This window comes from Copadichromis virginalis, linkage group LG11 (genome assembly GCF_057382275.1).
Source record: "Copadichromis virginalis isolate Kocher_CV1m ecotype Utaka linkage group LG11, C_Virginalis_male_GT1.1, whole genome shotgun sequence".
In the NCBI taxonomy this organism is placed as follows: domain Eukaryota; kingdom Metazoa; phylum Chordata; class Actinopteri; order Cichliformes; family Cichlidae; genus Copadichromis; species Copadichromis virginalis.
The window spans coordinates 34,920,608-34,981,555 of NC_140628.1; the positions used below are offsets into that span (position 1 = coordinate 34,920,608).

General features: G+C 41.5%; 4 protein-coding genes across 5 annotated transcripts; 1 reads left to right on the forward strand and 3 right to left on the reverse strand.

Moving 5' to 3' along the window:
• The first annotated feature begins 17,430 nt into the window (after nucleotides 1–17,430).
• On the forward strand, nucleotides 17,431–20,279 carry LOC146699214 (uncharacterized). Its single transcript, XM_085472737.1, has 4 exons — nucleotides 17,431–18,379; nucleotides 18,863–19,060; nucleotides 19,236–19,446; nucleotides 19,713–20,279. Exons 1-4 carry the CDS (start codon nucleotides 17,647–17,649, stop codon nucleotides 19,972–19,974), a joined length of 1,404 nt encoding a protein of 467 aa, XP_085328863.1. The 5' UTR covers nucleotides 17,431–17,646; the 3' UTR covers nucleotides 19,975–20,279.
• Nucleotides 20,280–30,546: 10,267 nt separating this feature from the next.
• Nucleotides 30,547–34,011, reverse strand: LOC146699215 (zinc finger MYM-type protein 1-like). Of its 2 annotated transcripts, XM_085472179.1 has the most exons (3): nucleotides 32,154–34,011; nucleotides 31,615–31,729; nucleotides 30,547–31,407 (listed from the first exon to the last, which is right to left on the reverse strand). In XM_085472179.1, the coding sequence occupies exons 1-3, from the start codon at nucleotides 33,680–33,682 to the stop codon at nucleotides 30,880–30,882; spliced, it is 2,172 nt and encodes a 723-aa protein (XP_085328305.1). In that variant the 5' UTR covers nucleotides 33,683–34,011; the 3' UTR covers nucleotides 30,547–30,879. The 2 variants fall into 2 exon arrangements, 1 of the variants encoding a protein (XP_085328305.1); XR_014922806.1 differs by having other exon boundaries at nucleotides 31,615–34,011.
• Nucleotides 34,012–48,757: 14,746 nt separating this feature from the next.
• LOC146699216 (uncharacterized) lies at nucleotides 48,758–51,736 on the reverse strand. Its single transcript, XM_085472180.1, has 2 exons — nucleotides 50,307–51,736; nucleotides 48,758–50,232 (listed from the first exon to the last, which is right to left on the reverse strand). Exons 1-2 carry the CDS (start codon nucleotides 50,420–50,422, stop codon nucleotides 49,662–49,664), a joined length of 687 nt encoding a protein of 228 aa, XP_085328306.1. The 5' UTR covers nucleotides 50,423–51,736; the 3' UTR covers nucleotides 48,758–49,661.
• Nucleotides 51,737–53,799: 2,063 nt separating this feature from the next.
• On the reverse strand, nucleotides 53,800–56,728 carry lg11h7orf78 (linkage group 11 C7orf78 homolog). The gene is made up of 4 exons (XM_085472738.1): nucleotides 56,134–56,728; nucleotides 55,877–55,961; nucleotides 55,601–55,740; nucleotides 53,800–54,482 (listed from the first exon to the last, which is right to left on the reverse strand). The coding sequence occupies exons 1-4, from the start codon at nucleotides 56,566–56,568 to the stop codon at nucleotides 54,396–54,398; spliced, it is 747 nt and encodes a 248-aa protein (XP_085328864.1). The 5' UTR covers nucleotides 56,569–56,728; the 3' UTR covers nucleotides 53,800–54,395.
• Between the last annotated feature and the right edge of the window lie 4,220 nt (nucleotides 56,729–60,948).

The following is a 60,948-nucleotide window of genomic DNA, read 5'->3' on the forward strand; positions in this document are numbered from 1 at the left end:
TTATTCAAATTCTGTTGTTTTCGTTCAAATTCAGTTGTTTTCATTCTAATTCAGTTGTTTTCATTCTAATTCCATTGTTTTGATTCAAATTCTGTTCAGTTCATTCTAATTCCATTGTTTTCATTCAAACTCTGTTCTGTACATTCTAATTATGTTGTTTTCATTCTAATTCTGTTGTTTGTTTTAAACTTCCATTGTTTTCATTCAAATTCTGTTGCTTTCGTTCAACTTCCATTGTTTTCATTCATATTCTGTTCTGTTCATTCTAATTCCGTTGTTTTCATTCAAATTATTTTCATTTCATTCTTTTTTTCTTTCTTTTTTTTTTGCCTGTCCTGTTTGGCTCTTTTGCCATCAGAATTGTTGTCTAAAGGCAAAGAAAGATGCCCAATGGATTTACTTTACCAAATTGACCATCCCAGCCTTGCCGTAATGGTCCATTTGATTTACCTTTTATTGTTTATTTTATTTTCACTTACTGAATACGGGACAGACCTGACTCGGGGAAAGAAGGGGAGAAAGAAAGAGGGAAAGAGAAACAGCTGAGAAGAGGGACGGGGGAGAAGGGCAAAAGACAAAAACCAACAGAACGGGCAGAGAAAAACAAAAAAGAAGAAAAAAGATGCATATATCGATCACCTGGATCACCTGCTGAGAAAGAAAAAAGAAAACAAGCAGAAGAGAACAAGAGTAATAGAATAAACAACATCACAATGATATATGGGAATATGACAGTAAATACTAAATATTAAACATTATTGTGCAGCACATAAGATCAACAGCACACAGTGTGCTTTGAGGTAGGAGCCAAAAAGGGTGTAGTTTGTGGGTGTGATCACCCGTGTGTAAACCTGTGAGCATGGATGCGCTTGTTTTTTTAAAAGGTACCTTCATGTAATAATCTGCTAGAGGGTGGGGGGCACAGCCCCGTCCTCCAGGGCATGAAGCAGGTATGGAGGAGATCAAAACTCCAGACATCCAGAGGCCCCCAGAACACAAGAGACCAAGGAAGACTAACAGAGGGGCAGCCGCGCCACTGTCCCAGAAAGAGCTGAGGAGAGTCCCAGATGAGGGCTCACCCAGCAGCCGCGGAGCAGAAGCCAGGGGGAGTTGCAGTGACGTGCCCATGGGCTCCGCCGGCAGCCAGCTGTGCCTGAGTGACCGAGCCCCAGGCCGAGAGGCCGGGGGCACCCCACCTCCGAATGACGGAGCATGACGGAGTTTCTATATTGCTGGGCGGGTGCTATGATATTATTGATGTTGAACTTGTTTTATCTTATTTTATTTGTAAGGTTAGTTATTAGAGTTTCCAACCATCCGGTAAAAAAGGGACTCGTCTCGTATTCAGAGAAAATATTGCGCATTTTGTATTGAGGTGAAAAGGAACGCAGTTTGTCCCGGACTTCAGCTACAATGAAAAAGACAAAGTTGGAGTTATTCTGTCTTTGCTGCACAGCTGCCTCTTCTTCTCTCATTCTCTCCCCCTCCCTCCTGTTTCTACTTCAATCATGAAACTGAGCAATGATCAGCTGATCGGCTTTTCTCTCTTGTTTGTTTATCAGCGGAGAAAACTCAGAGTGAAAAACGATACTGAGGGTTGAGTAACTCCGAACTGTCCAACTCGGAATATTCGGTTTCAGAAAGGCTGATAACAATTAGTTCAATCAACGCGGAGTTGCTTTAACCCCAAATTAAGCGCGCGCACGAGGATACATAAAGGATACATGGAGACGGAGGGAAAAAAGGCGCGGTCAATGTATTTTACAGCGCTTGAGGCCGAAATTCTGATGGCAGCATATGCCGATAACATGCAAATTTTGCGGAAAAAAAGTAACACAGCCTCAGCTGCAAAAGAAAGGGAGCATGCATGGCAAAACATAGCCGACAGAGTCAATGCGTGAGTGTTAATTTAAACATTGATCTAGGGATTTCCACCCATTTAACACGTTATTTTATTATATTTTGTTTTGTTTTGTATTTTATACATTTTATTTTGTGATGTGATGTGAGCGCAGGTGCAACCCAACAGGCCCCAAACGTTCCTGGCAGCAAGTAAAAATGAAATATAAAAATATAGTCCAAACAGGTAAGGTGTAATTGTATTATGAGCCATAGTGCTTGGTCTGTTTGTCCCATGTAAATCAATTGCAGTTAGAGGCTACATTAATTCCCCCTCTGTAAGCACTTATTGAAATTATCTGAGCACATTACAAGTACATATTTGCTTACTCTGTATGCTCAAATGTGACCCGTTATAGCCAACAGAAAAAAAAGCGGAGGCCCGAAAAACAGGTGGGGGTCCTCCACCACCACCACTCACAGAGGCTGAGCAGTTGGCTTCCACATTTGTGATAATGTTGGCAGCATCACATATGATCTTCACAGAACACAAATTAGCATCCATTACTATAATGAAATGATTTGTTAGTTTGAAATGCTACAGGGAACTATGTACCTGTACATTAATGCTGTGGAAAGACTTCCTGTTCACATAGTGTCAGAGTATTTTTGTTTTTAAAGGTTTTATTATTCATATAATAATCAACTAAGAGTGTTTATATTTCTCTTCTGTACTCAACCAGCTGTATATTTTAATTGCTGGCTCCCTACTTTATAACGGAAACTGTTTGCTTTCACATAATCACTCTTTTGCCTTCACATTGTCACTGTTTGCCTTCACACTAGCAGGAAACCGCCACCCACGAGTAAGAAACAACCTTGTAGAAAACACAAAGTTTTTGAGAAACCACACCTGCGTTCTTGACAAGATAAGGATGATATTTCCTTTTTTGTATGCTTCATGATGTGTATAAATAAAGCCAGACTGCACCAAGGAGGTGTGTGAGTCTCTCCCTGAGTCTCTCACCTGTGCACGTTTAAAACTGCTCTAAGTGTCTGAGTGATATTTCATTGCATCTGAGTACTTGTTAAAATAGAATATCTTTAACACATAGTCTCCTTCATTTACTGAAGGAGCAATGATTGGAATGTGAGTGCCATCTATTCTGCCCTCACTGCTACACTGGATACAGTTATGCAGATAGATAAACTCCTCGACAACTGACAGGTGTATCGTCCCTTTTATTGACGCTGCCTTCAATTATCAACAGAGTGAAACTACAAACAGAAGAAATAAGCAATATTCAGTCTATATATTCACACGATAATGCAAGTCAGTTGACTAAACTAGCTAACATTGGAAAGAAAGTAAATCTGAATACAGTACACCTTTAACCATAAAAGTGCATAAATAATAGCAAATATAGTTGCATTAACTCTTGTTCAACTTAAATACTCACAAGCGATGCTTTCTGTAAAACAACGAAGAGGATGGATGCAGATGTTTATCTGAACAACATGCTGAGTCAGTCTTTTCTCAAAGTGTGCTGCATTACTAACTCTACAGCTAATAACAAACAAATCTTGGCATGAAAGAACTGTAGCGACTCTTGCTGGTGGGAAGAAGAACTACACCAGCACACTCCCCGTCTGACATCTATTGGATGTCATCACCATCTTTAAGGATCAATGTCTCTATTAGTATTTCGCAGCAGGAGTACAGTCTCTGTCACTGGTCTTAAGAAGGTTTTAGATATTCCTCCAGAAGTGACCTTTACCTCAATCTTTCTGACATGTCCGTCTTGGCTAGGAAAGGTCTCAACAACCACCCCCATGGGCCAGTGGTTTCTTTTAGCTCGACTGTCCTTTAGAAGAACTAGATCTCCCTTTTGAAGGTTTTGACTCACAGATTGCCATTTTCTTCGCTCTTGGAGTGTCGGCAGGTACTGTGTTTTCCAACGGTGCCAGAAGACATTTGAAAGATGTTGCACTTGTCTCCATTGGCGTCCGAACATATCTTTATTGTCAAAGTGTCCGGGTGGTGTAGGTGGTAATCCAGTTTTCTGCGTAAGGAGGGTAGCAGGCGTAAGAAGAAAGGGGCAATCTGGATCTGATGAGACTGGTAGTAGCGGTCGAGAGTTTACAATAGCGGTTACCTCTGCTAGAAGGGTAACGAGAACCTCATGGGTCAACAGGCGAACTGAGTTGACAGTTAGCATAGAGTCCAGTATGCGCTTCACGATGCCGATCATGCGCTCCCAACTTCCTCCCATATGAGAACTATGAGGAGGATTGAAGATCCATGTGCATTCATTCTTGGATAAAAAGTCTTGAATTTCCTGATTGTCGCAGTGTTTTGAAGTTATTCCGAGCTCCTTGCACGCTCCCAGAAAGTTAGTCCCACAGTCGGACCTCAGCTGCTTTACTGGTCCTCGGATAGAGATGAATCGTCTCAGAGCATTGATAAAACTAGACGACTCCATCGTCTCGATGACCTCAACATGAATGGCCCTGATGCCCAAGCAGGTGAAGATGACGGCCCAGCGTTTGCTGCTAGCAAGGCCTCCTCTTGTTCTCCGAGAGCTTATTGTCCACGGTCCAAAGACGTCAACTCCGACGTAAGTGAACGGGGGGCAGACTGTCACACGATCGATGGGTAAGTCTGACATTTTTTGCGTTTCTGTGTTCCACCTGAGCTTGCGGCAAATTACACAGTGGTGGATGACTGAACTGATGCTCCGTTTCCCACCAACAATCCAGAAGCCAGCGGATCTCATGGCTCCCTCTGTGAAATGGCGCCCCTGGTGCTGCACCTGTTGGTGGTAGTGTCGGATTAGTAAAGTAGTTAAATGGTGGTTGCCTGGGATGATAATGGGGTGTGCTTCGTCGCTTTCCATGCTGGCTTGTGAAAGGCGACCACCAACCCTGAGACAGTCTGCATTGTCTTTGAAAGGAGAGAGTTTTCTGAGAAGGCTTTGTTTTGGAATGTCTTTTTGGGCTTGAAGACATGTGAAGATGTCATGGTAAACCTCGTGTTGAAGACCACTCAGAACAACGCTCTTTGCCTTACTGTAATCTTCTGGACTAAGACTTTTGCAGATATGCCAGCCATGACACCTTTTTGGGGGAGTACTGTTCCTATAACACCTTGCAATATGAATGAGCCTTGCTATTACTCTCAACAGTGACCCCCAAGTAGAGAAAGACGCAAATCGTCTCGTTTCGAGGAAAGAAGCCACGACATTGGTTGAAAGTGATGTCACTGTTGGACGGATCTCAGGATCTGATTCAGGATTGACTAGTTCAAAGGTATGTTTAGTCACTTCAGGGGTTGATCTCAGTAGGTAATCTGGTCCTTTGAGCCATGTGCTTGATGAGAGTGCACTAGCTGGGATTGATCTTGAAGCTATGTCGGCCGGGTTAAGCTCTGTTGGAACGTAGTTCCACTGCTCTGGGTTGGACGATTTTCGAATCCTCTGTACACGATTGCATACATAGACATAGAATCGTCTGGATTCATTCTGTATGTATCCAAGTACCACTCTGCTGTCTGTGAAAAATCTTGTAGAATGGAAGGGAACATCAATTTCCTCTGTGATAATGTCAGCAATCTCGACAGCAAGAACAGCTGCACATAGCTCGAGCCTGGGGATTGTTATTTCTTGCTGCGGTGCGAGTTTTGCTTTGCCAAACATGAATCCCAGTTCATTGTTGCCTTCTGAGTCTGTTAGCTTGACATAGGCTACTGCAGCGATAGCTTTTGTAGACGCGTCACAGAATATACAGAGCTCCCTTTTTTCTGCACCATTGAAGGATATAGAGGTGTACATTCTCGGTATTCTGACTTCTTCGAGAAGTTTCAGGGACTCTTTCCATGCACTCCACTCTTGGAGCAACTTTTCTGGGAGTGGATCATCCCATTGACATATGTCTGTGGAAAGTTCTCTAAGGAGAGCTCTGCCTTTGATACTGACCGGAGCTGCAAACCCGAGAGGGTCAAACAGACTGTTGACAACTGAAAGTACCCCTCTGCGGGTATAGGGCTTCTCAGCAGTGGACACTTGAAACGTGAATTTGTCTGTTGCAATGTCCCAGCTTATTCCAAGGCTTCTTTGCATAGGTGGAATGTCAGCTCCTAGGTCGAGGTCTTTTAGACCTTTGGCTAGATCGTTTTTATGGAATGCCTTCATTACATCCACGTCATTGGATGCAATCTTGTGTAGCCTCAGATTAGATGAAGCCATAGTGCCTTGAGCGTTTTGCATAACAACAATGGCATCAGTACTTGATTGGAAGGAGGCAAGACAATCATCTACGTAAAAATGTCGTTCCACCAGATGTTGTGTAGTGATGTCTTGCTTGTCTCGGTCCTCTGATGCCCTTCTGAGTCCGTAAGTTGCAACCGCGGGCGACGGGCTGTTGCCAAAGACATGTACAGTCATTCTGTATTCCACGATCGGTTGATCCATGTCATTGTTTTGGTGCCAGAGGAATCTCAAAAAATTCCGGTGGTCCTCCCTGACCACGAAGCAATGGAACATTTGTTTGATATCGGCTGTGACTGCCACCTTTTCTTCACGGAGTCGCATCAACACACCCAACAAGCTATTGTTGAGGTTGGGCCCAGTAAGAAGAACATCGTTGAGGGATATTCCATTGTGTTGTGCACTTGAGTCGAAGACTATGCGTATTTGTTCCGGTTTGCGCGGGTGGTACACGCCGAAGAAGGGGAGGTACCAGCACTCTTCTTCTTTAGTGAGTGGTGGCGCTATCTCAGCGTGGCCATTGTCAAACAAAGTTTGCATAAAGTCTGTAAACTGACCTTTTACCTGAGGGCGTTTGTTCAGCATGTGGCGTACCGATGTAAGGCGTTGCATAGCCTGCCGCTTATTGTTCGGCAGCCGTGGCCTGGGTGAACGAAAAGGTAGTGGCGCGACCCAACTGTTAGCACTGTCCTGGTAGACTTCCTTATCCATTATCTGTAAAAAGGCCCTTTCCTCCTGTGAGTAGCCGAGGCTCTCGTCTAAACTTGTTTGTTTGAAAACCGTTTCTCCAATCGAAGAGTGCTTTCTTCGCATTGGGGTGTTGACCTTGTTGTAGCCTTGCGAGTTGAAACTTTCCTTTACCTGAATGGCATTTTTGCATGGAAGGAAGTGACTTGGACGACCATTGTCTAAGATGTTCGTTTTGAAAATGTTAGCACGCACGGGTTTGTGAGCTCCACCCAGGCAAACGTTGCCAATGATCACCCATCCAAGAGCTAGCTTCTGTGCAAATGGCGCATTTGGGGGTCCATTGCGCTGGTCGAGAACTTTGTGTGCTTGAATAACGTCCCTTCCAATGAGCAGCAGGATCTGAGCGCTCTGGTCGAGAGCCGGGATTTCGGTCGCGATTTCCTGAAGGTGGGTGTGGTTTCGAGCAGCTTCAGCTGTGGGAATCTCACTGCGATTGTCGGGTAGCATATCACACTCGATAAGTGTCTGGAGCTCAAGACGTGACGTGCAATCTGCCGATTCCACAATGAAGTTAAAAGCTCTCCTCCCTGTCACTTCCTCCAATCCAGCACAGGTTCTCAATTTATATGGAAATGAGTTCCTTGTGATGCCAAATTTGTCGAAAACCGATGATTTTGCGAGTGACCTGTTGCTTTGGTCGTCTAGGATGGCATAGGCCTTAAGTTTCTTTTCAGGTGAGTTCTTTGGGTAAATGAACACAAGGCAGATCTTGGCACATGAGTGACTTTCAAATTCACTTCCACAGACTTGTGTGCATGTCGAGATAGCTGTGGGCCGTGCTGCATTGCGCTCCCCGCCGTCAACTGTTACCGGCTCTGCAATAGTAGCTGTCGCAGTAGTCGTTGGTGCCAGTCCCGGATGAAGAGCTGTAATGTGTAATTTTGAATCACATTCTATACAATGTATTTCTGACTTACATGTCTTTGCCTGGTGGTTTGTAGAAGCACAGCATCTGAAGCATATCATGTTTTTCTTGAGATAGGCCTTTCGCTCCTCCAGTGGCATTTCCCTGAATGCTCTGCATTTTTTGAGAGCATGAGGTCTTTTGTGGATAGGACATTCCTTATTTGGGTCCTCAATGTTTGTAGGAGTTGATTTCGGCTCCGTACTGACAACTTCAGTTCTGATGACTGAGATGGGTTCTCTTTTAGCGTGTTTTTCGTAAAGTTTATTCGTCTTTGAAAGGGCAGGAAGAGGCGGCACAGACTGCCTAAAGCTGGGGTCGTTGCGCATTTTTGCTTCTCTACTGATGAAGGCCACAAATGCAGAGAATGGTGGAAATGACACACAATGGTCCTCTTTGTATTTAGAACCATAGTTCATCCATTTTTCTTGCATAGCATAGGGGAGTTTTTCCACCACTGGATTAATGCCTCTCGCTGTATCGAGGTAGAGTAGACCTGGAATGTAACCTTCACTCTTTGCGGCATCTATTTCTAGGAGCAGGTCCTGTAGTTCTCTCAACAGTTGTGGATCTTTGTATGAGATTTTTGGGAAACGGTCCAATCTGTCGAGCAGTGCGTTCTCTATAGCTTCGGGGGAGCCGTAGCACTCATTTAATCTTTCCCACACCTTAGCAAGTCCTTCAGAGGGATTGTTAATATGCACAGCTCTTAAACGATATGCATATTGCACTGATTCTGTGCCAAGCCATTTAATCAGCAAATCCAGTTCCTCACTGGCCGTTAGGTTTAAGTCACAAATTGCATTCTCAAACGAAGATTTCCATCCCCAGTAATCTCCTGCCTTGTCACTGAACCTTCGGAGGCCACCGGTGAGTAAGTCGCGTCTTGCAAGAAACCTGGCTATGTCAGAAATGTTTCCTTGTTGCATGCTCACCTTATGTTCAAATCTCGGTGAAGTACCTGGTGACATTTTCTGCATTAATTTCGGAGACTGGGAAACGTTTTCTCCTTTGTCAGTACTCAGAGGTTGAAGGACATATTCCTTTAAGGTGTCCGACCTGGTTGGCTCTTGTTTTGGCGTGAGGAATGTGACATTTGGTGCAGGCATTGAATTATACTCGGTATGGCCAATTGGGCTTGTGCTGTCTTTGATGATGAGCTGGTCTTTCACATAGTTAAAGGTGCGTTCTAAAGTGTCAACCCTTTGAGGTACACGCACGTGTTCTTCTTCAAGATCATTGACTGCTGTTTCAAAAACTATTGCTTCGGCGTGTGCCGCTTCCGCGTCACGTTCTTGTTGGAGGGCTTGTAATGTGGCCTCTAGACGTGTTTCCTCTACTTTAAGCTCTGCTTTCTTAACTTGCATTTCGATTTCCTTTTTAGCATATTCGGCTCTTTTGCGTGCTGCTTCAGCTTTGGCTCGAGCGTTTAGGGCGGCCATACTGGCAGATGACCTACTTGTACCTTTTGACCCATATGATTTCTCTGAACGGACAGATGATGCTTTATCTTGTCTTGCTTCAGACATGGTTGATGTAGCTGAGTTGACGTAACATCCAAAGGCTGTCTTGTAGAAGGACGCTTTTTCACTATTCTGCCCTCACTGCTACACTGGATACAGTTATGCAGATAGATAAACTCCTCGACAACTGACAGGTGTATCGTCCCTTTTATTGACGCTGCCTTCAATTATCAACAGAGTGAAACTACAAACAGAAGAAATAAGCAATATTCAGTCTATATATTCACACGATAATGCAAGTCAGTTGACTAAACTAGCTAACATTGGAAAGAAAGTAAATCTGAATACAGTACACCTTTAACCATAAAAGTGCATAAATAATAGCAAATATAGTTGCATTAACTCTTGTTCAACTTAAATACTCACAAGCGATGCTTTCTGTAAAACAACGAAGAGGATGGATGCAGATGTTTATCTGAACAACATGCTGAGTCAGTCTTTTCTCAAAGTGTGCTGCATTACTAACTCTACAGCTAATAACAAACAAATCTTGGCATGAAAGAACTGTAGCGACTCTTGCTGGTGGGAAGAAGAACTACACCAGCACACCATCTATACAGACAATCATGCCTGGGAACCGTGAACATAAATGTAAAATTTAAGTAGTAGTTCAAATATCACCACATCATGAATTAAGTTTCGTTCATCCTGATACTTGCAATTTTGTGGCATCCCTCTTTGATGAATCTTGTGGGTCTATGACCGGGGAACACCACAAACGAGTACAGGAGACGTTTCAGTGCAACTGTAACATTCCTGACTGCCCGACAGACGGTAGCCTTGGAAACGTGCTCAGCGTCACCAATATTATACAGAAAGCTCCCGTTTGCAAAAAACCGAAGTGCAATACAAATAATATGTACAGAACTGAGAGAATGTCACATGAGCAGTATTAGGCCTGAGGAGGTTATTCAAATAAATTATAGATTGTGCTGAAAAACGGTAACGTTCACACAGGAAATCATCAGGAAATGATAAAATGTCCGAACGCGCTCTAATCACTCTCTCCCGGCGGAGAGCTCTGCGGAGAATTTGGGCTTCAACATCTACTGGCTCTTCAAGGAAGGGGCAGGCCATGTCTGACACTTCCTACAGTCAGGTTTCCGACAAAGAGGCGGAGAAGGTCAGGGTTAGTTGAAGTAAACCTGCTAGGGGGCAGGTTAGCTTCACGGAGTGTGTCGTCATAGTAACTCACTCAGAATTAATCTAAACTCGCTTTGTGAAACCGAAAACCCAGAGTTTTCGTTAACTCAGGGTATACTTACTCAGAGTTTGCACTAAACCGGCTTCCTGAAATAGGGCCCAGGAGATGTCCTTACTGAATCATCAGAGCTGAACAGGTGATGGAGAAACAGGTTTACCTTTTAGGTGACATGAATGAGTTGAAGGGAAGTTATTAACTGTTTCTGAGAGAGAAATAACACCAGGATCCTTTTCTAAGTAGCTGACAGCTGGTAACTGTGCAGGGGCAGATCTAGCAAAGTTTTGCCAGGGGGGCAGGTAGGGCATTAACAGGGAGAGGGGAACACAAAGAAATACTTTTCTTTCTTATTCTCATGTCTCGCTTTTAACAAATAGTTATCTGAATCTTACAGCAAACGTTTTCATCTGATGTAAAATGTATAGAAATCCATTACTGTACATAGTAATTTTTTTTAGGGTCCCATCATATTTTCTTCAGAAGTAGCTAAGTACTGTATATGATGCCAGTATTTTCCCACATTTTCTAGATACTGTACCAGTACTGTGTGTAAAATGCCATCAAAAAGTCAATTAAGTTGTATTCTTTCTCACCTGTCTTTCTGTCTCCTTTCACTTTTTAAAGGTTGCCATGTTAGAAAAAATATTTTGCCCTGCCATACTGTTTATTGATGTGGCAAATGAATGGTTTATGAAAATATATCTAAATCTGTCATCAGTAATGATCACGTCTCACCTCTAGTCTTCTCTGTCTTAATTTCAGGTTTTCACCCTGTGTTGTAGATAGTTCAGGAGGTTAACTCGACCAAGCAGCCTACTTTCGGGTACTGTTTAGTACTGTTTAGGATGGTGTAGGTTTAAGTTTATTAGATTGATACATATATACCAACAAGACAGTGTACATCACTGTGACAACAGCGTTTGTTTTCATTCAAAGGCTTTATGGTTTTTCCTATAGTACCTGGTGGGCTGGTCTCTAGTCTAAATGCCCGGGCGGATTTTTGGCCCAGTCCAGCCCTGAATACATCTAACTTAGAACATGAATTTATTTTAGGTCTTTGTAGTTATTGGCCTACTTGGTGAAAACCCTGCACAATACTTTATTATTATTATTATTATTATTATTATTATTATTATTATTATTATTATTATTATTTAATTTGAAGATTTATCTGACCTATTCACCATGGTCATGAAGTCCTGTTAACTTGTGGAAAAACAAACTGAGCATTTAAACCGAACTGATTTTCTAATATATATTGGAAGAAAATTGGAGAGGGATAAATATGCCCCAGCACTGATAAGTGAAATTTCAATAGCAAGTTGTTGTTGTTGTTAATGAAAAGGAGAGAGAGAGAGAGCGAGAAAGGATAAAAAGCCGTTCAGGGTGCTGGATAGTTTCTGACCTCCAGGCATTTTTATGACAAGCCTGATAAAGATATTAATTGCTCTGACAACGTATGTGCAACATTTTCTTTAGATTGGTTCATTTGGTCTTTATCTCACCGTTCTTGACTTGCCCACCCTAACGTAACGTAATATAATGATTGGACACTGGGAAAATAACCTGTTAGAAAACAGCGGAATCTTGCAGGATGTTAAACTTAAAGCAGACTTGCATGTAAAACATTGATTTTAGCCACATCACAAAAAACTCAAAGCCTGTTATTGCATTACATTCTGTTAGGTTCAGAAATTAAATCTAAAAAAAAAAAAAACTGTTAGTGTGACACTCTGTTGTTTATGTAAGAAGTCTCTTTGTGTGTCTGTTTCCTTTGTTTCCCTCTTTTATGGTTTTTCTGCTCCACCCTCATTAGTGTGACAACTACAGGTGACACTAATGAGGGTCGAGCTGTTGAAGGTGTTAAAGGTTGTTAACGATTGTTTTCACCTTTCACGGTTGTTTTCATGTGTCCAATCACTGGTGCATATGGTCTCCACCTTATCATTTATCACTCTGTTCTCCTTGTGCATGTTTACCCATGTTTTTATTTTTATCAACTCTTTGCATTTTGTATATTTTTTCAAGTTACTTTCGTCACTAAATACTTTATTTGCATTGCTTAGGAATTCTTACAATACACAAGAATGAACGTTTTTAGGAGTCTTTAGAAAAACTAATTGGAAAGGAAATCAAAGAGTTGCATTTTCTGGTATTTATGTGTCCATTGCAGAGAGTAAGTCCACATAATGACCAGCTTTTCTCTCCTGGCTTGTCTCACAGCTGATTCACATTCTAAAAATCAGCAGTGTCTACTCTCATGTTGATGTACAGTAACACAGTGATATGAGGACAGCTTACCTCACTGTTACGCTTCTTGGCCAGCTTCACTTCTTCAGCTTAAAATAGATCCGACGGAGCTCAGCTGCACTCAAACAAAATGAATAAAAATGACCAAACTAGAGTTAAAGTGTTGATTTTTGATTATGCTGATGCAAACTGCTCATCACTTCTTTGATAAAACAACAAAAAACAAAGTTTTTACAAACATTACATATTCACTTTTAAAAAGTTGATATGACTTATCATCAATGATTGATTCAACATTATGCACGAGTTTATTCTTTGTGTTTCAAAGTCTTTGGGCATCTTCATGTGACAAATCTATTTTGGTGCATTGAGCCAGTAGAGATTTGAATTAAGCTAAATTTATGCTGTAAGATTTTTTCATATAGAATATATTTTTTGTTGCCCCCAAAAACATTTTAACAAACTGACTGTGATTAAGATTTTAATAATAAAAGATAATATTACAATTATTTTAACCATTTTGTTTCATTTAAACTAAAATTTGTTTTCAGGTATTTTTTCAGGTAACTGATTAATTTTCTAGTAGACCGATCATTCACGCTTAAGAGGATAGAATTGCCCATAAATACTGATTCTGAGCCACAAGTGATTTTTATTAAATAACACTTAAATACATTTGATTTTTTTCTGACTCTGGTGCTGCTTCTTTAATAGTTTCCTTTAAGTGGCACCTATGTTTTCCCATAGTTTTTCCCACTCTCACATGCACTTCTGTCCTTTAATGTGTAGAACAGTGTGTAGCTTTTTTGCATGTCTGAAAACGGCTGACTGGTTTAGACCAGACATGAACTTTAACCCCTCTTTTGAGGTCTTTAGCTACAGAGAGCTGTTGAGACTCGTTGACCCAGCCAGCCCTGAGACGAATACATGTAGATTGCAAACAGCAGATAAAGGTTATGCAGGTTTTGTTTAATTCACAGTTGTACGACGCCCTCTCGTCCCTGCTTTCTCTGTTTCTTTGTTATGCTAGTGCATCATTAAAAAGATGTTTGCAGTGGTTTTGGTGGGAGAAAGTGGTCGATACTTCTGTTAAAACCATCTCACATTCTCCCGTCATTTACTTTTTTCTAACTGGCTCTGCGGGGGAGAATCAGTTTTCAGTTAGATGTGTGTTATAATGTTAAACTGTTATTTTGTTATTATCTTATTTGTAATACTTTTGTATGGTTTCATGGGGGAAATTAATTAGAGAGCATTAAGCTTGTTATCGTATTTCTATTTAGAACTTTTATTCACTGTTGAATGAAAATCCTCCAGACCGGTACAAAATGATCACAGAGTCCCCTCAGCTGAAATTTACTGACATACTCTACATAAAATATTTGGCACAAATTTTATGCATGTATTAACTGTGATAGGAAACGTGAAGATCTTTATTGCCATTCTTCAGTCTGTAGAAACGATCCTCTAGCTCTGTAGTAGGTTATTTGTTTATGCACTTTAACTGTATCAAAAACAGTCAAATCAAAGTAAGAACTGATCTAATCTTTAGATGATGATGATAAATTTCTTCCAAATCCATTTGTAGCAGCTAGAGCGGGGATGTTCAACTAGATTCCCCGAGAGCTACTGTCCTGCAGCTTTTAGACGCATCCCTACTCCAACACAGCTGAATCAGATGTGCTTCAGCGTGCCATCAAGTTTGGCAAAGGCTTGATAACAAGCTAGCATTTGATTCAGGTGTGTAGCTCTCGAGGACTGGAGTTGAACACCCCCGCTCTAGCTGCTCCAAAAGGATTTGGAAGAAATTAATCATCATCTAAAGATTAGATCAGTTCTTACTTTAATTGGACTGTTTTTGTAAGTGATCATGGATAAAGTTAAAGTGCATAAAAAAAATAACCTACTACAGAGTAGTCACATGTGGCTCCATGCAGATTTTGGGCTGCTGAAAATAACATGCTAAAAACAGATTTTTGCTGGCCTCTGAGTTAGCTGATATACAGTGATGGACTGCAGATAAGATCTGTGTAACTCTGATGTGATTACAAAACCTTTGGTGCTGTAGAACATTCAGTTATTACAAGCTTGAAATAAACTCTTTTAAATGAAACATTGAAAATATTCTTTACTTTGATTTACATTTAGCTAAGAAAAAGGGACAAAAATGGGTGGCGCAGTGTGACTGGTGTTGTTTTCTAAGTGTGCTAGTTTAGACGTTTTACACAGGAATTCTGCATGAACACATGCAACAGCAATATGTCATGGTGAGCTTTCAGATGCATATGAGAAAGAGAAGGGACATGAAATTAGTGGGTGTAAGTGATGTGATCAAGCAGTCTGGAACACAACAATGGAGTGATGAGCTTCAGCCTCAAGTAAATGGTAAATGGCCTGCATTTGTATAGCGCTTTTCTAGTCCTTAAGGACCCCAAAGCGCTTTACACTACATTCAGTCATTCACCCATTCACACACACATTCACACACTGGCGATAGCAAGCTACATTGTAGCCACAGCTGTCCTGACGCGCACTGACAGAGGCGAGGCTGCTGGACACAGGCGCCACCGGGCCCTCTGACCACCACCAGTGGTCTGTATCAAAAACATGGGGTTAGTATCTTGCCCAAGGATATTTGGCATGCAGCCAGGAGGCAGCCTGGGATCGAACAACCGACCTTCTGATTAGTGGCTGACCTGCTCTGCCACCTGAGCTCAAGCACCTTTGATTGACCTATCGAGAGTTTTTGAGGTGTAAAAGGAGTCGTTGACACACTCCACTTGACTGATGTCAACAGCAGACAAATAGGAGGATATACAGGGATTATTTTATTGACAAAGTCATATGTTAATTAAGTACCAGCAAGCTTTTTAAGGGTCACAGACCAGGGATGGTCACTCTGCTTTGGCCCAGTGTGTGTGCAGGCTGGAAGAGCTTCTTCATCACTTTTCAGAAACTCCTGCAAGGTAAGGATTATTCTCTGCCACAAACTATAATTTGCTGTGTAGTTCAAGTTTACCTGTTGTAGCATCTCTGCTGGTTAGATGTACTGCAATGCTGTTTTCGTCAAGTTAAGCATTTAAAGTATGGATAGTAGTGATGGGTCGTTCGCGAACGAAATGGCTCTTAGAGCCGGCTCTTTGACGTGAACGACGCGAGCCGGCTAGCCGTCACGTGGGTTTTTGTTTTTTTTTTTCTTTCTCTCAGCCTCTCTCTCGCACTTTTTTTCCGCTTCACTCTGCACGCGAGCCTTGTGCTTTACGCTGGGCAGAGGGGGGAGGGGCGGTAGTTACACTCAGTAGCACAGGAACAGAGCCAGAGGGAGAGAAAGAGAGGCAGGGACAACAACATTAGAAAGGTATAGTAATCATCCACAACTATTTTCAGTTGCAGATGATAAAGGATTGAGAAAGTTTATTCATGCAGGTCCATATGACAGAGAATATGCATGTTCTTTTAGTTTTCATATTATAATTTATATTTAATTGTGTTGTGGTTTGCAGTGTTTTGTGTTCTTTTCACTTTAAATTTGTGAAAGGAAAAAGCAGAAAATGTAAATAGTTAAAACTTGAAATGTGAATAGTTGATTTTTGTATTATATGATTTATTTATTACATTTTATGTGGAGTGAATAAATAAAAGTATATTTACGGTGGCCCCTAGAGACAAAGCACATACAAACTTCAAATCACGTACGAACTCTGAAGCATGTACAAACTCCAAAACACGTACAAACTCCGAAGCACGTAAAAACTCAGAAGCATATAAAAACTCAGAAGCACATAAAAACTCAAAACACGTACAAAAGAGAACAGAAGTGCTCCAGGATGCTGGGCGCAGTGTTGAGCCTTTGTTATCTTGTGGCTACACAAGCCAGCAAGTACCAACGACCGGATTTGGTGTGTGGTAATAACAGGTAAATGAACTTTTTTTAAAATTATTTGAATATATATATGAGTGCCTGTGTATAAATACACAAACAATACACACATGCTTTCAATTGTGTGATTTAAGTGATCTAGTAGCTCTGCTTTGGAAGTTCAGTTCATGCTAGAAATGTGTTTTGGAGTTTATACGTGTTTTGTCTCTAGGGGCCACCGCATATATTTATATATAAACATATATAAATAAAACCACTTGTTTTTACGTTAGTAATTCCTTTTGTGCATAATTTTATATTATTGTTAATAATAAATTAATTAAAGCAACAAAACAACCTGAAGAGCCGGTTCGGAGCCGAAAGAGCCGGCTCTTTTTAGTGAGCCGAACCGAAAGAGCCGGATCTCTAAAAAGAGCCGGAAATCCCATCACTAATGGATAGATCTTTATTAACCTGTTTTAAGTAATTTTGGGAGTGAGAGTGGTTTTTCTGTTAAAACACATCTCAGATTATCCTTCATTTGTTTCTTTTTGGCTGGCTGTAGGGAATTAACGTGTGCATGAAATGCTTTGTGAAAATAATCTAGGATTGTAATAATAATATGACTTTTTATATCCACGTTTCATGAAGCCAGACTGAGTCAGAGATTAATTTATTTGTTTGGAGATGAATACAAGGAGGCCTTGTTTTCAGTGACTCACAGGCACAAGCAAATTTCACCTCAACAAGCTTCTTTAAATTCACATGGCAACCCACAAGGACGTTGGGATAGTTATTTCATATTACAGTCTTGATGGAGGTGTGAGGCTTGCCTGAATAGTTTGGGGCAAAAATAAACACCTTTTACATAAAAAAAGAGCTTAAGTGAGGTCTTGGTCATTTTTTGTTTAGCCTGAGTTGTAAACTGTTGTTGTTCCCTTTCCAGGTGCTCCTACATTTCAGCGAATCAGTGTGATTACTCAGGGACAAAGGACTATTAATTGTAGGTCTGCTGCCTCTGCATTGGTTGAATTTGTGTAAGGAATTGAAGTGCAATGGCTCAAACAGTCAACATGAAGGTCCAGGAGCTACCATATCTGCCACCTGAAGTTTGGGTTTTGGTGTTCGGCTACTTGAACACTGAGGAAAAGCACACAGCCCGCCTCTGCTGCAGACACTTCAGAGATCTCATCGACCACCCGTCCCTGTGGAAGGATTATACAGCAGGACTCTCCAACTTTCCCCGCTACACATCTGGATTCTGGGACACCGTGCAGTGCCGTGGGGTCAGCCGTGCCACAGTGCGACATTTACGACCCAAAGATTGGAAAATCCTCAGCAAGTCCCTCCCATCACTCAACACCATTGTCTGTGTGAGGGAACGGCGATATTACAAGATGAAATACTTAGACAACCTGTGTGAATTCCCCAACCTGACGAGTCTTGGGGTACGAAACGCCACCTGGGTTGGGCCGTTCGTGGTGCAGTGTCAGAGTCAGCAACTAGTCGAGCGGTTGACTCACCTCAGCGTCTGCAACATTCAGATGTCCTGCGACGACACTGTGGCGTTCATCAATAGCGTGTCACACTTGGTCAACCTGGAGTACTTGCTGTTCCACCAGCAGGAAAGTGAAGGGCTTGAGAGGATGAGGCCAGTGCCCTCCTGCATCTTCCACAACCTGCTGCTAAGCCTGAAGAAACTCAAACACTTATCCTGGGGAATGAAAGGGGAGCCACCAGTGCCACTGCCCAGCAACTACTTCTACCCACTGGACCCAGAAAACCCAGGTAAGCCAGTCTCCTGATTATACTTTACACTTGCAAGCATCAGAACCAATACAGTCACTTTTTACACCTTTGACAAGAGCTTTTCATCAAGAAAATACAATGATTTCTTGACATTATGCCTTAATATTGGAACAAAACCCATCATATTGAAGTCAGTTGAGCTGCACACATGCTGCATTATTATATATATTTCACCTCTGTAATATTCTTGATGTTTATAATTGAGCGATTTGTATATATTAGTGCTATTTCTTGTAATATATTGTATTATTTAATTAGTTTAGTCTATTACTGTTACTATCTTGGACCAACTGTCTAAGCCACATAATTTCCTTAGGAATTATTATTCTGATTACATTCATAAATACATATTATTCTGATTAGTATTGTGAGCACACAGCCTGTTGTGCAGTATTGTGTGACTATGCTAAACTTAACTGACAGAGACTAAATGTTTAGCTAACCACCTCTTTTATCCTGTAGGAGAGTACGGCGGCCCAGAACTGATCTCTTTGGAGTTAGTCAATTACACAGAAATCATCCTGTCGGAGGATGCGCTGAGGGGTCTGACTTCACTCAAGTCGCTTGCTGTCCACTACAGGTACCCCTGGGATGGTCTCCAGTGCAACCTCTATTCCTGGCTCAGTCATCTGCAACAGCTGGAATCACTCTCAATCATTGGTGAGTCAAAACATGCATTTAATCTTTGTATTGTGTGTGTAAGTGTGTGTAGTAAGCAAAAATCTGTTGTCTTGCATGCATCCTTTTGTTTGTTTGTTTTTTAAGTGAAGCTGTGTGAAGCTCCAGGCCAAAACTGTTTTCTGTAACTTCTGTCCTGTCGTTTCTTTCCTTATAGGAGGGAATTTTCTTGCCTCTTATACGGAAGACCTTCCATCCCAGGTGACCAGTCTGACACTGCGAACATCCATATGCGCATGCCAGATGAGCTCCATTGCATCTCAACTCCAGCGACTTGAGCATCTGGACATAGATAAGAACCGCTTTGCTGACAGTCTCTGCAAACGGCTTCCTACACTGTTTCCTCAACTCAAGACTCTTAGGATACGGTATGCCCAGCAGATTTTTATTTATATTACTATTACAAAGTAAAAGTTCCATTTGATGGTTTATGTGTGACCTGCAGCATCAAATCATCTCACTTGAAAAAAGTGTCGTCATTTACATTTTGCTGCAAATGAAGCTTTTCTCTGTCTTGATTTCTTAAGTACAACTGAAACACTACAGAAAATCGTGTCAACAATTTCCCATTATGGGTCTATCGTTGCCAACACGCAACTAGAGCTGACGTTTTTTCCTGTCTTGTCTTCTGTAGCTTCCACCGTGAGGAACCAACAAGAGATCTGCTGTTCCTCAACAAGCTGCGACACCTGGAGCGACTGGAGCTGATCAAGAGACAGACATACATTCTTATAAGTGACGAAAACAAAACTTGGCCCAGTCCATCTGTGGAGGGACTGATCAAGGAGCTGCAGGAGATCTCCAGGAACAGGTTCAGCATCATGACCACAATGCCCGAAAGGGACGTTTTGCAAGAATGCGACTGCATTTGGGAAAGAGTGGAAACACGATTCTAATCCTGAGCAGTGCAAAGTGAACTATACAAACAAAAATTATATTATTATACAGTTTTCCTCCAGTGCCTCATGTGACTTTCATGTAGATGCAGCAGGTCCTCAGTTCTGTAACTGTCAGTAACCCAAGGACTCACAATGCATGCAACACCACCTTTAAAATAAATGAAGGTCAGAGCAAGAAGTTTTGTTGCTGCAGAGAACTTTACACATAGTTAAAATGATGTGATGAAATAATCTACTGTTTTGTTTTGTTTTTTAAAGGTTTGGTTCAACAATATTACGATGAGAAATTCTCTGGTTCTTTATGATTGAGTGTTTATGTTTGGTTTTTTTCGATCAAATAAACTAGTTTTCATAAAGAACTGTATTATTGTTTTTCTGTGAATTTAGTTTATTATTTCATTTAACAGCTTTCAAATCAAATACAGACCTTCAACTGATTGTATAGAAAGCCTCCCTTCTAAGAAGGATATTATCAGTGTCACGCTCATGTCTAGCTGTGGAAATTCAGTTCAGTTCAAAAAAATTTTTTTTTCAGCAAAAAAAGACAGTAATACAGAGAAACCCAATCACAACAACCCTGTCATGTTCCAGGTGAGTGCTGTTTTTTTCCATTGTACCAGTGTTTCCACCTTGGGAAGAAGGCGTTAGTGATGGGATTTCGGGCTCTTTTTAGAGATCCGGCTCTTTCGGTTCGGCTCACTAAAAAGAGCCGGCTCTTTCGGCTCCGAACCGGCTCTTCAGGTTGTTTTGTTGCTTTAATTAATTTATTATTAACAATAATATAAAATTATGCACAAAAGGAATTACTAACGTAAAAACAAGTGGTTTTATTTATATATGTTTATATATAAATATATGCGGTGGCCCCTAGAGACAAAACACGTATAAACTCCAAAACACATTTCTAGCATGAACTGAACTTCCAAAGCAGAGCTACTAGATCACTTAAATCACACAATTGAAAGCATGTGTGTATTGTTTGTGTATTTATACACAGGCACTCATATATATATTCAAATAATTTTAAAAAAAGTTCATTTACCTGTTATTACCACACACCAAATCCGGTCGTTGGTACTTGCTGGCTTGTGTAGCCACAAGATAACAAAGGCTCAACACTGCGCCCAGCATCCTGGAGCACTTCTGTTGTCTTTTGTACGTGTTTTGAGTTTTTATGTGCTTCTGAGCTTTTATATGCTTCTGAGTTTTTACGTGCTTCGGAGTTTGTACGTATTTTTACGTGTTTTGGAGTTTTTACGTGTTTTGGAGTTTGTACGTGTTTTTACGTGTTTTGGAGTTTGTACATGCTTCAGAGTTCGTACGTGATTTGAAGTTTGTATGTGCTTTGTCTCTAGGGGCCACCGTAAATATACTTTTATTTATTCACTCCACATAAAATGTAATAAATAAATCATATAATACAAAAACCAACTATTCACATTTCAAGTTTTAACTATTTACATTTTCAGCTTTTTCCTTTCACAAATTTAAAGTGAAAAGAACACAAAACACTGCAAACCACAACACAATTAAATATAAATTATAATATGAAAACTAAAAGAACATGCATATTCTCTGTCATATGGACCTGCATGAATAAACTTTCTCAATCCTTTATCATCTGCAACCGAAAATAGTTGTGGATGATTACTATACCTTTCTAATGTTGTTGTCCCTGCCTCTCTTTCTCTCTCTCTGGCTCTGTTCCTGTGCTACTGAGTGTAACTACCGCCCCTCCCCCCTCTGCCCAGCGTAAAGCACAAGGCTCGCGTGCAGAGTGAAGCGGAAAAAAAGTGCGAGAGAGGGGCTGAGAGAAAGAAAAAAAAACAAAACCCCACGTGACGGCTCGCGATAAGGAGCCGGCTCGCGTCGTTCACGTCAAAGAGCCGGCTCTAAGAGCCATTTCGTTCGCGAACGACCCATCACTAGAAGGCGTGTTGTCTACTCGGATTGGCAACACCTGTGTGTAATCAATGTCTACAGGGATTTAAGACCAGAGCTCACTTGAACACTTCAGAAGGTGGAAAGAGGCAGTGGTGGGCAACAGGGGAAGGTTGAGACAAACCAAGGAAATTACAGACCTATAGCTTTAACATCGAGTATCTGTAAAATGATGGAGCAAATGATAAATCAAAGTGGGTTCAGAAGAGGGAGAAATTCAAGGGATCCGGTGTTGTGTTTGGAACACAAAGTCAGGAAAGCACAAATAAAGAGGGTCGTGGCAGTTTTTTTTTTTTTTTTTTTTTTTTTTTTTTTTTTTTTGATATAGAAAAAGCCTATGACATGATGTGGAGAGAAGGCCTACTAATTAAAATCAGTTAATTGAGTGTGATGGGGTCAGGCAGAGATAAAGAGTATGTTCTCCCTGTCACAGTTTGATTTAGTTCTCTTTCGTTAAAGTTTTTATTGCACGGTCCTAGGGGCCGCTGGATCATCCAGATTTCTTCTTTGAGACTCCTGTTCAACTTCTCTGCTCCTCTTCTCCTTCCCTCGATGGTCCTCTTTGGAATATACTGTAGTCGATCCCTTATGACTGACTGGTTCTTGTATTAAATGATTGTGAAAATATTCAGCTTCTGAGCTAACGGGAAGAGTGGTAGATATAATAAAATATAAATTCTAATAAATTAACTAAAAACACTATATTAAAACAAGAAAGGCAGACAGATTCCTGCATTAAATTGTGGAGGGGATTTAGCCTCCACAAGACACTGAGTGCTTTTGTGCTTTTGTTTAGTAATCAACATAACCACACAATTCTTTGTTAGTTTTTATAAAACACAATTTGTTTACAATCTCTAAAGTGTACATACAATATCAGTGCCAGAGGAAACTGTCTAGTCTATCTGATATCAATATTTCTTATTTTTATTAGAGAGAGGGAGAGAGAGACTCTGTACCCACTTCTGGTGGTGAAAAAAATTGTTTTCCTTGGTCTCTGGACTTAGGTTCAGAGAGCGGTGGCACCTTTGCCTTAATAAGAAAATCACCCAGGTTCCTGTTCCTCCTAAAGGCTGCGATTATTCTGTGGTCAGTCAAGATTTGGTTTCTTTGAAGAAGATTTTGAAAATGGGTCCTAATCGTTCCAACCAATTTGCACGACGCAGGGGAATAGGTCACCCATACTGGGAGCATGGGGGGGACACATCAATTGGTTTGGTTATTAGAAATGATTTAAGGCACTTTCTTAAGAAAGAGTGACTATACCCTCTAGTGGCGAGTGCCGCAAATAGGATTCTGGTGGCCTGTTTAAAATCACATTGCTGCGTGCAGATTCTGTGAAAACGGAGTAATTGTGATTTAATAAGCCCAGCAAATGTATGTTTTGGGTGAAAACTGGTTTTAAACAGTAGGGCATGTGTATCCGTGGGTTTAAAGAACACTTTTACATCCAATCTGTGGTCAGTTAGAAAATTTGGGCCCTTGAATGTTGTTGTGTCCAGAAAATCAATCTTGGTTTTATGAAATGTGGATTTAAGCTTTGAGGCATTATGGCCATTTAGGGTATTCAGGAACCCTTCAAAATCTTGCTCAGAGTGATGCCATATTCCCCAAATGTCATCCAGGAACCTGTAATAATATAGTGGCTTTTTAACACACTTGCTTAAGGCTTCAGACTCCCATTCAGCCATGAAAATATTGGCGTAAGCTGGAGCGAATTTTTTACCCATGGCTGTACCCTTTACCTGTAAATAGAAATCCCCGTTGAATTTGAAATCATTTCTTGTAAGGTTGATTTCTAACAATTGTATTCTTTGTCCGGTCTCTTTTTTTGTCCAGATATTTTTGGAAAATTCGTCTGAGTTAATTCCTTCCTGGATGTCAATGTTTGTGTACAGACTGTCAATATCAATAGAAAACAAGAAGGCTTCATCAGGGATTTCTATTTGTAACTTATTCAAAGACAGAGGATAAATGTCATTTGATACATTCTTAAGATGATGGATCGCTTTAATGAGTCTGTGAATTATACGGACCTTGGCAGAAAAATCTGGGTCGTCTGATTGTATTCTATCTTCAGGCGGCCCAGCTCGCTCCGAACGAGTGGGTTTTAAATAGCGATTATCTTGGGTTGGTCTCTGCTGAAAGTTCCCTCCCCGGTGTCGGGTCACAAAGTGATTCACAGCCGGCCGTTCCCTTCTCGAATTTCGGTCCCGTGTTTGGAAAGGGCGATAATCATTGTTTTGTCCCCGTCCTCTAACAACTGACGCGTAGGTCCTCGGGCTGTTGCGGCTGGGGTAGCTGGTGTGTCGGGCCGTCCTTTGTCTACTCATATCGGCCGACCAGTAGCGATCCTCATTCCGGCCTCTTCTCCGGCGAAACACGGTCCAGTTGTCCTCTGTCTCCCATGTGGACATGATTGGAACAATGCCTCTAAACTTTGTTTAGCTGCGTTGCTGCTAAAATTCAAAACAAGCAGCGTCAAGCCGTTCTCTTCTAATGGATGAGACAAACTGCGACTGAGTAGATAACTGAGTGCTTTATTTTAGCGTAACTCAAAATTACAAAAGTCAAATATACTTGCAAGCCAAAACGCGACGTTTCGGTTACAATGAACCTTCTTCAGGCTGGCTTGCAAAAAAAAAATAAAGTCCGGTACAGCAATCATGATGTCCGTACGTGATCCGTACAAATGAACAAGATACATGGTTAGACACCATGTATCTATGTGCCAAATGGCACAACAACTTTTCTGGAGGTGTTCTAACCCTACCTTCTAGTTTCGCCCTCACCAAAATGTCCCCAAGACTGGGATTCTTCCTGGGAGCTCTAATTACCCGCGCCTGACTGGGTACCTCCCAGCCCGGTTGCATTACTCTAAAATGCTCTTGTATGCCACTTAAAAACGGTGTAATCCCGATGGAAGGTACAGACAAAAGGGAGGAGTAACTTCTCTTCCACCATATCCTCTGCCCCTAATTCTGTAGGAGGTCGGGTCTCAGTCTCAAACAGCCGCTGCCCTGTCCCCACGTTCGATCGACTCATACCTTTAGTTTGGGAAAGGCGAGTGGGAGAAGGGAGGAGAGAAGCTAATGTCTCCCTGCGTACTCTCCTTAAAAAGGAGCGCAAGTAACCCCGCCTCCTCAGGCTCCTAAATAGTACTGTTATCACCTCATGCAAGTCTGTTTCTTTTCAATAAATCTGGTGAAATCTGAGGATTTGGGATTTTAATTATGCCACGAAATGTATGAGGCGGGTGGTAACTGGTACGATGCATGAGTACGTGCGTATCCGTGGGTTTGAAATACACCTTCGTTCTCATTCTTTTCTGACCATTCACTGTTTCAAAAAACACTGTCTAGGAAATTAATTTGTGAATGATTTGTCTCATGTTTGAATGATGGTGTGTATTCAAGACCTGCACAAACACTTTAAAACTCTCCTCTCCATGGGCCCACGCGCCTATAATATCATCCAAAACCCGGAGATAGAATATGGGTTGCAGTGCGCATTTGGCCAACGCTTCCCTCTCCCACTCGCTCATATAAATAGTAGCATATGACGGTGCATATCTCTGCCCCATGGCCGTGCCCTCAACCTGTAAGTAATAATTATTGTCAAATTGAAAATCGTTATTGGTAAGACAGAGTTTCAGCAGTTGGAGAATCTCTGTATCTGGGCGCTTAGCGTCCGGGTATCTCAGAAAGATGTTTTTTTTACTGCCGCTAGACCCATCTGTGTATTGATATTAGTATGTAAACTATCAATGTCTATAGTGAATAGAAAGGCTTGTTCAGGCACGACCATGGGACGTATCGTCTGCAAAAAGTGATAAGTGTCCTTAAGATAACTGGGGTGCCAGTTGGAGAGAGGTCCCAAAAAGAGGTCTGTGTATTGCGATATGTTGTAGGTGGAGCTACTGCAGTCAGAAACAATCGGTCTCCCAGGTGGAATCTCATAAGGGACCATCCAAGTGTCTGGTTGTTTATGTATTTTTGGTAACAAATAAAACTGCCTAGGCCTTTGATCATCGCACGTCCGACCCTACGGCTCGTAGAACTGAGCATACCTAAAGTCAATGTCCAGCAAGAGACTCTTTATTGGCTCAAGCTTTTGCTCCAGATTTTGCAGCTTGATCAGCTCCTGACACTAGCGGTACTATTATCACCGCTGTTATGTTCATTGAGGTCCAGGTTACAGTTAAAATTAGGATGGAGGGGATCAGAGCGGGCAAGCGAGACTCTACTCCTCTTTACCGCTTTTTCCCGTTGTTCTATCGTCATTTCCCCCACCTCCTTTTTACCTGTGTCTAGATATATAGATAGATATATAATTTTTTTTTTTTTTTTTTTTTTTTTAAATTCGGAGCTGGTTAGCTGCAGGCCGGTAAAGCTCGCTAGGTGGACGCCGGGAGCGCGGAGGGGCTGAATGAGGCGTCGTCAATATAGGAGGCGCCGGTGACCGGGCGAAATCCACCCCTGCCCCTGAGTGTGCCAAAAAGGAAGCAGAGGGAGATGCAGGTAACTCCTCAATCCCTGTATTCAAATCTACAGCCACATTAGAGCAAACCATCTTATTGGGATGAATCAGACCCTCCCTCCCCACTGTCCTCCTCCCTCCCTCCTTAGCCTTCAACTTCGCCTTAAAACTAAACTCCCCACCCTCCCCAAGCGAGGTGCGGGCATTCCCCTCCCCATATTTCTTTACTTCTTGTATCTACTCCATTAGCGTTCTCCGTTCGCCTAGAGAAAGCGTGTGGGTTTTGTTTGTTTGTTTGTTTTGTTTTTTAGCAAAATTCAATTTTATGGGTGCCTGAGTCGGCAACGCTGGAAATTGCTCCTCATCATTTAAATCTATTCCTAGTGCTTCAACCGCTATCCCCTCTCCTCCCTCTCCATTTTCTGCCTGTGGATGCCCGCCCTCCAACTGTTTCCCACGCTCGTCGTCTCTCAAAACCAAAAGTGATTCCACAATTGTAAAAGTGGAGGCCTTCAACCGGGCCCCATATCTCTTCCCTGCCCACCCTTTTGCAATATCGAGTGACACCTTATTCATTTTCACATATTTCAAAGACTGTATCACAACTTCATAATTTGCATACAGAATGTTCATGTTGTTCTTCGTCCAGGAGTCTGTGTTATCCGCTAGTTGCGCTTTAACCTTATCATTCGGTGCTGCTGGTTTAATAAAATCAGAAAGTCTGGTGGCCTGCTTTACCATGGCCCGTGGGTAAATGCCCGTTTCCAATGCTTCCTTTACCACATTTTTATGATGTACAGCTTGAATTAGGTTGAAGGTGTCTTTTGCGCACTGTCTGGTGTTAATATCGGGTGCATGGTTTATTCTAGCAGGTGGCACATCGGCTCTCCGACTCCTAAACCGTTTCACCACAGGCTTGTCTGGCCTCACCAGTACTTCAATTTGTCCCGTCCCTCCCAGCCCCACCTTGCGCTTTCCCTCTGACCCAATTCATTATAGGATCTAACTAAATTACCGGTGAGCTCACCTGTGATGTCCTGCGTGTGCCAGCCCGATCCCAACCTGTCGGGTGGGTTCTCCCGTCCTCGCAGCTTTCTCCGGCGTTGTGGGAACAAAGAGTCATGTTCCACCTCCTGTCATTGCTCCTCTGCCGATGCTGCATAGCATGCTGCCATCCCGGGCGGTGGTTCTCCTGTTCCTTTCACAGAGTCTGTTTGTAACGAGGCTCAGCAAAAACAATTAATCCACATATGTCACAATGAGGATATACACAGAAATATTTTAAATGGAGTTCCAAATGCCGTTTCTCGGGTATACCTGAGTTTTGGATCAGAGAGAGAGCGCTATGTCCTGTCTGAGCCTGGTAACCCCCTCCTCGTCAACAGGGTAGAGTATATTGGTCCCCGAAAGTATTTGTTCTGCAAGCTGAACATTGTCTACTCATTAGAATCTGTCCATTCAGGTACAATACACCATGAGCACTTTACTTACCTTGCATACAAAGACGCCACAGGATGTTAGGTCCTGCTGTTATGGATGGGCAACAGTTGAGCACATCCATTTGCCGATGGCTGGACATTTTCTCCTAAAAAGAGCTCTGGAAAGGGGGGGGAAAAAAAAAAAAAAAAAAAAACCACACGTACTGAATGTTATTTAGTGCAGCAGCCTTATGTAATTCACATGTACAAGTTAGAAAAATGACTGCTGTGGTTAACATTAGCCTTTTTTGCTTACCTTGTTATATCCCTGCACTTATCCATTTGTGCTTGTGTTGCCCCAAATGGGTCAACAAACGCAACCCGCATCTGTTAGATACATTATCTTGAAAAACAAATGGAGATCATGTTAAACCTAGTAATTTCACTTCAAATTCTCATGGTTGTGTGATGTCTTACAATGAGTGTCCAGTGTCTGTTGTCACAGACTGCTCCAGCTGCCACGTCATAATTCAGCAGATCTAGCTACAAAGTGAAGTGGAAATTTGGAATTCAATCATGAATAGTCTTAAATGAGGATGTTTAAATGTCAAAGCCAACTCACCTTTCTGAAACAGTTTGTGGACCCCTGCCAAACTGATGTCATGAAATAGGAGTCCATAATCAATGCAGCGTGTTGTCGCCCCACCAGTGTCAAATAGGCATTTATGATCTAGGAGCACAAACGGTACATTGTCATTTCCTTCCAATGAGGCGACCACTCATGTGGAAAACATTTACATACCTCACTTTCCAACTCTTTCCCAGGGGCCAAATCGGCAATGTTTTCCGAAAATAGCTTGTAAGGCCCAATTTTGGACCACAGCACCTTTCCCCTCGCATGGAGGAGGTGACACCGGTGGCGCCGATGGCCCCTCGCAGGGAGGCGGTGACACTGGTGGTGCCGATGGGCCCTCGCAGGAAGCAGACAAGTTCTTCAGTTTTGCTGGGACCCTCTCCTCAGGCTGGAAGTAGTGTGTCAGTTGGTCGATGTTGACCTTCAGAGTCCTCTTGCCCTTCTCTGACACCAAGTCAGCACTTTTGCCGTCCAGCATCACAATCTTCAAGGGTCCCAGCATATCAGCATCCAGTTTGCCACCTTTTCTCTGTTCTTGCCTCACATTTTTGCAAAAAACCAGGTCTCTCACCTGAAAGCCATCTTCCTCTCCCCTTTTTGTCTTTCCCCTGCGGATTTTGTCTTGGGTGGTTTTAACATTTTTGGTTACTTCAGCGTATACCACCTCCTGGGATTGTAGGCCCTCACACACGTCTTCATTTGAAATGATTTTAGTGACCATGTCTTCTGTGATCTGCCAAAATAGAATGACTGAGTAACTGGATTAGGATTGAGACATTTTCTTTCTTGTAAATTACATCATTTTATCCTGTATTCCTTTGGGATCTCCGATGGATACCTTGCCTCTCTGCCGAACATGAGGAAATATGGGCTGTATTTTGTCGTCAGCTGCTTTTTTGTCCTCAGTCCATACATTGTGGACTGCAGAAATTTGTCCCAGTTCTTGGGCTTGTCACTCACCAGTTTGAGGGATCTGAAAGGTGAATGCATAAGAACAATATACTTAATAGCCAGCGTTGTGACATAGTTACAGCACAAAACATAAATGACAGTATTGTACCTCTGGATTGTGCCATTTAATCTCTCCACCATTGGTTTGGGGATGGTATGGTGAGCAGAGGCTTCTTTGGATGCCCAGGGTTTTACACAAGCCATAGTTGACCTTGAAAAGGGGATCACATTAGTCATCCAAGCTTACATTACATATTTGCTTGAGCTATTAATACCTTACCTTGTTGCAGAACTCTGAGCCCTGGTTAGCAGTCTTTTAGGTGCACCAAATTTGTAGAAAAAAATCCAGAATACAACTGGTGACCTCATCTGCAGTTTTGTTTTTCAGTGGGTAGGCCTCTGCCCATTTGGTGAAATAGTCAACCATTACACAAATGTACTGATTACCACCATCCGTTAAGGTCAGTTTACCCACAAGACCCATTCTAACGAGCTCAAAGGGCTCTGTGACCTGTGAGGGGGGGAAGAACATGTTACATTTGATGTATTTGTACAGTATCAAATATTCTGTCTGTTACTGTACCTTGATTGGAATGTATCCTTTCTCTTCCTTAATATTGGCCCGCTTACACTGGCATTGTGGGCACTGAGCAACCTATTGACAAATGAAGTAACGTTACATGCTAATAATCAGCAAAATGCCTTAGAGCTGTAGGTGATATGGGTTAGTCAGGAGCAACAAAGTACAAACAAAAGACAAAAACAAACAACAGAAAAACAAACAAGGGGGGGGGGGAGTTTTGGGGTTTTCAAAATGAGTTTGAGGCTCATTCAGACAAAATGTGCTCACCCATTTTTTTTAATGTTCCCCTCCATGCCAGGCCAGTAATAGCGTGCCATGATAGCACTGTGGGTCTTCTCCCATCCACAGTGTCCGCCAAAGTGGCTGGAATGAAATTCCTCAAAAATGTCATTTGCCTCTTTGGCAGAGCAGACCACTTTTGCCAGGTTCTCAGTTTTGTTCTTCTTCTGCCTGCATACATAATACAGGTCTCCAGCTACATTAAGCATGTAAGGCAAGACAAGAACAAACAGAAAAAAAAGAAATGGTCACATTACAGCACAATACTCAGTGGCGGCTCCTGAAAAAAATCTCAGGGGGGGGCAATTTTTATGATATCGACTAAAATGACCCATTTAATGAGTACATCAAACAACACAATTTTAATTTAAATTTAAAATGAACAACCATATTCTGGCCATTTGTATAGATTTGTAAAAATGAACAACCATATTCTGGCCATTTGTATAGATTTGTAAAAATGAACATGAACAGATTTTTTTTTTTTTTTTTTTTTTTTTTTTTTGAATGAATGAAAAATAACTATTGAAAACAACAACTGTAAACTGATTGGGGGGGTGGGCTAAAGAGAGAAAGAGAGAGGGATGGAGAAAGAGAGTAAATATGGTTAAGGGTTCTTATTTGTACAAGAACTTTGCTCGTCTGTCTTTCTGAGTGGCAAATTTCTCGATGACCCTGGTGTTGAAATCAGGAAGTTCTTGTGTGAGTTTTTTCTCTATGGACAGCATAGCCAGAGCGTTGAGCCGATCCTGAGCCATATTGTTTCTCAGGAAAGTTTTTATCCTCTTTAAAGTAGAGAAACACCTCTCCGATTCTGATGTTGTCATTGGTGTGGTGATGAGGATGTTAAGAAGACTTACAGTTTCGGTGAATGTGTCTTGAAGGTTGTTTTCCATCAGAACCTGATAGAGCGCCAGCGCACCACTACAACTCTGAAACTCCTCGTTGTCGTAGATCAGGGACAGTTCTGTTTTAAGTCTGGCTTTGTCCAATGAGGGATAGGCTTCCACTGTGGTTTGTAGTGCTGCATCTGGAAAATTTTTGCTGTGTTGTTGGAACAAGTCTCCTTGCAACAGAGTGGCGCTGACAAGGTGCTTGGTGAAAGAAAACCTCTCCTTGGCATGGCTCATAATGGTGTCGCACACCTATCCAATAATATATAATTGGTAAGAGTTAGATTCAGTGGTAAGACTTTGGCACATGTCTCATGTTAATCATTATTCTGAAAAAAAAAATCTGTCCATAACAAAACAAAACAGTCATGACCACTATATCAAATGACATCTGACAGCATCGTCATTAGATTTTATCTGATGATCCGATTTAAATCAGACCAAGCAGCTAGTGCTTACCTCCAGTGCCAAATGGTGTTGCCTGTCTTCCCCCAATGTTCTCCGTCTCTTTGTGGGTGGGTCTTGAACAGGTCCCCTGTACTCCTCATCCACAACCAGATTAGGAAGTGCCTCCCTGATCCAATACATAAGTTTCATTAATGGCTTCTGAAAACTGAATAGGGATATATTAACCAAACACAAACCAAACAAAGGTTGTGTTCTAATTACCGGGAATTACCGGATTTAATTAATAACCGGACCTGGTTTAATGGCTGGGGGAAAACCAGTGCAAGTAAATAAAGGCCCTGGCCATAATTTCAGGAAATAGCCTATGGTATAGGCTACATCAAATCATTACTGGGAATATACTTCATCAAATATACTTAATCAAATATTTTTCATAAAATTACTTCAAAGGCTGATATAAATCAAAATTATCTGAATTCCATTAAACATTTAAGTCACAGAACACAGAATATATGCAGAGAATTTGATAGAATCTATGCATAGATAATTAACATTTATTCTAGGTTACATATTTATGCTTTTATGCCTACCTGATAGCCTGCATGCGGCTGATGAATGTCTGGGTGATCCCTGCGATGGTGACAGAATCGATGTTTCTCTTCTGTAGGTGGTTATACAGCATGTCTACATGTGGCATTATCTTGTGAAACAAGGCCAGGAAAAAACAGAAAGCTTCGTCTTCCAGCATTCTCACGAAACCACCGGCATCTCTCTTTGTAGGGGCATCAAATCCTTCACTGTTACGGATGGTCTGAAAACACCTCACCAGATCGTCTTTATGTTCATACACTGTATTCACAGCACGACTGTTGAAGTTCCAACGGGTTGCCGATGCACTTGGAAGTCGGTGCGCCACCACCTCGTCAAGCACTGCAGTCCTCTTGCTCGATTTAGTAAAAAAAGAAGCGAATCCTGCTATGTCGGAAAAAAAGTGACTGATTTGAGGGATGTGGGAGGTTGCTTGTTGCATTACCAGGTTTAACTGATGGGCATAACAATGTACGTAGTGAGCGTTAGCATAAATGTCCTGTATCTTACGCTGCACTCCTCCAGTGGTACCCCTCATTACAGCGGCCCCATCGTAGGCCTGGGCGATCAACTTTCTCTCTTGTCCCTGGGGGAGGATGAAGCGCAGCCTCTCCGATAAGGCACTGGCTATTGCATCTGCACAAGCATTGGGTAGCTTGATGAATTCAAAAAAACGCTCTTGAATACGGTTTCGTTGGTCAATGTATCTTAGCACCATGACTAACTGACAGTGTGTAGAAATGTCAGTGGTTTCATCAGCTTGAATGGCTAAAAACTTCGCTGCCTTTACTTCTTCCACGATCCTTTCTCTCAGAACTGCCAACATGCAATCCAGGATCTCGTTCTGGACTGTTTTCGAGGTGCCTTTAAATACAGTAGCATTTTCAAGGTGTTGCCTCAAGTCGTGATCAATTGATGCCATCAAGTCGACTAAACCTCTAAAAATCCCTGGATTGTCTGAGGAATCACTTTCATCATGTCCCCGCATTGCTAGCTCAAAAGCACCACAAAACTTAATACAATCGATGATTTTAGATAAAATATGACGGTTTTTATCTACCTCTTCGTTGTGCCTTCTTAAAGCAATCCGATGTCCATCATCTAGCTGCGCCGCTATGCTAGTTTTCCCTAGCACAGCTAGCTTTACACTGTTGTCCATATGAACTCGTGAGCTTTCATGTTTCTTGATTCGTTCGGAGAGGTGCTTTAAGTCGGTTTGTCCAGATTGTGTCCACGTCAAATCACACTTGTCACTTTTGAACAGTATGCACGGGAAACAAAAAAGTGCATTAGCTGTTCCACAGCCTGTCAGCCACGACTTGCGCTGGAACCAACTCCGACAAAAAGTCCTGTTGTATGCTTTTGACTTCTCCTTCGTTGCCTGGGTTAGTTGAATTTCGGGCTTGTCAGGTCCCAACTCTTTAACTTGCAGTTTTTCTGCCATTGTCCTTCTGGCAAAAGGGTAGGTTAGAAGCGATCTAACCGAATTTGGGGGAGGCTGTGCCTCAACCGTTAACAATACCGCTGCCATCGTCTCTCTCTGACCTTATAGCTCACTTAGGCTACTGACTGAGGTAAAATTCTAGAACAGCAAATCTTCGCGCATTTTCTGCAGGGGCGCAATTTTAAGCGCCCCCAAACCATTTAATTCAGCGACGCTGATAGGTCAAATATTTATTATTTTCCCCTGGCAACCATTTAATGATAGGCTATTTCGCTGCATATCAAGGGCGCTTTGACGAGCGCCCCAGAAGAAGAAAAACACCGTTTGTTGGTTGAACTTTAATGAGTCAGCTGGTGAAAATGTTAAAATACGCCTGGCTGTATATGGGCACACACATAGTAAAACTATCATTGATGAATTTTTAAAAAATATATATTTTTACTCCTCCACATTTGGGGGGGCGGAGCCCGAGCGCCCCCTATGGGCCAGCCGCCACTGACAATACTACACTCTGATGGTTTACATGACATTATCCATTGTACTCACCATTTATCCTGAAGGTCTCAGCTCTTCTCTTGATTGTATATCTTTCCCTGCTGGTTGATCCTTCAGGATAGCGATTGTGGAGTTTGAACTCCAGAAGCTCCCTCACAATTTTGGGATCCATTTCCCTCACCTACATCTACCCACTCCACTGTACCACAAACACAGACTCAAAGACACACCACACAAACCTACTAGCACACCTCAGTCACTCACTTTCAGAAGTCTACTCTCCCACAAGATCTTCTCAACCACACTGGCTATAGTTGCCTTCTAATCACTGTCTAACTGCTGTAAATTCACTAACTGCTATCGCCTCACAAAACCCGCAAATGTTGGTTGTACTCACTATGCTTATATAGACTGCATATAACTACCAATTCTCTCCAGCTGTGCTGCTTAATTACCTATATTGGCTACCAGTGTTCCTAGCAAACACCACATGATTGCACAATTGAAAGATACAAAATCACAGTAAAGAAATAGGCAGACTACTCTGACAAGGTGTGTTGTGAGCACACTAATGACATATTTCTGTAATCTATGTGTGAAGTACATATTTTTGTTGTGTAAGAACATAAACAAAAGGAGTTGTGATGTCTAAAACTTCATGTATATGATGAGATGTAAATGGATACACAATTGTGTTTCATGTGGTTGCATGGTTTATGGGACAGAAAAGACAACATTGACAATCACAAATGTATTGTGATACCGGTGCCAAATCGGTACTTTTGAAACGGTGCCAGTGCTCAAACCGGTGCTTAAAGAATGAAGAACACAAAATTGGTCCAAAAATCTCTCATGTTCAGCTGTTTTTTTTGTAAAAAGATAACAATGTTAGCCTTTTCTGCAGCTATGGGGCATATATGGTATCACTCTTGGCTGGAAGCAGTGCTTAAACAATGGAAAAAACACAAACTCTGTCCAAAACCTCTCATGTTTAACTGTTTTCCACTTTTTCTTTGGTCATTTTAGCCTTTTTGGCCAGGGTGAAGGGAGTATCTGCCATCAAACAAGAGGACAGCCGCATGTAGCTATGATAATGTTTGCTAGTTCACCTTACATGCATTAATTTAATAACGTGGTTAGCCTACTCAACATAAATTACACACGAACAACATTAAGCTACTCACGCAGAGAAGAACGGCTGCTGCTGCCATCATCATCTGTCATCATTTCTGCTACACTGGCAGGGCTAGGGGCCAGGACTCTCCTCTTCGTGTTTTGGGGGATGTTGCTAACTCCGGGTCCGATAACAGGCACCACACCCGCAGTAGATGTGCACGGTGTGAGGTCTCGCAGCAAGCTATCAAATACGGTGCATTTCTCGGCTTTTTAAAAAAACCCGCTATGCGTCACCAGGTGTTTCATCGGATTCGAGGTGTTACCTCCTTTGACAGTATCACAGTATCAGCTTAAAGCACTTGTTGCAGGCTGCTGAGTTTGCATATTTTGCTGTGAAGTACAGCCAGACTTTTGACCGCTTCGCCTTGGACATTTTTAATCTGTAGCTCTGCTCTAAAAGAACGTACGTACCTGGACCCGCCTACTATCCTCGGAAACGTAAAATGATTGGCTAGAAGTGTATCACAGCTCAGGAAAAAAAAGCACCGAAATGTGCGCTGCTTTTCGGTCTGGTTACTACCGTTTATGTCAGAACACACCGGTACCCATCCCTAGTCACAAGTTAATCTAGTAGTAGGCTATGGTACTTGGCCACAGGTGGCAGCAGTGGACTGACCTGCATTGGAGACTGGTCCAGCTGCTATGTGGTAGTCAGTAGATGGGTTCCAAATTGAGGATTATATCCAAGTTTTGGAGACTGTTTATTACTGATCACTGTGTAACTGCTGTACATTCAGCGTAACTGCCATCTCCTTATGGATTGTTATTAGATTGACCACACCTATACAGACTGTATATAACAAGCAACTCTAAAATGTTCATTTGCAGAGAAAAGACACACGCAGACTATGCTAACGACATGTGAAATTACAACACTGGTGAAATATTAGTGTGTCATATATTTGTTCACGACATTTTTCTTATGGGCAAAAGTATTGATATCATGATGAACAAGGGTGGTGATTCTTATGACTTTGTGTACATAATTTGGCATTTTGTACAAATGTAGGCTGATATTACATATATGATATCATTTCATTCATTTCAAAGGTTTATTTGCATGATGCACAGACAGACACAATTGAAAGGTGCAAATGTATTGTGCATGAAACGAATTCAAACGTGGTGCAGATTTGTGTCACAAGTTGATCTGGCTGTAGGTTGTGGCACTTGGCCAGAGGTGGCGCTGGTTGATTCAAGTACATGTTAGTGCACAAAGTAAACTGCACGCTGTAGTTGTGCAGCAAAAACGCTGAAACCGGAGAAATAAAACGTGCGAGGGGGGATGATAACGATGACAAGAGTCTCCCGATCATTGAGGATATCACCAGGTAAACTCGCGACATTTTTAAACATTTTGTTGTTCAACAGCATCAAGACTGACGGAGTGTGTTTGAGATAACCTTACAAGTGTCACAGAGACTGGTTTGTCGGTAGCAGCTCCTGAAACGCAAGTCTGCCACACATCTGTTCGACCAACGCCAGTAGATCTAAACGCCAGTAGATCTGGAACACCGGCCGCACAGGAAAAAACGGTCCAGAGCAATCCAGAGAATTGCGAGAGAATTTGTAAGTTTGTCTGATGTTGACTTACTAATTTTGGTCCTGAAGCCAGTCATTTCATCAAGTTTGGGCTCCCGACACTTTTTGTTGGTACTCGAACTGCTAGCGCTAACAGCTCCCACAGTTTCTGCGCTCACTGCAACATGTTTTACATTTAGATGGTACTGTAAGGTTCAAGTGCTTCAGTGGTATGTAAACTCCTTTTTGCACAATTTGCACAAAACAATGCTTTTATCAAGGCTTCCGTTGGGTAGTCTTTTGAAATAAAATTTGCCTCCGATTAGTCCTAGCAACGTGCTTTCTTCTGATTCTTTGTAAAGTGAAAGGTGTTCATCAGTGCAATCGGTAAACCAGGAAATCGTGCATTGACAAACGTTCCCCTTTACTTTGAATGCAAAGTGAGACAGGGCTCTAGAGTGTGACCAATTTGGTCGCAAATGTGACCAAATTTTTCAGTGGTACGACTAAAAAAAAAAAAAATTTGGTTGCACCTGTGCGACCAAATGTTCGGGTAGCAAAAAAAAAAAAAAAAAAAAAAAAAATCTGCAACCTTCCCTGTGGTCAACAACAGACACGCATTTTGCCCCTATCGTGGACTAAACCAATCAGAGATAGTCAGGGGCGGGACCTCTCTGATTGGCCGTGGTCCAGTTGAAAGTGCAGGTGGAAGTGGGAGGTGAGTAGCTTGAATAAAGCGATATCAATTCATTAAATCCTGAATCAACTTTTAAATATAACTGTTTTGCCAGAAACGCCAGATTCTCAGATTAAAGCTCACAAAACCATTTCAACAACAACCAAACAGCAAATGAGAGCAGGTACACGGATTCCACACAAACACGTAAACACAGAGCGGACCGACGCATCAGAATCAACTTTCTTTCTCGGCTTTCTCACCCGACGGCCCGTAGACGGACATGCTGTCGGAGCTTAGGGATTCTGATGCGTCCAGTACGCGTTGTGTTTACATCTTTTTGCGCTGATTCTGAGCTGCAGGTTTTGTCTCTCTCCAACCAAAATTCACCGAGCCAGCAGCAAAAGAAGCAGCAAACTGCGCTTCACATTTGATCAATGTCGTTATGAATTTTGCTGTTTTGCTTCCACAACTATTAAAATCACACTTCATGCACAGCTAGCTCTCTCTCTATCTCTCTCTGTACTTCAAGAACAGTTTCCCGTCTCCAATCTCTGTTTTCTGTATTATTCATTCGCTTATTACCCACCAGTCTACTGTTGTTTACAGCGCTGTCGGCTGCTGTCTTTTTCTTTTCTTTTTCTTTTTTTCACTTAAATGACCTCGGACAAGAAAGCCTATTTTTTCTGTTGTTCAATACTGAAGAAATTCAAACTTTATATGCAGAACATTGTAGAATATTTTTAAGGTTATCTGCTATAAAAAGCCAGACCAGGAAAATCTCCTTCATGTTTTTCTGTTTTATTCTCAGTTACTTTCACACAAAGGCATCTGCTGTGATGTTCACAATTCTGATGAAGTCACTGATAAATGATGAGAATTATAATATTTCTGACTGTCTGAGGCTAAGTTGAATCGAATCCGGACTTTGAAAACCGGAATCGAATGGATTATAGAAATCAGTGATGATACCCAGCCCTAGTGAGCAGCCTAGGCATGACAGAAGTGGATGTAGCTGTAATAGGAAAAGAACTATTGCTAACTTTTCTGTTAAGGCCTGATCCTTCAGAAATTCATAGCCAGTGCTCTGACACGGTGTCATCAATCTTTGAATGCTGAAAAAGCACAGTGTATCCAGAAAAACACATTATATTATATAAATTATTATAAAATTTGTGTGCGCCTAACTTTTATGCCGGTACGCCTAACTTTTTAAAGTTAGGCGTACCGGTACGCCCATGGCAAAAAGTTAGTCTAGAGCCCTGTGAGACACGTATTTTTTTTTAAATTTGGTTGTTTTTTTTTTTCAAATCATTAATCGCAATTAACGCGATAACTTCTGTGAAATTAAGTATTTACGAATTTTTATTTTTTACGTATTTTTATCAAATCATTATTTTCATGCATATATGTATAACTGGTGGTTTAATGTTATTCTTGGTCAAGCCACAATTTGTCTAGATCAGGTGTCTGAAACTCACGCCCTGGGGGGCCACTTGCGGCCCACCTCACCCCTACTTGCGGCTCATATATTGACGTGAAGAAATAAAATGCAATATGGCCCTTGAAGTTACTTTTCTTGTTGGGGAGGATTTGTTTGTTGTTGAGTGCAATGTTAAAATAAGTTCTTTAAAAAGCAAAAAATGATTTAATATGAAGGCATTATGAGCAGAGCAACAGCAAACATGTTGAGGGATTGGCTGTCTTAGGCTACGTTCACACTGCAGGCAAAAGCGCATCAAATACGATTTTTTTTTTTGACCCTATGCGACCCATATCCGATCATGCTATGACAGTGTGAACGGCACAAATCCGATATTTTCAAATCTGATCTGGGTCACTTTTGTATGTGGTACTGAATCCAATACATACCCGATGTTTTAGAAAGCGACTGCTGTGTGAATAATCAAGTCGCATTAAATCCGTCTTTTACGTCACTGACACAAGACAGACGCCAATTATCAGCGCCCGATAAGACATCCGAACGCTTCCTGGCCATCCAGTGAAACTGTTGGGAAGACAACGTTGGAGAAACGTGACGTTTTATTTATACTGTGTAATCTGCAGATTCTGACAGAAATCTGCAACTATCCTTTGAAGCACCGCTCCTCTAAAACAGCAATAAGGATAATTATTAGGTTACATTATTATGTAAATAACAAAATAACTTAAAGCAAAAATTGGGAAACGTAAAGTCCGAAGTCTTTATATTAAGGGCCATCAGTCAAACAATATTGTTTGCTCTGGGTCTAAACAGCACGTTGTGTGTGACGTCTTCTTTTGCGCATGCGGGCCGCTTTGAGGGTTCACACTAGAGCGCGTTTGCTGTCGCATTTTATTTATAGTGTGAACAAGCAGAAAAAAAAGATTTGATCAAAAAATCGGAATTGAGCATTAAGACCTGCAGTGTGAACGTAGCCTTAGTCCAGTGAGAGAAGTATTTATAATGAAAACAATTTTCACTAGCAGTCAAAAACTACTGTGTACACTTATGTCTGCATTTTTATTTTGTTAAATACGAACCGTTAAAAGTGAGAAAAAAATTTGTGTTCACATTCACAGTTTTGTTATACTTGTTATATAGCTGGCACTGTCATCTAATGTGAGAGCCACGTAATTTTGAGATCCCTGATCTACCGTATATTCTGCACTATAAGGGACACTTAACCCTTGTGCTCCCCTTCGGGGCAGCCTAGGCATGACAGAAGTGGATGTAGCTGTAATAGGAAAAGAACTATTGCTAACTTTTCTGTTAAGGCCTGATCCTTCAGAAATTCATAGCCAGTGCTCTGACACGGTGTCATCAATCTTTGAATGCTGAAAAAGCACAGTGTATCCAGAAAAACACATTATATTATATAAATTATTATAAAATTTGTGTGCGCCTAACTTTTATGCCGGGGTACCCCACCCTCAGTAGAGACAGGTGAATGAGGAGGCTGAAGAGCCGCATGCGGCTCCGGAGCTGCAGGTTGCCGACCCCTGGCGTAGATGTACATGAAGAAATTACTCAAAAATAAATTATCAGCATTTATTAAATAATCATGCTCCATAAATAAAAGAAAACAATGTTTTTGTGCATAACAAAAAGCACAATTGTGCAGTCAAAATGTAAACTAAAAGACGCTGAGCATAATAACAAAGAGACAGATTTCACAGCTGCTCTATTCCCAAGTGCGTCATCTACTGCGTGACTGACAGCCTTGAGTTTGAAATCCTCTTTGTAACCATGTCTCTGAACAGGTGCCATTTATGGCCCTTATACACACACAATATGGTAATATTACATTGAAGCACAGTATGTATCGCTCCAGACTACGGTAGCCGTAATGCTCCGACAGTCCATCAAGCGGTGCAGCCCTGTAGCCTACCAAAGTTGTACTAAAACATTTTTTGACAGATTGCTGAGCGCCATGTACCACATAAAATCGGTTCGCGGTCAGTAAGCACAACCAGAATTCATACAAAAGGCGCACTGTCAATTTTTGAGAAAATCAAAGGATTTTAGACCGTGCAGCCCCTGTGGGCTGCATGTTGTTAGCGCGGTTAGCTCGTTAGCGCGGTTAGCTCGCTAACGTGTTGCCGCCGTGCAGCCCCATGCACGGGGCGATCCGCGGTAACTCGCTAACGGAGATTTGCCGCGTTCATCTTGTCATTGCCTGCAGGTGAAGCTATGGGGGAGGAGGAGTTGTGTTCAGTGAAGGAGAGCCAAGGCCGAGTAACGTTGCGTAGAGACAAAAGTGGACGAAAGAGAGGCAAACCTGCGGCTCCACAAGTATAATTATAACGTAACATATACTATATCGATATAAACGATATTGTATCTTATATCTCGTATGAAAATATATCGATATTTTAAAAAAAAAAAAAACCTCGATATATCGCCCAGCCCTATGAAGACATTTTATGTAAAAATGTATTGATAAAAAAACAAAATTCTTAGTACAAAGACTACGCCTACAAAATTATGAACATGGTAATAAATCCGGTCAATTTCTAGCAAACCAGCTAAAAATAAATAAAGAAAAAACAACTATATGTGCTGTTCAAGATTCATCTGGGAACACAATATATGATCCGATACAAATAAACAACATTTTCAGGGATTTCTATAAAACGTTGTATTCACCACAAATAAACCCATCTAAAAAAGAAATTGATCAGTTTTTGGACAACATAACTCTTCCAAAATTATTGGACACTCAAGCAATGGCACTGGATTCACCAGTGACACCAGGTGAACTCCAGGAAGCTCTGATAAGTATGCCCAATAATAAGGCTCCAGGTCCAGACGGCTTTCCTGCAGAATTCTACAAAGAATTCTGGTCGATTCTAGCACCAGTTTTCTACAGAACGTTGTTGGAAATTAAAGAAAAGGGCAGACTTCCATCAAATATGAATTCTGCAAACATTAATCTCCTGCTAAAACCAGGCAAAGACCCTGTATATCCCTCAAGCTATCGTCCAATATCCCTTATAAACGTAGACCTTAAAATAATCTGCAAAGCTCTCTCAAAGAGACTGGAGAAAATAACCCCCCTCTTAATTCATCCTGACCAAACTGGTTTCATAAAAGGTAGGCACTCATCAACAAATACACGGAGATTACTTAATTTGATAGACTACTCATACAGTAAAAACCTAGAAACTACAATATTCTCTTTAGACGCAGAAAAAGCATTCGACAGAGTTAACTGGAAATTTCTATTTGCAACTTTACACAAATTTGGTTTTGGATCCTCTTTCATAAACTGGTTAAAAATATTATATAATTCCCCAACAGCTTGTGTTAGAACAAACGACCAGACATCCTCCAGCTTCTGTCTCTTGAGGGGCACCACTCTCCCCTTCACTGTTTGCAATTTTTATTGAACCACTAGCAGCAGCAATTAGACAGAATTCAGTAATTAAGGGCATAAAATGCAAGAACGTGGAACATAAAATCAGCCTTTATGCGGATGATGTGTTACTCTTTCTCCAAAATTCACAAACCAATATCTCTGGGGTGATTGAATTGATAAACTCTTTTGCAAGAATATCAGATTACTCAATTAACTGGTCAAAATCTACAGTTCTACCGATTAATTGCTCCCTCCATAATTCCTCTTCTACACCACTGCAATCGGGAAATATAAAATATTTAGGTATTAATGTTTCTCCCAAGCTTGCAGATCTAACTAAATTAAACCATATCCCACTTTTAAAGAAGGTAGAAGATGATCTGGCTAGATGGAAATATCTACCCATATCACTCATGGGAAGGGTTGCCGCTATAAAAATGATGGTCTTACCAAAAATAAATTATTTATTCTCAATGATCCCAACTAAACCGCCACAAGATTGGTTCAGATCTCTAGATTCATGTATGTCCAAATTCCTTTGGAAAAATAAACCCCCACGTATAAGCTTAAAAACACTACAAAAGACCAAGGATAAAGGAGGACTAGAACTGCCTAACTTTCAGCACTACTTCTTAGCCAACAGGCCTCAGTTTATCTCAGGATGGCTAAAACATACCCTCTTAGATGAACCTTGGCTAGATGTAGAACAAGCACTTTGCAATAATCTAGAGATCTCAGACCTACCATTTATCAGCTCAAACATCCAACGACATGAATGCTTTAAAAGCATCAACATCAGCGCTTCTCTGACAGCATGGTGGGAGTTTCTAAAATTGACAGCGTCTTCATTAATCCCATGCAAACGTACACCTATCTGGAACAACCCTGACATATTACAAAACAATAATATGATAAACTTTTCAGATTGGAGTGGTAAAGGAATCAAATATTTAGAACATATACTAGAAGGAACAGAATTTATTTCATTTGACAGACTAGTTACACAATATGGGATCAACAAGAAAAGATTTTTAGAATATCAACAAATTAAATCCATAGTAAAAAAGAAATTTAAACCGGGTCAAGTTGAACTACAAACACCACCAAGTGTGGTTCAATTTCTTACTCTTAAAACCCCCAAATTACTATCCAAAATATACAGAATGCTTTCTAAAACAGATGAATCAATATCACTTCCTATTGCAAAATGGGAAGCGGATTTATCAGTTAACTTAGACCTAAACTTCTGGTCTCAGATTTGCTTAAAAACCTTTCATCTAATTAGAAATCCCAGTCTTCAATTAATTCAATACAAAATATTACATAGAGTGCACTATACAGGTCATCGGATGTTCAAGATGGGCTTTACGTCTACCAACAACTGCTCACACTGCCAAACCAATTCACCGGACAATTATATCCACGCTCTTTGGTTCTGTCCACCAGTTCAGAAGTTTTGGCGCGAGATATGTGAAGACTTATCGAAGTGTCTGAAATGTAACATTCCAACTTCCCCCTTAGTGTGTTTGTTGGGCAGCTTAGATAATGTCACTTCAGAAAAGAATATCGCCCATATGGTCTTCACTGCCCTATGCATAGCCAAGAAAACAGTCATGAACTGGAAAAATAAAAATAATCTTAATTCTAACCAATATAGAAATTATCTATTAGATTACATTAGTCTTGATACAGCCTCTGCCACCACATCAGATCAATTGCTCTGGACTGCTTTGATCAGCTCCATCACCTAGTGGGGGTGGGTGGTCATAGTTTGGTCCCGCCTTCACTGTTGTGATTGGTGTGGGGGTAGGGACAGGCTTAGGGCGTCGGGGGGTTCCCCGGAGGCATTTTCCTTTGGGGGCTCAACCCGGGGTAGCGGTCATGTCCGGTTAGGGGCTCTGTTGGCTCTCAGGTGACTGTTTCCTCGCGGCTGCGTGCAGCGGGACTAGGGGAGGGTCTGTGCTGACGGACGTGGGTTACTGACCTGGTAGCCTGGCTGCCCCTGGGTGGGTCCGGGATGGGCGTGAGGTTCTGGGGGCGCTCCGTCTCTGGGCTGGGCCCGGGCCGGGCCTCGGGGGCTTGGGTCCTGGTTGATGTGTTGCCGGGGTTGTGGGCGGGTGGGTGCATGGGGGCCCAGCCCTGGAGCAGGGTGCCGCCGGTGCATCGAGCCACCTGGGGGGCTCTTCAACTGGTGGGGAAGATTGTCACATCTTGCAGGAGCTTTCCTCTCCTCGGGGGCTCTCTCTACAGGAGGGGGAGATACAGGAGAGGTGGAGGAAGATCTCAGCCTGGGTGTTTATTGTCTTATGTAGTCTGGAAGAAGAGTGGATGGTGGGGTGGGTGCAGTTTTCTCTGTGGTGGGGTTGGGTGGACTATCCTGGGCTCTGTGGGGCCGGGAGGCGCTGCTGCGCTGGGCCCCGGTCTGGATGGACCTGGGCCCCCTTTCCCTGGTGGGTCGCGGAGTGTGGGGGTGCCTACTGGGGTCAGCGGGGGAGCTGGCCCCAGGGAGGGGTCACTTGCCCCTCCCTTCCATCTCCAGCTGCCTCCCTCTTCCCGCTCCACCACAACCACCCACACATGCAGGACCTTGGAGTAGGGGTATGTCACCAGGGTGCAGAGGAGGCCCCCCCCCCGGTCCCCTTCTGGCTGCCTCTGCCTCAATTTTATCCCACAACTTAGACATTCACATTACTCACACTCTCATTACACATACATATAGGATCTTGGGGGTGGGCACGATACACGGAATCCAAAGTACCATCAGGGTGTACCCCCCACCCCTGGCGTCATTCCCCACTTCTCAATGTTAAATACACGTAGACATTGAGGGCCAGCAGGAGGGACCATGCGCTTACCTGCTGCTCTCTGGCAGGTAGCTCCATGCCCTCCTGGGTTTTAAATGCACCTTAGAACACACATGCATCAACACTACAATGAGCGGGTGGAGGGAGGTTTGGAGTCTTCTCTCACCCCCATTCTCTGCGACCTGCTGGAGCGGGGGGGGGCTAGGAGGAGGAGTTGGCCGTCCGACTGCGGTCTGGAGTGTGGGGCCTCCCTGCTTCTGCGGAGTCGGGGCGGTCTGCCTCCCCCCCACCGCAGGGAAAAAGGGTAACACCACCTGGGTCTGGGTGCAGTTCCCCCCCTCCAGGGGCAAGGGTACCTAGACCCGGGGCTTAGAGTACGCTTGGGGAGTGTGATCGTGTGTACAGCGTCTCTTTATGTCTGTCTCCACGTTGGTTGAGTGTGGAGTAAGTGTATATGAGAGCATGAGGGTGGGAATGGATGTTTGTATATGTGTGTGCCTGTATTTCTGTGTCTATATGTCAGGTTGGGTGTCAGGCGCTACCTCTCTGGGGACATCTTAGGCCCTCCAAGGTATGGAGGCCTATCTCCCCCTACCACCACTTCCCCTGCCAGTGGCGGACTCCCTCAGACATCGGTGCGTTGGTGGTTCTTTGTGTCCGGGGATGGGCGTCCAGGTACACACCGGCTCACTCCTTGGCGGCCGCTTATCGGGGCCTGGAGCCTGGGGCTTGCTCGGGCCACTTCGGAGGTGGGGTGCCCCCGGCCTCTCGGCCTGGGGCTCGGTCACTCAGGCACGGCTGGCTGCCGGCGGAGCTCACGGGCGCGTCACTGCAACTCCCCCTGGCTTCTGCTCCGCGGCTGCTGAGTGAGCCCTCATCTGGGACTCTCCTCAGCTCTTTCTGGGACAGTGGCGCGGCTGCCCCTCTGTTGGTCTTCCTTGGTCTCTTGTGTTCTGGGGGCCTCTGGATGTCTGGAGTTTTGATCTCCTCCATACCTGCTTCATGCCCTGGAGGACGGGGCTGTGGCCCCCCCACACCCTCTAGCAGATCATTACATGAAGGTACCTTTTAAAAAACAAACGCGTCCATGCTCACAGGTGTACACACGGGTGATCACACCCACAAACTACACCCTTTTTGGCTCCTACCTCAAAGCACACTGTGTTCTGTTGATCTTATGTGCTGCACAATAATGTTTAATATTTAGTATTTACTGTCATATTCCCATATATCATTGTGATGTTGCTTATTCTATTACTCTTGTTCTCTTCTGCTTGTTTTCTTTTTTCTTTCTCAGCAGGTGACCCAGGTGATTGATATATGCATTTTTTTTTCTTTTTTTCTTCTTTTTTTTCTTTTTCTGCTCATTCTGTTGGTTTTTGGTTTTTGCCCTTCTCCCCCGTCCCTCTTCTCAGCTGTTTCTCTTTCCCTCTTTCTTTCTCCCCTTCTTTCCCCCAGTCAAGTCTGTCCCATATTCAGTAAGTGAAAATAAAATAAACAATAAAAGGTGAATCAAATGGGGAAAAAAAAAAAAAAAGACATTTTATGTAATGCTAGAATCATGAACTCATATGATGTAGAGATGATTTGAAAAAGGCAGCTGTACTCACATAGACCCATTGTTCCACTCAGGGTGAGGAACTGTGTTGGACTGTGTCTTAAACAGAAGTGTGAGCATCAGCTGTTATTTCCTGGATAATGAAACTGAATGGGCGTCACTGGGTCTGTGAAGTGAATAAACGTCCTTTTATTTACGTTAGGTTTTTGGGTGTTTTACCCCTTTTTGTGATTTTTAAGTTTCCCCCTTTGGCTCGTTTAGTGAGGTCAGTTTGTTTGAGGTATCAGTATTGGTTGCTGTTAACTTTGAGTAGAGTTCTGTTATTTTGACCTCTTTTATGGGCCCAAGATTTTGATTTTTTTGTATAATTTAACCAACTATGTTGTTGGGTTAAATAAAAAACAACTTTTTTTGGGACTGCACTGCGGTGGCCCTGAGAGGCTAAACGGACTGCAACTTAAGAAAACACCAGCAATAAGAAAAGCCCTACAAAAGCACACAAAACACAACGGAAATAGGAAAAATGACAACAGAAATAGGAGAAACAAAGCAGAAATAGGAAAAAACATTTCCAAAAGCACAAGGGAAGTGTTTCTGGGGAGACAATAATCCAACGGACCAGTTGCAGGAACCAAAATATGCTAAGAATTGCGCTGGTAGACACTTAAAAGAAGTGGAGGATCTATCAGTTTTGGAAAGAAACAGAGGAGAGGTAAGTGTGTTAGCCTAACTATTAGCCTAAAAATCCGTCATCATATGAATGATGATAAAACACGCCTACCATCATCATCATTAAAATACTGAAACCATCATAACATTTTGACTTTGTAGTAACAAAAACATTTAATAAAGACACCTGCTTACCGGTTCCACTTGCATTTTAGCTACAACCAGCTGATTTCAGGCACCAGGGGAGGAAAATGGTAGTGCAGTATACAGCCTGGATATTGAAATTACTTTTTTGTATTGCACAAAAGGACAAGAGAGATTTCTTTCATTTGCAACCACAGCATTTTTTTTTATCATGTAGAGAAAACTGAGACATACTGTTGAAATTGCACTTCTTTTTCAAATATTGAGATAGCTCAGAAATGAAATGTGCACTTATACTACTTTACACGGGAGATTTTCACTGGTGGCATGTATGTAGCCCTCGATGTAAAAATCAGTTTAACATCTGTGGCTTAAACAGTGTAAAGACAGTGTATGGGATGGAAATCATGAAACATCTGTGTACATCTTGTTGGATTCAGATGTGTAAATCCACAAAAAGCAGTAAACCTCAGGCCAAGATCAGCTGATCACAGACTGTATACAGGTTTCAGTTCAAGAAGACAGATTATTGTAAGTAGCCTCTTAACAGCTTAGTATTGACATATGTTTCTCTCTCTAAATTACATTGGAAATACAGTAAAGGCTCAGTCAGTGTGACAGGAAACAGAGGCACAGAGTTTTAGAAACCTGTGCAATGTGAAAGCCCTTTTTTCTGACAGTTGGAGCTACCCTATGAGCAAGCACTTGGGGATGGTGGGATGGAAAAAAAACCTTTTTAAGAAACCTTTGGCAGAATGAGGCTCAAGGACGAGCAACGGGTTAGGGATGACAGAAAAGACAAAATAAGAAACAAATCAAGAGCATATGAGGACAGGACAAAACACATGATGGGAGGAAGAGGACCAACGTTACTGACACGCAGTAGTGATATATTAACACACAGAGTAAAAGACAGAAGTGCTCAGTGTATGATGGGAAGTTAATCAGCAGTTGTGGCCTATAACAGCATAACTAAAGGATGGGACAGGGTCAGCTGATCCAGCTGTAGTTTTAAGATTGATCAAAACGGAAAGTTATGAGTTTAATGTTAAAAGACGAGAGCGTTTCTGGTTAAACAGGACAGGGACAGGAAAGCTGAAGGCTCAGCCTCCCATTAGACTCAATTATTAAATTATTCAGAAGCGTAAAGAAATATAAATAATTAATGGTAACATTTATCATAAATCACAAATGAGATTTAGTGGAATATCTACCAAGTGTTGTTGAGACAACGTTGGTCTCTCCGATTCTTTTTGTCTTGGTAGAGATCACGCAGAGATGTTTCCAAATTTCACACAATCATTTTATTACCCATTTTCCTTACAGATGCATCTGGAGATTAGCACACTGCATCCTGTGCAGTCCTACTCTAAAGGCTGATCTGAAGACTTTCACACAACAGTTAAAGTTATAGTCTCTGGTCTTCAATTTCTACAGTAAACCCCCCACATTGGAAAAACACTGGTAAAGTGGCCAGGGGTGCTGACACCCTGACCCCCATCTCCTTTTAAATCAAATCAAATCACTTTTATTGTCACATCACATGTGGAGGTTCACTGGTACAATACATGCGAGTGAAATTCTTGTGTGCGAGCTTCACAAGGAACAGAGGTGTGCAAAAATACAATACCATAAGAACAAGCAAAATATAAGAATGGCTAAATCTGAGAGTTATATGAATAAATATATGTACAATATAAGAGTGTATGCATTACTGAATGTGTATACTAAATGTGTTTTTCTACGTGTGTGTGTGTGTGTGTGTGTGTGTGTGTGTGTGTGTGTGTGTGTGTGTGTGTGTGTGTGTATACATATTTTACAAATTAAATAGAGTAAACAATAAAATATATAAAATATACAGAGGTTGGTAGTTGGACATGTGCAAAACAAGTGGCATTTATATACAGTGTGGAGTGCATAATGTTGAAGTTCCAGTAGTGAAGCTGAGGTGTCTATGAAGTGTTCAGCAGTCTGATGGCCTGATGGAAAAAGCTGTCTCTCAGTCTGCTGGTACGGGACCGGATACTGCAGAACCTCCTTCCTAGTGGAAGTAGTCTGAACAGTTTATGGCTGGGGTGACTGGAGTCTTTGATGATCCTCCCCACTTTCCTCAGGCACCGCTTCCTGTAGATGTCCTGGAGGGAGGGAAGCTCACCTCCAATTATCCGTTCAGAGCACCGCACTACTCTCTGGAGAGCTTTGCGGTTGCAAGCAGTGCTGTTGCCATACATCCAGTGAGGATGCTCTCAATGGCACAGCAATAGAAGGTTCTGAGGATGCGGGGGCTCATGCCAAATCTTTTCAGTCTCCTGACAAAGAAGAGGCGCTGCTGGGCCTTCTTCACTGTTTTGTTTGTGTGTACTGACCACGTAAGATCCTCAGCCAGATGTACTCCAAGGAACCGGAAGCTACTCACTCTCTCCACAGCAGCGCCATTGATGGTGATGGAGATCTGTACTTCTCTGCACCTCCGGAAGTCCACTATCAACTCCTTTGGCTTTGCGACGTTGAGGGTGAGATGGTTGTCTTGACACCAGTGGGTCAGGGTGCTGACCTCCTCCCTGTAAGCCGTCTCATCATTTTTGGTGATAAGACCCACCACTGTAGTGTCATCCGCAAAGGGTCCAGTGAGTCGGGTAGTGCAGAGCAAACGAAGTCCCTGATCAACTTCTCGAAGCATTTGCTCACGATGGGGGTCAGGGCTACAGGTCGCCAGTCGTTCAATGAGGAGATGGTGGCGGATTTGCACAGGTCTGCACAGAAACAGAGAGTGAGCAAAAGCAAGAACTGATGGAAAATGTGACAAGACTGTGGCATGATCCGTTACCTTGGTAATGCAATGATCTGGTTGTTTAGAAGCCAGCATGAAGACCTCGTGAGGAACAGGCGAGTAATCAGCTGATTGTTCACAAGTGACTGAGCGACAGGAAGGTGGAGGAGCATCCCCTAAAAAAGACAAGCACACAGACAACAACACAGGCATACACCGAAAGAGGAGAGAGAGAAAGAAGCAGGCCAGCAAAAGAGGGCAAGGGAACCATGACATCTACAGAAGCCCATTTTCATTTGGTACATCGTGTTACCAGATGTCAGTTTGTAATGTTAGATCTCAACTTGTCAGTCAAGAAACCTTTTTCCAAAGATATCAGCACAAACCGAAATCATTGTGCGGATTAAAAACAGTAAATTGTCGAAGTTTGTGATGGATGATGTTTGTAATCTGATTAAATCAGATGTGTTCCTGGTTTAGAACCATGTGATCTGTCAACATAGGAGTGATTGTTACTAGAAATGGGCCCATGTATAACTGTGTAGACATTTCCTAATACATCATGGGTGATTTAACATGAATGATTCATTAAACACACATCTGTGAAAACATTTCTGATAACCTTTTTGTTATATTATGTTAAAGTAAATGTAAATTATTAATAAAAGGAGAATGTTTGAATTTGACCACAAAATTTTGAGCAGTAGTGTGTGTTGTATGCATGTGTCTGTCTGTATCTGATCAGGATTATGTCATCAGTGTCAACAAAACGCTCATTTTTTTTAGCTGTCTCTATCACCAAAATTGAGTTGGAGTGTTTTAACTCTGACAGCGAACTCTCCCTAACAAGTCCACTTTATTGCGTGCTCATTGACTTAAATTAAAGAAAAAATAAATGTGTCTGGATCATCCCAGGTTTTGTTTTTAACCTCATTAAACCAAGTTTACATTTTCCTCTAAAGGGGCTACAACACCCAGCTGCACAAAACCTTCACTTTTTTAACACTTTCACTCTTTGAATATTTTTCATTTCTTACCATCAGAATTCTCCAAAAGATTTTTAAAAGAAGATTATTTTCTTTCATGCATCACCAACTGAACCTTTTATGTAAACGTCTCAAGTTCCAACCTAACCTCATTTAATTTTGCTTAGCAAAGTACTTGTAACTCTAATAATTAGTAAGAGTATATTTCTTATCATCTATTGGTCATCTGACCTGATAAACTTCAATTAACATTATAACACAGGAGTGATTGTCTCTAAAAATGGGCTCCTGCACACTTGCATATCATTGTGATGTTGTTTATTCTATTACTCTTGTTCTCTTCCGCTTGCTTTCTTTTTTCTTTCTCAGCAGGTGATCCAGGTGATTGATATATGCATTTTTTTTTTCTCTGCCCGTTCTGTTGGTTTTTGTCTTTTGCCCTTCTCCCCCGTCCCTCTTCTCAGCTGTTTCTCTTTCCCTCTTTCTTTCTCCCCTTCTTTCCCCCAGTCAAGTCTGTCCCGTATTCAGTAAGTGAAAATAAAATAAACAATAAAAGGTGAATCAAATGGACCATTACGGCAAGGCTGGGATGGTCAGTTTGGTAAAGTAAATCCGTTGGGCATCTTTCTTTGCCTTTAGACAACAATTCTGAGGGCAAAAGAGCCAAACGGGACAGGCCAAAAAAAAAAAACAAAAAACAAACTTCAATTAACATTATAACACAGGAGTGATTGTCTCTAAAAATGGGCTCCTGCACACTTGCAGACATTTTTCCATCACAACTTATGGATGATGAATGATTTGATTAAAGCTGTGAAAACATTACTGATAAACTTCATGTGGTATTACATTAAAGCCAATTTTCTCTTAAAATCAGGGACTTTTGAGCAGTAGTGTGTACTGTATGTTTGTATGTAACTATCTGACCTGGATTTTATCACCAGTTTCAAATAAGAATTTTCTTCAAAGTCTGTCTTTAAATACAAATGAAGTTCAACTTTAGCAAGGCTGATGGTAAACTGGCCCTAACAAGTCCACTTTATTGCGTGCTCATTGACTTTCTCCTATCAGAGCTGTTTAACCCTTGTGCTCCCCTTCGGGGCAGCCCCAGACCCCGGGGGTCCCAGAGTACCCCTGGGTCGCATTTCACAGGCCGCGCATCAGGGTTGGCTCCCGCGCCCCGTACACCCACGTTTCCCTCCCTGAATGCCACTCCCGTTTCAAAGTTTCAGGCAGGCTCTATGACGTTCGTCCATGGGAGGCCGCTGTTAAGCCTTCCCACAGAACATAATCTGTGTAACGATTACATGATTTGGGTTTGTTTTTAGATAACAGCCCCCTGAGACTTAATAAAATTAACTACTTTACAGAACTAAAATCAAGAAGCTCTACTGACAGTGTAGGAAGCTGATTTTGGAGGCCAGGGCAGTGGAGGGAGAAAGAGTTGGGCATCCCATTTTGGCTCTGCAGGTTTATAAGTATCCATCCGTGTCTTGGTGTCTCGAAAACTAAAATCTGTCTTAGACCTGATCTTCACTAGAAGAGAAATAATATTAATCAACAGAAAATAGGCTTTTGATGTTGTCACAAATCAATTTGTTTCACTAAATGTTGCTGCCTAAATAGAAAAGTAAGATAAAGCTGCAAATCAAACTCAAGAAAACTACTCACAAGTGTCCAAATGCTTAAATTTTAACTTCAAGTTGCCAGGATCTCTCTCATGTGCAGTTATCATATTTGGAAGCTCCTCATCAAGCTGAAATCAGCGATTTAAAGCAAAAATTCCATTTTTGGAGGGACTGATCAAGGAGCTGCAGGAGATCTCCAAGAACAGGTTCAGCATCATGACTACGCAGGGACATTTTTCAAGAATGTGACTGCATTTGGGAAAGAGAGGAAACACAATTCTAATCCTGAGCAGTGAAAAGTGAACAATACAGTAAAATGATGTTATTACACAGTTTTTTTTTTCTCTCCAGTGCCTCAGTGATATGGACTTTCATGTAGATGCAGCAGGTACTCAGTTCAGTAGTGGTTACCATGAGGAACCATAGCAGCTTTAAACATCTGTATCACCCCAAGGACTCACAATGGGTGCAACACTATCTTTAAAATAAATGAAGGTCAAAGAAAGAAGCTGCTGCTTTGTTGCTGCAGAGAAATTTTACACATGGATAAAACGATGTGATGCTGAAATATTCCAGTATTATTTTTGAATGCATTGCTACAAGCATGTTACAATGAGAAATTCTCTGGTTGTGTGAGCATTTATAAATTTTTATTTTGTTTTTTGATCAAATAAAAACTAGTTTCATAAAGAACTGCATTATTGTTTTTCACTTTATTTCAGTTTAAATTTAGTTTATAATTTCATGTAACAATTTGCAAATCAAAATACAGACCTTAAAGTCGCTGTATAGAAAGCTTCACTCAGGCTCAGTAAGACATTATCAGTGTGACGCTCACGTCTAACTGTGGAAAAATGTTCAAATAATTTCAGTTCAATTTTTTGCGGCAAATCACAACAAAAGTCGCCTCAGACAGGTGACGTTTGTTGTGAGGCTAATTACATCAGACAGTAATACAGAGGAACCCAAACAATCACAAGGATGCCCATGAGCAAGCACTTAACTTGGCAACAGGGGGAAGGAAAAACTCCCTCTTTACATGAAGAAACCTCTGGCAGAACTAGGCTCTGGAAGGGGTAGCCATCTGCCGTGACTGGTTGGGGTGAGGGCAGGGGGATAACATGTGGAAGAGAGCCAGAGATAAGCAATAAGGCAGAGTGGTGTGTAAACACACAGTGAGTGAAAAAGGGTGAGAGAAGGTTAAAGACTCAGTGCATCATGGGAAGCCCCCAGCAGCCGAAGTCTATTGCAGCATGACCGAGGGAGGATTTAGAGAAAGAAGCAAATGTGTTGAAACCTGTGAAGCCTAAACCATGAAATCATTGCAAGAAAATTCTAACTTTTTGAAACTGGTTTGTTTATTCAAATGTTTATTAAACCTTCTGATAAGTAAATAGGAAAACATAACATTTGCTACATCTGGCTTTTGTGTGTAGTTAATTGCTTAAAAATGTATTGTAAAAAGTAAAATCACACTGATGATGTAGAAGTCTCAAAACCTCAGAGCTACAGGGCTAAAGGACGACAGAGAGTCACGGTTTATTTTTCCAGGTTCTCCCAAGTTTCTCTTCCACACGGTCGAGGAAAGCACTGTACGCTTCTCTTCTTTGTTTGTGTCTCTGTGAATGAAGAGAAGAAGCAATAATAAAGATGGAACTTTACACCCTCTAAACTGTTGCAAGAAATAAAATCTTTCATACATTTGATCAACTTTGACACAGCGTTTTTGTGAATGTAACACAAGAAATAAAAATAGTTTAATCAAGAGAAAGATTCAACATGAAATTATAAATTCCCCCAACATGTTAAAAATTAAAAATTACGTATTTTTATCAAATCATTATTTTAATGCATCTATGTGTTTTAATGTTATTGTTAGTCAAGCCACCATTTGTCTAGATCAGGTGTCTCAAACTCACGGCCCAGGGGCCACTTGCAGCCCACCTCACCCCTACTTGCAGCCCGTACATTGATATGAAGAAATATAATATGATTTGGCCCTTGAAGTTACTTTTCTTGTTGAGGAGGATTTGTTTGTTTTTGAGTTCAATGTTAAAATAAGTTCTTTAAAAAGCAAAAAATAATTTAATATGAAGGCAATATGAGCAGAGAGCACAAACATGTTGAGGGATTGGCTGTCTTAGTTCAGTGAGAGAAGTATTTAGGAAGAAAACAAGTTTTACTAGAAGTCAAAAACTACTGTGTACACTTATGTCTGCATTTTTATTTTGTTAAATAAGAACAAAATTAAACCAGATGTGGTCCCACGTGTCTGGCCAGCAAGAGAGGACCAATTTGTTTGTTTGGTAGTTCAATGAAAGGCTTCAGTTAGTTAAAAGTGAGGGAAAAATTGCATTCACGTTTGCAGTTTTGGCTTGTTATACAATATTTGAAATAAAAAGAAACAAAACACTACATTTTAGTAAATATTTGTGGGTGTTTTCTTGTTTGTTTGTGCTGCTTGAACACTAAAGTGACCTTCACATGAGATGACAGTGCCCACAGATCATTTAAGTTTGAGACCCCTGATCGAGTTTAAACTTCTCCTGCAGAGGGCTGTAATCTAAAGAAAAATTGTATTTTCATACTTTGTTGCACTCACATGGCCTTTAAGCCTTCCCACAGAACATAATCTGTGTAACGATTACATGATTTGGGTTTGTTTTTAGATAACAGCCCCCTGAGACTTAATAAAATTAACTACTTTACAGAACTAAAATCAAGAAACTCTACTGACAGTGTAGGAAGCTGATTTTGGAGGCCAGGGCAGTGGAGGGAGAAACAGTTGGGCATCCCATTTTGGTTCTGCAGGTTTATAGGTATCCATCCGTGTCTTGGTGTCTCGAAAACTAAAATCTGTCTCAGACCTGATCTTCACTAGAAGAGAAATAATATTAATCAAGAGAAAAGAGGCTTTTGATGTTGTCACAAATCAATTTGTTTCACTAAATGTTGCTGCCTAAATAGAAAAGCAAGATAACGCTGCAAATCAAGCTCATAGAAAAAAACTCACAAGTGTCCAAATGCTTTAATTTTAACTTCAAGTTGCCAGGATCTCTCTCATGTGCAGTTATCATGTCTGGAAGCTCCTCATCAAGCTGAAATCAGTGATTTAAAGCAAGTCCAGTGATCATGTTAATGTTTTGTCTGCATCTTCCTCCTGTGTTTAAACCAGATATTGTGCTCTAAAACACACTGTATTGTCTGCAGTTTGCATGTGTCTGTGTTTCAAAAAGGTACTAAATCCATGGACTGTTTGGGGACACTTACTGGTCTGAAGTCATGAGGTTTGTGGTTCTTGTACGTCCCAGAATGATACTTTCCAATCTTGACAAACATCAGTTCAGTCTCCAGAGCATCAGGAGGCCTGTGTGAAGTGATGAACTTTGGAGGTTCTTTTCTCTTTGGACACGAGGACAGAGAATTTGGTAGAAACGTCTGATATCTCCTCTTCATTTCTTTGGGCTGAGGTGCAACTATCTTTATATTTTTCTTTCTTTCCCTTATTTCTGAAGTAGACAGACTGCTGTACAGTTTCACTGAGAAATCTGGTGGCCCGATGCTCTGCACATCACACTTCCTGTCTGTGTTTCTAAGCCTAAAATATTTGTTTCTTGCAAAGGAGAGATCTTGACACGCAGCAAATTGTGTTTGTCTTTCAAAAGAAACTGAGGACAATGGCTGTAACAACTTGGTTGGAATCATTTTTATTTGCTGATGTCCAAATAATAATGGAGGTGCTTACCCTGAATTTCAGGAAGATTTCTCATTGCAGACCTAAAATATGAATCCTCTGAGTTTGAATGTAATGTCCTTGTGCCGGTTGTGCAGATGTCCAGAACCCAGTTTTAGCCTAAGAAGAAGGAAACAGAAAGGCTAACTGCAGACACATAAAACAAGCTGCTTGGTAACCAGTGGCCTTAGCCTTCTTAACAAAAAGAACTGGGCTGAGCTCAGCAGGACATTCAACAAAACAGAAAACAGGAACTTGGCAACGCTGCAAACAATGTGGCCTCTGGATTACAGAGACCATGGCACCCTGCAGTCCATTTTATTTGTTTTCTATAATGCAGTAAACCTTCAGTTTTACATTGTCAAATACAGTATTTTAAAGTCAAATTCAACTTTGTCAATTTTGTAAAATGTAGAGGACATAAAGGTGCATGAAAACCAAGAGTACTTGATTGCAGATTATTATTATTTATTATTACTTTAAGCTCACTTCAACTAACCAGGAATTAAAAATCACATTATTTTACAATTTGAAACTGTTACTATATAAAGAGTTTAAAGCACAGATATTCTTATATTTCTCAAAAAGTCCTACCACAAATAATGGTGTGTGATATCTGAGTGACCGCTAGATGGCAGCAGATATTGTCATCCTGCAGCCGAGAAGCAGAGAACAGCTGAAGTTCACAGGTATGACATGCTTTCTCATTCTTCTATTAGGAGCAAACTCTTCATCCCTATCTTTCATTTCCTGTCCTGAAGTACTAAAGTTCATCCTCAGAGAAACTCAGAGATGTGAACACAAACCAATGTGGTATAAACCGTTCAGATGGCTTAGAGCACATACAGAGTTAGAGGAAAGCCAGGATGTGACAAACAGTGATGCATCTTCCAGATTCAAGGTGCAGTCAGTCTGTTAGAGAATACTGCTTGAAAGTTTACAGCTGCTACACAGCAGATTTTTATTGACTGAACCACACAGTGGAAAGGAAGCCCACTCTTTTTCCTTCATGCCAGACGTTCAGTTTATTAGAACCATAACACCAGACTTCCCAAAGTGACCACATCTCAGTACATAAAAATAATATTAGATTAAATTATTGCTTTCATTTTTGTTGTTTTTTCTTTATTCAAAAGGTTTTGAATATAATTCTTATCAAAATGTCTGTTTCATTATTATTATTATTATTATTATTATTATTATTATTATTATTATTATTATTATTATTATTATTATTTTGATGTTTTTGTTGTTATTACGTTTCATGTTTAATCTTTCAATATTTATTTGACCAAGAAGTGAAAATAAGTGTAATTGAGGATCTTTTCTGAAGGAAAATGAAACGTGAGACTGGATGTGAAAAAGAAAAAAAACATTCTATTAAACTCAAACTATACTTTAAAAAATAAACTTCTTGAAACAGTATTGTATATCTATAGATTTCACTAAGATAAAATAAAAATGTTTTAAAAAATAGTTAGATTTGGAGGGTAATCATCAGGGAAAGATTTAATGTGTTAGAAGAAGCAAACCAAGATGACAAAGTTAAAAGGACTATGATTATCAGCGAACTAATAAAAACTGAACTGAAAAAAGCAAATCCAGATCCATCCAAAAACATCTAAAACTAAAGCAAATGGTTTTTTTTTTTTTTATTTTATTTTTTAAAAATAAATGGAAAATTTCATACTACTGTGTAATAATAGTGGTAAGAGATACCAAAAACAAAAATCTACTTTTGTGGCTCTAAAATATTTGAAAACTTACTCCAACATATATGTTTATAACTTTAGGCAAGGCAAGACAAGATGATCCAGATGACCTGAGGGATCTGGAAGGTTCATACTGGGTCAGGAGGTCACTGATGTATTTTGGTCCTAAACCATTCAGAGCTTTATAGACCAGCATCAGAACTTTAAAGTCTATCCTCTGACGGACAGGCAGCCAGTGTAAAGACCTCAGAGCTGGACTGATGTGGTCCACTTTTTTGGTCTTAGTGAGGACTCGAGCAGCAGAGTTCTGAATGAGCTGTAGTTGTCTGACTGATTTTTTAGGTAGACCTGTAAAGATGCTGTTACAGTAATCAAGTCTACTAAAGATGAATGCATGGACTAGTTTTTCCAGGTCCTGTTGAGACATCAGATCTTTTATCCTTGATATATTCTTGAGGTGATAGTAAGCTGACTTTGTTATTGTCTTAATGTGTTTTTCTAAGTTTTGTCACGGCCTGGGGGTTCAGCTGGTCGCTGATCATCTCTCTCTCTCTCTCTCTCTCTCTCTCTCTCTCTCTCTCTCTCTCTCTCGCCAGGGCTGAACTCATTATGGGTTCACGCCCTTGGTCCACGCCCTCGGAGGAAGAAACACCTGTGCCTCATCAGTGTGGTATTTAAGACAGGAAGCAACGGCTGTTCTTCGCTGGATCGTTGTGAGAATCGCGTCAGTGAAAGTCGAGCGTCCCAGCAAGTATTTTCCCCTGCAGTGTGTGTTTAGCATCTAACAAGCGTTTCTTTGTGTACAGATTCCCTGGACTGTTTCCCTGGTGTGCGAGTGGATTCGTGTTTGGATTGTGTGGAGAGAGACGAGCATGTTCCCCTGGATTTTCCCCGGAGCCCTGCCCCCCTCACCTTTTGTACATAGCACTGTTGTTTAGCTGGAGAAAATTGTGGCACAACCAGTCATTAATTTCCTCAATGCATTTACCAAGAGCCTGTACAGGGTCTCGGTCTCCTGGTGACATTGTGATATATATCTGTGTGTCATCTGCTGTGATAGTTTATTTTGTTCTTCTTTATAATCTGTGCCAGTGGGAGCATGTAAATGTTAAACAGAAGGGGTCCCAAGATGGAACCTTGGGGAACTCCACATGTGATACTTGTCTGCTCAGATGTGAAGTTACCTATTGATACAAAGTATTTCCTGTTTTCTAAGTATGTTTTGAACCAGTTTAGTACAGTTCCTGAAAGACCTGCCCAGTTCTCCAGTCGTTTCAGTAATATGTTGTGGTCAACTGTATCAAATGCTGCACTGAGATCCAGTAAAACTAAGACTGACATTTTTCCACTGTCTGTGTTCAGACATGTCATTAAACACTTTGGTCAGAGCGGTTTCCATGCTGTGGTTCTGTCTAAAACCTGACTGGAAGGCATCATAGCAGTTATTCTGTTTTAAGAAGCAATTGAACTGTTGAGAAACTGCTTTTTCAATGATCTTACTTAAAAATGGGAGATTTGAGATCGGCCTGTAGTCAAGATTGTTCTTTTTCAGTATAGGTTTAATTACAGCAGTTTTTAGTGGTTCTGGAAACACACCTGACATTAAAGAAAAGTTGATCTGTAACAGGTTTGACTCCAAAGTCTTTGAGACCTTTTTGAAAAAACTTGTTGGCAGGACATCTAAACAGCAAGAGGAGGAGTTTAGTTGACCTAAGATGTCCTCCAGGTCTTTGCCGTTAATAGGGTGAAACTGTTTGATGGTGTTTAAACAGTTTAAACAGTTTTTCGGTGGACACAGTACATATCCTGGATCTGCTGTTGATGTACCAATTGCTTGTCTAATCTTTTGGATTTTTTCAGTGAAGAATTTGGCAAAGTCATTGCAGGCCATGGTCGAATGAAGTTCAGCTGCCACTGACACAGGGGGGTTTGTTAGCCTGTCAACTGTAGAAAATAAGACCCGAGCATTATGGCTGTTTTTAGTGATGATGTCAGAGAAGTAGGACCTTCTTGCACTCCTCAGTTGTAAATTATAATTGTGAAGTTTCTCTTTATAGATGTCATAGTGAACCTGGAGGTTTGTTTTTCTCCATCTGCGCTCAGCTTTCCTACACTCTCTTTTTTCATTTTTCACTAGTGTGGAGTTTCTCCATGGAGACTTTTTCCTTCCAGAGATAACCTTCACCTTAATGGGAGCAATAGTGTCCATGAGATTTAACATTTTAGCATTGAAGCTATTGACGAGCTCATTGACTGAACCTCAGGACAGGTCAGGTGTTAATGGGAAGACCTGGTTAAAGATCTCACTACTGTATTCAGTTATACACCGTTTTGTGATCACTGCTGTTGATATATTTGTGTGGGCTGAAATTTTACTTTCAAAGAAAACACAGTAATGATCACACAGGCCCACATCAGACACAGTAACCTTTGAAATGCTCAGGCCCTTGGAGATCAGTAGGTCAAGAGTGTGTCCTCTATTATGTGTGGCCTCTGTTATATGCTGAGTCAGCCCAAAGTTGCCCAGAGTGTTACTCAGGTCTTTAGTCCCTTTGTCCTGAGGGATGTCCACATGGATGTTAAAATCCCCCAAAATAATTATTGTTTAAACCCAAAACCTGAAAGATTTTTTTTCCCCAT

Excerpts from the sequence above, each read along its gene's own strand:
- LOC146699214 (XM_085472737.1), top strand. The coding sequence starts at position 17,647 with ATGGCTCAAACAGTCAACATGAAGGTCCAGGAGCTACCATATCTGCCA. Across the intron at positions 18,380-18,862 it reads ACTGGACCCAGAAAACCCAG|GAGAGTACGGCGGCCCAGAA; the intron begins GTAAGCCAGTCT and ends TTTATCCTGTAG. Across the intron at positions 19,061-19,235 it reads GGAATCACTCTCAATCATTG|GAGGGAATTTTCTTGCCTCT; the intron begins GTGAGTCAAAAC and ends CTTTCCTTATAG.
- LOC146699215 (XM_085472179.1), bottom strand. The coding sequence starts at position 33,682 with ATGGCAGCGGTATTGTTAACGGTTGAGGCACAGCCTCCCCCAAATTCG. Across the intron at positions 31,730-32,153 it reads AGCCGCATGCAGGCTATCAG|GGAGGCACTTCCTAATCTGG; the intron begins GTAGGCATAAAA and ends GTATTGGATCAG. Across the intron at positions 31,408-31,614 it reads AACACCATTTGGCACTGGAG|GTGTGCGACACCATTATGAG; the intron begins GTAAGCACTAGC and ends ATTATTGGATAG.
- LOC146699216 (XM_085472180.1), bottom strand. The coding sequence starts at position 50,422 with ATGCTCCTCCACCTTCCTGTCGCTCAGTCACTTGTGAACAATCAGCTG. Across the intron at positions 50,233-50,306 it reads CAGATCATTGCATTACCAAG|ACCTGTGCAAATCCGCCACC; the intron begins GTAACGGATCAT and ends GTTTCTGTGCAG.
- lg11h7orf78 (XM_085472738.1), bottom strand. The coding sequence starts at position 56,568 with ATGATTCCAACCAAGTTGTTACAGCCATTGTCCTCAGTTTCTTTTGAA. Across the intron at positions 55,962-56,133 it reads AACCTCATGACTTCAGACCA|CTTGATGAGGAGCTTCCAGA; the intron begins GTAAGTGTCCCC and ends CACTGATTTCAG. Across the intron at positions 55,741-55,876 it reads ATTAAAGCATTTGGACACTT|TGAAGATCAGGTCTGAGACA; the intron begins GTGAGTTTTTTT and ends TTTCTCTTCTAG.